General features: G+C 41.3%; 1 protein-coding gene across 4 annotated transcripts; it reads right to left on the reverse strand.

Moving 5' to 3' along the window:
* Positions 1-6,266: 6,266 nt before the first annotated feature.
* USP19 (ubiquitin specific peptidase 19) lies at positions 6,267-54,298 on the reverse strand. 4 transcript variants are annotated; one of them, XM_032209998.1, is made up of 26 exons: positions 53,926-54,022; positions 49,570-49,846; positions 42,092-42,220; positions 39,871-40,004; positions 39,198-39,569; positions 37,301-37,553; positions 32,820-32,976; positions 32,633-32,704; positions 31,660-31,775; positions 31,100-31,314; positions 30,308-30,506; positions 30,034-30,167; positions 29,071-29,229; positions 28,866-28,976; positions 28,406-28,516; positions 26,016-26,117; positions 24,431-24,571; positions 23,590-23,708; positions 23,320-23,457; positions 22,738-23,141; positions 22,070-22,180; positions 20,927-21,143; positions 16,781-16,933; positions 14,379-14,542; positions 12,418-12,602; positions 6,267-7,332 (listed from the first exon to the last, which is right to left on the reverse strand). In XM_032209998.1, the coding sequence occupies exons 2-26, from the start codon at positions 49,709-49,711 to the stop codon at positions 7,213-7,215; spliced, it is 4,158 nt and encodes a 1,385-aa protein (XP_032065889.1). In that variant the 5' UTR covers positions 49,712-49,846; positions 53,926-54,022; the 3' UTR covers positions 6,267-7,212. The 4 variants fall into 4 exon arrangements, with proteins under 4 accessions (XP_032065889.1, XP_032065887.1, XP_032065888.1 ...); XM_032209996.1 differs by lacking the exons at positions 6,267-7,332; positions 53,926-54,022 and adding exons at positions 8,961-10,489; positions 54,211-54,298; XM_032209997.1 differs by lacking the exon at positions 6,267-7,332 and adding an exon at positions 8,961-10,489 and having other exon boundaries at positions 31,100-31,308; positions 53,926-54,023.
* Between the last annotated feature and the right edge of the window lie 272 nt (positions 54,299-54,570).

A 54,570-nucleotide genomic window follows, 5' to 3' on the forward strand; every position in this document is an offset into this window, starting at 1 on the left:
GCTAAACCTGATGAAAAAGGATTCAGGGAATGAATTCACACACGTCCCAAAGGTGCTTTTTCAAGAGGCAGCTAGATTTTCTGGTAAATCTTTAAGATGTTTCGCTCCGCATCTAAGAAGCTTCTTCAGCTCTGAAGAAGCTTCTTGGATGAGAAGCAAAACATCTTCAAAGATTTATCAGTCAGTCCAGCTGCCTCTGGAAAAAAAAAACACCTTTGAGACGACTGTGACCTGGATGACTGAGGAATTCCACAAACATTCACGCATTAGGTTATGCCAAAATTAGTAACTGGATTTCAAAGTTCTAGTAAGATATACAGTATGCCGCAAGTTGGAGGCACTATATTAAAAAAAAAATCAACTCCATAACTGCTCTAAGAGAAGAGAAGTTTTTTTTAATAATGTTGTGTGAAAATTAGAAAATTTCTGCTCTGGTATTTTTAGAGTGCATCTGTTGGGAATAAATAAATAAAGGTGTTAAGTGTGTATTTAAATAGACTTTTCTGTAGCTTTAGCTTACTCCTTCGGATGAAAGATTGTGTACAAGCAGTCCTCGACTTACAACTACAGTCGGGACCAGAATTTCTGTTGCTGAGCAAGATGGTTGTTAAGTGAGCCACACCAAATTTTACGACCTTTTTATGCCACCATTAAGTGAATTAAAGGGCTGCAATTGTTAATGAATACACGGTGGTTAAGCAAATGTCTCCTTCCATTAACTTTGCTCATGAGAAGCTGGATGGGAAGGTTTCAAGTGACAATCAGAAAACTTTGGGATGCTGCAACCATCATAAATACATACTGGTTAATGATAGGATGTGGCAATGGTCATAAGTGTGAGGGCCAGTCAAAAGTCACTTTTTTAAAGTAATTGGAACATTGAAGTGTTACTAAACAAATGGTTGTAAGTCAAGGACTACTTGTAAACCGTTCTGAAGTTCCACATTTGGGAAGATTAAAATCTAGGAGTCTTGATGCAACGGGAGTAACTCCCGTCTACACCCAAAAAAACTGTGATCCTCAGACCCTTTTCAGTAATTTGCCTTTTTTTATTTTCAAATTCAGTACTGATGAATTCAGTAGATTATTTGAGCTCCAGGGTTCTGTTAAAAACCATTCACGTTGTTGTATGCTATTGACATTCATTTAAAACTCATGTTGGTTCATATTTTTTTTGCTTTTGTGTTTTTAAAACTCAACACCATTCTGTACCACATTTCATGCTACAGGAAAGAAAGAACTCAGGTAAATGGGGACGTTAGGACAGATTCTACTGAAGGGAGAGAGCTCTTGCAAATTAAAGTAAATTAGGACACAAATTAAGACCCAGATCATTGCTATAAAAATCCATTAAATTATTGTAAACTGCTGAACAAATCTTTACATCTTAGTCATGAATTTAATGGGTGGCCTTTCCTCAATTACATATTATCATGTTGTCCACCCAACTCTGGGTTGGCAGAGGATTACACACTAGAACAAAATTGGCTGCTATGGTGATCTCTATCAAGTTCCCTGGTTTCCTTCCAAGGTAACGGGTGATAAACATATTTGATTAGGTGCATCTCAAGGTTGTCTTTGGGCAGTGCGAGAATAAAGGAAAATGCAGTTTTAACTCTGGATCCGCCGAGGATGATATAAGCACTCTTCCTACTAACACTGATGATGTTACCTACTTTGGGTAATGAAACGTCTGCAAGGAAACAACCGAGCTCAGCCCCAAAAGCCTACATTTCAACCCAGAACTACAAATATTCTCCTCTAATGAGATAAGGTTTAGGTTTATTAGATTTATAAGCCTCTCTCTCTCACGGAACAGGCAGGGTAGCATTTATAGAGGGGCAGGGGGAGAGCGGGGTGATGGAAGGAAGTAACATGTTATCACAGTGCAAGCTCCTTGTCTTGTGTATGCAGTACATGTTGTGATTTACGGACCCTGTCAGTTAAAAAAAAATGACTGGCAGGGTCCAGAAGAGAGCCTTATCTGCCATTACCCTTTGGGGCATCCTTGCCCCTCCCCCAAAAGTGAAGCTGTCCCCCCACTCTCTTTTTCCAAAATATCTATAAAGGCCTGGCTCTGCAATCATTTGGGGCCCTCAGAGAAGCACGCAGCCATGAGGCTGGTTAGCGTCTCAAAGGCCTTCTCTGGCCTTTTTAACGGCTGATTTTTATTTATTTCTAGTTTTAATTGCCTCTTAACCTAATATTCACATATATGGGTGGGTTTTTTTAAAAAAGGATTTTATGGCACTTCTATACCGCCCAGTCTTTCTCTGAGGGAGACGGGCGATTTCTAAATGGGGAGCACCTGTAAATAAATATAAATATAGAAAAGGCTGCAACTTGCATTACAGCGATGCAACCCTGCCGTTGTCTTTTTGACAAAAAAGCCTTTGGTCCTCTCAGCCTCCTCCCCTCGAAGGCAACATCGTGGAAGATTAGAGGAAATTAAAAAAAATATAGGTTGGTCACATTTGTGGCCTCTTTGACTGGAAGGGGAACCGAGGCCTTAGCTAAAGTTGGTATTGCTTCATCTCGCCAGGCAGCCTCTTCCTGCATTACTTATCCTGACCAACCACTAGAGCCCTTTATAAAGAGTGTTTTATGAACAGCTCTCCATATCTCAGTTGCCCCCAAATCTGCTGCTCCTGCAAAAGATTGGGGGGGGTGTGTTCCCTCAGGACTCATTTAATAGTGGAGGAGAAAAAGCAATCCAGGAATGAAGGTCTATTGGGGCAGCATCATTCGACCCCGACAACAAACCCTGTTTCTTGTCAGCCAGGGCAACACTGGCCCATATGGCCAGCACCCTCCCCTAAAGCTCAGGGGGGAATTATGACCAGGAGCCACATTCCCACAGATGCCTTACCCTGTTGCCATGGTGTCCAGTGAGCAAATACATCCACTCCAGGGTCCGTTTCCATGTAACAGGCAGCAGCCGCATTCACAGGGCAAAGACGTGGCTCCTTCTCTAGGTTGAGCACTCATCTAGCCCATGGTTTGAAGGAGGGGGAGGAAGAAGAGGGCTATGGGTTGATCTGGCTGTCCCGAGGAAAAGAGGCCAAGGATATCTTGGTGGCTAACTTCCAAACACAATGTATCAATCACAGGGCAGCCAGATAAATGCGTGAGAACCACAGGCACGGCCAAAGGCCTTGGGTGCTGCCCAAAGATGTGAGGCTGGGCAGTTTTCATATTTTGGGGCTTCCAGGAATTGAACTGACTTACTGCCTTTAGTGCTCTGCTGAGGAATCCATATGTGGCAGGGGGATTTTGGGAAGGGTCCCGGGGCAGACATTGCATGCAAAGTTGGCAGATCTCCTCCTGCTTGTAACTTCAGAGGCATGGCCCACACAATTATTTGACCCAATTACAGAGTTATCCCATGTTCTGGGATTCACACAATGCACTCAGCCGTAAATTAGCCAAAGGAGCTGGACATCCCAAAGGTGATTTTTCAAGAGGCAAATGTACTGTTTTTTTCTTTGAAGACGTTTCCTTCTTGTCCAAGAAGCTTCCTCAGTTCTGAAGAAAGAAAAACCAGAAAGTCCAGTTGCCTCTTGAAAAAGCACCTTTGGGACAACCATGACCTGAATGACTGAGAATCTCCATAGACAAAGGAGCTCGAGTTGTACAACATAAGGACTCAGCTTCCCACAACTAAGATTGGCACCAAACTTTGTTATAAGGGTAGTCCTCAACTTACAACCGTTCATTTAGTGACCGTTCGAAGTTACAATGGCACTGAAAAAAGTGACATGATCCTTTTTCACATTTAGAACCGTTGCAGCATCCCCATGGTCACGTGATTTACATTCGGATGCTTTACAACTGGTTCACATTTATGACGGTTGCTATGTCCCAAGGTCATGTGATCATCTTGACAAGCAAAGTCCAAGGGGAAACCAGATTCACTTAATAACCATGTTACTAATTTAACAACTGCAGTGATTCACTTCATAAATATGGCAAGAAAAGTAATACAATGGGGCAAAACTCAAGTTCTCCCTCAGCAACATAAATTCTGGGCTCAATTGTGGTCATATGTCGAGGACTACCTGTACAAATAAAGCTTTTTGTATACCCCCATTTGTTTCCCTGGCCCCTTGTGGGAACTCAGGCAGATGGCATACTAGTTCGCTTGTGGAGGGTTGGATGAAGCCCTCTGTCTCTTACTTCCGTGTTGCACTAGGCCTTTGAATCTCAGTCGGCAGAGTGGGGTGCTTGGCAGGACAAGTTACATGAGCAACAAAGCAGGAGTCCAATGGCAGCAATCTCAAACCATCTGAGTAATATGCCCCCCCGTTTCCCAATAGCTATCCTTGTGTTCCAATTTGCACTTTCTCCTCATGCGTTTTCAAGGGAGGCTTATTTGTCATTTCTATGAGCCAACATAAATAACCGGAGTGGCAGTGAAGTCTTCTCATCGCTTCCAAACTATCAATTCCAACAAGCTGGTTTTCTTCACTGTTAATTCAGCTTCCATCTACCCCCCACCCCCATTCCCTAATTGCTAGTTCTTCCTTCTTTTGAACCCACATACATTATTAGGATGCCAGCCATATTGATTGGGGGGGGGGGCAATGGAATATTTACACCATCACATTTAAAAGGTGCCAGTTTGGGAAAGGCTGCTCTAACCCTGCCTTTGCTTCTTGATCAATGCAGGAAATGTACATTGGGGATGGTTCCAATCAGAGGACATTGTGGGGCAGGGAAGACAAACAAAAAGTAATGGGATTACAAATAGTAAATTACAAAACTTATGGGCAGCTCAAAAGATTCTGCAAGTGACTCAGGGCACTTGAACGATAAAAGCCTTTCTGTAGAAGTACTCAGAAAGTCAGTTAGACTTCTGAGATTGTAGTCTTCTTAATGTATAAATTACAGCTTGGCAAATTTTCAGAGTTCTAGTACTGCTATTTGTCTATCCATATACGTTGAAAGAGCCTCTTCTGAATCTTTACTTTTTCTTAAGCAAAGGCCTCTTCTTGTTCCTTAATTGGATTTTTTCAAACTTCTACATACTGTTTAAAAAGCAGTACTTTCCCATAAACATGTCTTGTACGTGAAGTTTTAATTGTTACTTAGTAAGAAAAAAAAAGTTTTTTCAAACATGTTAGCTAATTTGACAATTTTGGAGTTTGGGACACTTTCACAACGGCTATGGAGAATGGGAACCCTTTTACATACCAATGTGTTGTGCTTTGTAATAAGATGGCCAAAAAGCAAAAGGGAAAACCCCCAAGGTAAGAACCTTGCATTATTCATACTCCTTCCATAAATCATGGGGGAAAGGGATGTCTTCCAGTTATCATTATTCAAGCACTTTATAGTATACTTGCATACGATGGATTCTACTGCATGGATGAAAGTGAGTATGGGCAAAACAGAAAGTAGATGTATTTAGGGTTAAAAAAAGCACCTGTTTAAATATCATCCATTCTTTCCATTCCTTTCCCTGAGGAAAGGAAACGCTGAGGAGAGTCACTCTCTCCTCAGCCCATTTTAAAATCCTAATTCTTATAGCAAGAATGACTAGAAATCAGAAGCAGCTGAGAAAGGAGAAGTACAAAATGAACTGGAGTGGGAAGATGGCAGCTTGAGCTGTTCATTAAATCAGGGGTGTCCAACATGACTGGCTGTGGAATTCTAGGAGTTGAAGTCCACAGGTCTTAAAAATTGCCAAGATTGGACACCCCTGAATTAAATCTTATGCCATAATACAATGTGTTGAGATTTAAGGCTGGGTTAAGATCCATGTTATAATATACATTCACTACTGCAAATAGGCAACATATTACTGATGATATTTATGTCCTGGCCATTTAACCGAAGGTAGCAGGCAATAGGGATCTTCTTACATTAAATTCCTACAGCAACCACTGAGAGTCTTAATTGTATCATAAATGAGTTTCCATGGCTGAAGATGATGAATTTTAGACTCTGAGCCGCCCCTGTACCAGCCCATCCATTTAACTGCTGCTATTGCTTTGTTTTCGTGTTGTAAATACACATAGAGGAACAAACCATGTAGCAGAAACACATTCAGTTTATAATAAGAAACAACAAGGATATCCTGAAAACCCTGATTTATAGCACTTTTTTTGGCTAAGAATATCAAACTTACCAAAGCGATAGAACGAAAGTTTTAACTCTGGTTGTAATTAATTCTAGAGAATTGTAATTAATTCTGGTAACCAGGCTGGTAATCTATGCCAGAGTGGCATGGCAGCAGACTTAATGCACACAAAAACAGAAACAAGCAGCATTAAGTAAAATTTAATGACTCAGGACCCAAGACAAACACCAACTTTATACAAACGGAGAGCAAGACAAAGGTTTCCTAGGGAAAGGCCCCGGACAGCCTCATTTGGTTACAGCAATTCTGAGGGTGGGTGAAAGGGAGAAGGAGCCAAATATTTAAATAGTGATAGTGCTGGCAGTGGCTTTTCAACCCAAGGAAACCGCGAGGGATTAAAAAATCCAAAATTACTGAAGATAGCCAAATAGTAGGGCAGCCACCACTCTGTAGCCTTTGTGAAGGAAGAGGGGGAATAGCAGGTGCCAACCACCAGCCTCCTTCTCCCTGACAAGATGACACAATGCTGGTGAAGGGACCGAGAGAAAGAGGGAGCTCTGCTTCTCTCCCACAGGCCGATTCTGCGGCCAAGATGGTGTCCTGAGCTCAGGCTGCTGAGGAAGAGGAGATCTGGGAGAGCAGAGGAACAGGCAGCGAGGGCATGGAAGCTTGTGAAGCAGGCACGGTGGTATGGCAAAGTGGGAGAAGATCTCTTAGGGGCAGAGACCAATGGCCCCTTCCCCCTTGGCTTACAGCAGGGCAGGCTGAGCATGTGGAAGCGCATCTGCTGCTTCTCTGTGCAGGATGAACCTAACCAGAGCTCGGAAGGAAGTTGGGGGGGGGGGGGGGACAGGACAGGAGCTTCGGGGATTGCACTGGGGGCTCACAAAATTTCCCCCCTGCATGCCGGCACAGAGCAGCTTCGGGTAGGGGACACAAAAAGGACCTTTCCATCTGGCAGGAGAGGAGGAGGCATGGATGGAGCAGAAAGTGCTTGTGTGCTCAAAAAAAAGGTCACAGCAGCTCCTCCTCCTCCTTCCCACTGCAGGGGTGCACCAGGGAGTGGTGTGGGGGAAGCCACGAAACCAAGCCTTCGTATGTACACTGCCCTCCTCCAGCACACCATGCTTTTAGTCAATTTCCTCCATGTTGCTGTAGGATGGAGCGGGGTGCTCTGCAACCCCTTCTGGTGCCAGAGCAGGAGCAACATCAGTTGTCAGGCTGGGTCCAAAGGAAGGAGAGCTAATGCCCTGCAAATAGAACAAAGGATTAGACAGAAACGATAAAACCGCAGAGGATCCACAAAAGTTATTTATTCCCTTCCCCCCCACCTCACTTCCCAGAGGGATTCAAACAAAAACATTTTGTTCCATTAAAATCTGAAATGATCAAAAGCCACAAAATACATATTTATGTATCAAACAAAGTTATGCTTTTATTAAAACAGAATGTGGTAGAAATAATTATAGTCTTGAAAGATGTGTGATGTTCCAGAACAAGGACCAGACTATTACTTAGAAGCCTGTGAAATCTGTCTGTGAAATATAATTTAATTTCAGTTTATATTACATATGGTATTCACATACAAACAGACGCACCCACAGCCTTACCAATAAGTTGCTTCTGTATAACTCCTGCATAATCACTTATTAATCTAGGGTTGTCTCATCTACTCTGTACAATTTGGAAAACTCTAAGCCAAACTTAATTCTATAACACCCCCCCCCCCCAAAAAAAAAAAAACCTGGAATGAGGCAATCTGTATGAATTATACAAATTACGGGGTAGTTATTATGCTGAAGATGTCCCAAAGGTGCTTTTTTCAAGAGGCAGCTGGACTTTCTAAACCAGAAAGTCCAGTTGTATCTTGAAAAAAGCACTTTTGGGACAACCATGACCTGGATGACTGAGAATTTCCTAGACATTATGCTGAAGATATTCTACTACTAGCAGAGAAGGGCAAATAGCTAAAACTTTACCTACTGACTGTAAAATCCTATAAACGATTCAGCTTTAATTTTTTCACCCTCCTAGATTTAAAAGCATTTTTGTAGTTCTTAAATCAATATAGGCAAACCAAGCCTGGTTGTTTAGGTTAAAACAAGAGAACTACCTTGGGGTCAACAGCCACATTCCATTATGTGGGCAGGGCAACTACTTGTTAAACTAACTTTAATACAACAATGGGGAGTGCCCACATATTTTGCTCTCCTTTTCTTCTCTCTTCCATTTCTCACTCTCCTGGTCATCTAGAGCAAGATCGATGGTTCATTCTTCTTAGGGATTCTGCACCCAAATTCCTCCCCATTTGCTTTCTGAGAGATCACCTGCATGTAATTATTAAGGTGTGCAATGCTATTGATTTGATAGCAAAAAAAAAAAAAAAGGTTTGGAATCCTTGTGGGAGCAAATGCAACCCCTACAGATAGTAATTTTGCTGTTAAATCTGTAGCATTGCAAAACTTATTAACTCCTTAAGACAGCTGCAACTTTTTTTAGAAGCATTGGAAAAGACTCCACTTTTCTGCTTTCAAATCCAAAGCACTACCCAGTCGCTGGAAATTAATTTTTGCTGAAGACTGCCCATTCTTGTTTTAAATCAACACTAAATTTCATAGCAGCACACAACAAATTCTGAGCTGCCACAAAATCATAGAACACACAAAGTTCTCTCCTAGCATGGAGTCCCCTTCCGCTTTATCATTTCTATAGCTTTCGCTTTGCTGCAGCTTATTCTTTTTTCACCAGCACCAATGCAACTTTAGAGGTCAATACAATATGCACGTGACCAAAGGGATTGGAAGAAATCTGTTACTTTTAGAAACGTGGCTGCTGAATGGAAAAGCAGCTGAAAGTAAAAGAAAGAGAATCAACAGTGTTTAGAATACCTTGATTTTTATTAAATACAATAAATAAATAAATACAGTGAAAGTTTTTCCTCTGCACAATGCTAACTTTTCATTCACCAAGACAGTGGAGGATAGTTTAGAGGGGCTTCCCTTCTCCAAAATGAAAAGGCTCCCGCCAGACCCTGCTCGTTGGCATTACTATTGTTAGTAACTTTTCATTCCTTGAGACACAGCGAGAATAACCGGCCATCAGGAATGGTTAACCTGAAATCTTTTCTCCTTCCCTAAAGAATCTGAAAAGGTTCTCTGAAACTACTACTAGGAAGAATCTGTAAAGATGTTAGGAATTAGATTGCGTATGAATAATATTAATAAAAATAACAAAAGGGTGAAACAAAGAATTTGACTCATTCCAAGTCTAGGAGTTCTCAACTCTGACTCCTGGCTAAAGCTGAGGTCCTATGTCAAGCTATTTGAGCTGATAGTCTGAAGGCACAAGAGACGTTTTATATCCCAGATTGCAGGGCCAGATTAAAATACTACAGGGTCAATCAATAGTAACTCCTTACTTTAACTTTTACTTTATGCATGCACAGAAATAGGCACGCAAGCATCCACAAAAATATGTACAGAAGCAAAATGCAAGATAAGGAAGGAGAAGGAGGAGAAAAGAGTGTTCCTTTATACTCGTATCCAAATACAGTGGCATAGCTAGATCAATATCTAATATGCTTTTTAAAAAAAACAGGGGAGGCTGAACTCTCTGGTTACAGCATGGTAAAGAAATCTAACCCACCAATGTTTATAAAAGTCAATGATACATCTTCCCTCCCCCAATAATGGAAAAGATGGTCATTAAAAATCTTTGACTTCCTTCAAACAAGGGGCCAATGAGGAAATGATCAGTCTTGCAATAACTCTCTCAGGGGATGTTGGTGTCAGCCAAATTAGGGGAATTCTATCAGGATAGATGGCAGTCAGGTCAATCTTACAACCACATCATTATGGACAAAATATCTGTGGATCTGCAGACTCTGTTGAGCTACAGTCATTTGCTAGCCCTTGATTCATATGACGTAGTTTTCAAGAGCTATTTAGGAAAGATTTATTCCAGAGAAATATCAACTATCTAGATGCTTAGATGAGAACTTCCTGTGACTGTAAATCCATGTAATTAATCAGCTGGAGAGAAAAGGCACTGGGCCTGGTGTCTTCAACATAGGACTGACATTAGGGCTTCATCTTGTGCTACTTGGCATCCTAGCCACTTAGCTACAAAGATGCCATAGAGGACAACACTGCAGCTGGCTGCCATCTTCCAGGTGCCTTGCTACTGCCGCTACCGCCAGCGGGTCTGATAGATGAGAGGGTAGAAGACATTGAGGAAGAGTGCCACAATGGCCGCCATGGTGCCCAGGACAAAGTATCGGACATGGCCTTCATCAGGACACTCTGAGCTGAGTTTTCTTGTCCTTTGGCTGCAAGACCTCCAAGGGTTCCTCATCAGCCTTCTGGCAGCATCCTCTTCAGCCTCCAGTTCCTGCCAGAGCAGAGAAGCCTGCGATGTGGAAACCTGCGTCAGCACTTGAGGAGAACATAATGGCAAACCCCTCAATCACCCATGCTTTGTCCTGCTTCTTTTATGTAATTTATACAACTGCCCATCTCACTTATAATGTGGCTATCCCGGAGACCCTGCCCTTCACACTGCCAGTTTTCTGAAACAGCCTATATATCTGCCTGATTACAATTCTAATAGTAGGCCATGTTTAGATAACAAGGACCTCCTTGGGACAGAGTGAATAGCACAAGCCACATGAAGATGGAGGAAAAACCTATCAGTTAGGCATACATGCTGGCTGGCTTGGTGGAAATCTTCCCAGTCTGCCAACTTATTCCATTCAATAAACACAGGCACCAAATAATCACTGTTCATGCTTTCTTGTGCGAACAAAGGACATTCGGTTGGCCAACCAGTCACACTGAGTGGGAACAGCCAGTCACAGACAAGCTCTTGCTGATGAGAACATGAGGAACTGAAGATAAACCGGTAGCATCCAAGTGTGTGCAGGTGAGAATTTTAAAGGATGAGAAGCCTAATCTAAGCCTTTGGTAAGTGAAAAATCATAAAGACCAGTCTGAGATGATAAGTAAGTATAGTAATCTCCTTTTCTTTTTAATTAAGACAGATGCACAGGAGAAATTAGTCAAAGGGTAATCAGTCATAGACCATATTTTCATGTGCAGGATGATCCACTCCGGGCAGTCAGCCAATCACATCGATTTTCTACTGATATTTAAAGCCAAAGCATCCATATCATCTTTCCCCATTTGGTCCCCTGGGTTTTGTGGACAGGCGCTGCTTCTTCCCAAGTTCTCAAGTTTTAAAGCTTGTTCTGGGAAGGAAATGCTGGAACTGATGTAAGGGCCTGCTGCGAGTGACCATAGGCATAAAAGGAATCATGGCTTAAGCATAAAGACCCTCTGAATAGGTCTTTCTGGGCCTATTTCTCCTCCACAGGTATATGTTTTCCAAAAGCCTGAGCAGACGCCAAGCTCAAAATGGACTGTCAGCAAACTGTAGGAGGCTCAGAAAGGACAAGGCTAATGCAGCCCGTCTTTCATATCCTTGGATGAAGCCCAACTTAACTTTCCACCTAGGAAGCCATTATACCACATGGATCCCACTATACCACATGGCTACAGAATCCTAGGGTATACTTGGGGCCACAATTACACTTGTATTTGAAAGTCCTCATTGCTAACTATGCTAAGATCATTGACAACATTTGAGAGAAGCCCAGTCTTACCATATTAGGGGGTGGGAAATAAAGGAGAAAGAGAAGGGAGAGGAATCTAACTGCAGAACTGAGTGCGTAAGAAATTTATTTTATATCCTGCCACCACCATCATCATCATCATCAGTAACTCAAAGTGATATATACTTAATACAGTATTCATTCCTCCTCTATTTTCCCCACCACAACAACCCTGTGAGGCAAATTGGGCTCGAAGAGACTGACTTGCTCAAAGTCATCAAGCCAGTTTTCATGCCTCAGAACTCCGCTGGCTGTTTGAGTTCTGTTGCGCTGCATCGTCCCTAACAATTTACTATTATCTCTTGAAATACATTTTCCAGAGATAATATCTTTTCCACAATTGCTCTAAATTCAACTCTACAGTTTTGAGCTGGTGTATCCCTTCTGGCTCCCGAGAAGAAAGCGTCTTTTCACTCCCCCATTCCAACAGACACACACACTTGTAAGGATTTCTCATTTTTGCAATGTTTTTCCTGCCATCTTATATACTTGTTTTTCTCCAGCATTTCACTGGGATATACCAGAGGACAAACAGCACCCACAGCTCCCCACTCTCTCGGCCACAGCTGCAAGCAGAGCCCAGCAGATATCTCAATTGCCAACAATGAAAAAAAAAAAGAATTAGTTCAGTCCAGTCTTCCCAAGGTGGACTGAAGGAACTCCTCACCTGACTGGCTGCTGCTTCTGCAGATGGAGCCAAGTCCGCTCGGGGATCTGAGGGACGAGGAGGTCCTCGAGGGGGTCTATCTACAGGAGAATTCCGTCGGCGGTAGAAAAGCACATAAGCATATCGGGTCACAACCTGGCTTTCATCCACTGTAGTCACGGTGCTGTCATCAAAGAGCCGCCAACCTGAAAGAAGGGAGGAGAGGGATAAGCATGGAGTCTTTCAAAGCACGGGCCACCTCGTGCAGAGGCCTACTACTTCTGCTCCTGCCATCTCACGTCTTCAAAAGTTATACCTTTTTTTTTAACCTACAGACTCAAATGTAATTTGCACCTTAAGTGTTCTGATTCTGTAGTTTTGTCTTGCCTTCAGAACTGAGCTCATGAATGTTGCTTTCATGGCAGTGGTGGCATATTGGAGGAAGGAGTGTTGGTCAGCTACATAGTTAAAAGGAGATGCTATTCCCACTGATCCTCCTGTTAAAATGTATTCAGTGTATGGAGAAATATTTAATGATGCTAAATTCAACTATCTTTTCTGACTGCGATAAATTAAACCAAGCATCAGGAGGACAATGTTGCTAACAGGAAAAAAAAGGGGGGGGGGTAGTAGCAACTCAGGAAATAGCAAATATAACCTTTCAAAGATTCCTCATTTGGACCACTTTGCCAGCTTCTGTGCTGACCAGAAGATGCTAGAACTCTAGCCTCTTTCTCTAAGAGCAAGGAGGCTAAGTAACTAGATACCAGACTCTTGAGCAAATTATACCTGAAGCAACAATAATCCTCCTTAGACCTTTTCCAGCAAATAATACTCTTGGGGGTGGGGGAGAAGACATCAGTATCAATATCCTACTAAGCACATGCAGTAAGTAATCAGCTTTCTTCCCTCCATCTTCCTAATCCCCAAATGTGGAAGGAACTTTTATTGAACGTGACCTCCGAGGGCAGAGAAATTATAAACAGCCATTCTGAACTACTATCCAATTCCTTATTACTTTGCAGCTGGGCTGTTCTTGGATATTTCAAGTTGATCTATCACTGTACCAAGCTTGTTCCAATAAGGACAGGGGACTGTTTCTTTCTCCTTTAAAGTGAACAAAGCAGGCAAAACAACACCGACGAGCAATGTTTCGTTCTATAACGGAGGAAGGTATCATTGAATGTGCTGCTTCAAAGGCAGCACCAGGCCAAATACCCCAACTAAGTATTCTTCTCATTTCTGGCCTTGCCTAAGTCTGAATAATGAGAAATTGGCAGAATCCACTGAATCTGTGACAAATTATCTTCTATTTTTTATACTCTTTGTCCTCTGCCAAGAAAGATTTTTTTTTAAAAGTGAGAACACTCCCAGAGCAGCACAGAGGAAAATTCAATATCCCTCCTCTGGAAAACAGCTAAGGGCTGTCAATGCCAGAGAACTTCTTCAATTGGAACTGAGGTTATTCTAAATTAATCTCTAAGGTTGCCTGATCTATTAACCTTTCTGTTTGCCTGACAACATGAAACAGAACAGAATTAACAAATATGCCTGGGGCCATTTTGTTGGGCAGGCTAAGAGCAACTAATGGTGCCTCAGATATTTATTTTCCCAATCACACTACTTACATGTGGCACAACACTATCTCGCTGAATTCTGCAGATAGATCCATTAAATTAGGAGGAAGGACTGAACTAAAATTTAGATCTGCACTGTGCCATCTGAGGGGAGTGAGATCTGAAATGACTTGCATCCATTGTACACATTTCTTGTAGAACAACAGCAAAAAGATCTAAGGACTGGGAACAGAAAAGGAGGGGTCTCCCCCCCCCCTTCAACTGGATGTGCAATCTTAAAAGTCATATGAAGTTGATCCTAGGTTTCCATGAAACCTCTAGCAGGAAACAGAAAATCCCTCTTCTACATGAATTCCCTGGCTCACCTGTTGAAGATTAGTGGAGCTAAAGTCTTCCCCTACTCACCAACATCACTACGTTGGCTGTTCTTGTCACTAGGCAGCCGGGCACAGGCTGTGTAGTGCCCACCAATCATGCCCCCGTAGTGATTGATTACTGCATACAGATCATACATGGGCAACTGCTGCTCATCTTTCTGGCCAATGCAGAACTTGCTCAGGTCCAAGCTCCTGAGGATAGAATAGAGGAAGTTAGACAGTTGCATACTTTGTACCCAATTCCATTCCTATCTTTTCTTTCTTAGAGGCAACCCTGTTTACCAGCTAGCCTTCTTTACTGAGACAGCCTTCCCTGTATCTTTAGCTGGACTTAAACTCAGATCAATACAAACCATACTATTACAGAAGATTGAATACAGGAAGGCAGCCACTGGGGCATATATGAAAGAATTTTGAGAGCTTTGGAGTCAAGTTTTGCTTTGAACTTAACTCTCTCTTGTAATGGAGTGGCCATCCAATCTGAAATGGATCGGGGCCCAAAATCTAATTTGAATTCACATCTTTTCAGTGGTTAATGGCTTCTTTGCCTCAACTTTTTTTTTAAAAAAGAGAAACCCCCGCAGGTATCTTCTTTCTGGAACAATCATGCATGGTCTGATAATCATCCACATAATAATCCAAGAAAAAAAGATGAGTCTTTGTGCTATTCCAAATACACATCCACGGTTTTGTTTTTGTTTTCAGAGCAAAGAAGAATGAAAAAGGAACCCAACGTTCTTAGTGGACGCCTCTGCTTCTAGAATTTCAGTCAGAATTTGATTACTGTTTAAGGAAGAGATCGAAAGAATCCTATCCCATTAACCCAATTAAGATTCCTATAATCAAGAGGTCTCTGATTTAGGCTGTTAGGTTGGGATTTCATGCTTGGCGTGTTCCGTTTAAAAGATCAGATAACTAATGATCAAAAAAGTGTAGAACAAGTGCAATAAATATGTATTTATTACAATACAGTATTTCTATACCTCTGACTCCACAAAGACTCCTGATAGCTTATTATATACACTGAAAAAACTATAATGTAAAATGACTCATATATCTGTTAAACATACAGATTATTATTTTTTTAAAATCCATTTTCAACATTTCCATTCAATTTGCCAGTATCCCTTCCATGGCTCTCAGTATAACCCTTAAAGTGGGTTGGTCCCTTTTTCGCTATGTTCTGATTTGGAAGCTTCAGAACTAAATAGATCCCTTATGTCCTGCCGATGCAAGGCCCCCGTTTTGCCTTTTAAAACTCCCGTCTCTCAAAACCAGGTGGAGGTTTTATTCCATCTCAACAAGCCAGGCAAACTTTGGGCTTGCCCTCCTCTTGAAAGGATTGCGCACTCTTGCTGTAGAGACTAAAGTACTAGAACAGCCAATGACCTTATTCAGCATAACCAATTCCATTGTATTTATTTTGTACAATGACAATAAAGGCTATACTATACTATATGGTTTATATGTTCTGCCCGAAGAGGAATGTTCGCCGTTGCCCAAAGATAAATACACGCATATGGCTTTTTTGCTTTCAGACTGTTTTGTGTACTCCACAATCATGCTCAGACACAGCAAGCCTTGGAGTGACCAACATCATGACTTCTGAGGTGGCTCGCTTTATGAAATATGCTCCAAAACCTCCCCATTTAATTCCCAGAGGGAGAAAAATCAAGTGGATGGTGATGATGAGAAAAATGAACTCAGCTCATTTATTTCAAAGTGAGAAGATTAATTCAAAACAGTAGAGGAACTGCTGCTACAAATACGAAGAATGTTTATGTGAGGAGTTAAGCTGTTTTTACAGTGAGCCTTCTTTCATCAAATAAATGGTCACTGAAGACAGTAAATATATCCCATTCCTGGAGCAGCTTTGATATACACCCCACCATCCCATCCATAAACTGAAGCAAATCAACAGTGCAGTTTAATTCAGCTGCAAAGATTAGTGTTTCCTCAAATCCTGTGGCTCAGTTACCTCAGAAACAGACTATGGGAAGACATTGCCTTTTTGTTACCCTTTCTCTATTCTCTTCTTTCCTCCCTCTACATGGAGGAAGCAATGCCTTTCTCCATACAAAGGAAAGTAAGAAGCAATAGCTCTCTCTCCTCCTGTTCAGATGGCTTTCAAGAAGAGAGGCAAGGTCTCTGTGGGCCAGGGGCAGACAGATCCTCTCTGAGTCTCTTTCCACATTTATAGCAGAGAACCTCCAATACCAGAATGATCAAAGGCCCAGAATTAAGGGGAAAGAATTCCCCAAAAGACTGTCCCTCTCTTTATGTGTTAGGTTAATTGGTCCTGGATGTATGACAAAGCCCAAATAGTATAAACCATCCTTTGTTGCTCAGAATGGTCCTATCTAAAGAACTGCTTGGGTCTCCACGATGTTAAAGAGATGAATAAAGCGACACACCTTGCCATAACCTCACCTGACTGGGAAATCCACCATGTCGTTGATCTTGTCTCGCCAAATAAAGCTGCGGAAGGAAAAGCGCTTGAGCTGTATGATAAGGATGTTGGGCAGACGCCATAGCATCAGCTGCTTGGATGCCTCACGGTGCTGCTTACACTTTGGGCAATACCTGTGGAAAACAGAGCAGGTAGAAAGATAAAGAAGGTTCCTCAGCATCACCGGCTGTTATTGTCAAGCTAAAGAGTTCTGGTATTCTCACTAAGAGAAACCAATACGATGGCCCTCAGAACAGCCATCTTGAGAGAAAAATGTCTAGCACTAGAGAGTTTTCTTTAAAAAAAAAAAAGGATTTATTTCTTGGTTCTACCTGAAAGGTCTTGCCATTGGTTTCTGATAACTGGTTTGTTCTTAACCCTTATACAAGTAAGAATGTGCTATATTGATACCGGTAGTGAATTCTATATTTTAGAATTTTATATATTTTTAAATAGCAAATATTTTAAGTGATGAAGTCAAGCTAATGCTAGTACTGAAAAAAGTGTGCTGGGGGTGGGTATCCTGTGGTCCCATAGGATATCTCTTTTGTGGAGCCCAAGAGTAGGAGGGGCCAAAGGTGTGGGCCCCTTTTTTGTATTCTGGGATTTAGAGATGCATCCATTCCATCCCTTAAAATTCAGAGCCCACAGACCAAAATGGGCCCTGCAATGCAGTCCTTGACTTGTCACACAAAGCCTGATGTCTCTCTCAAGCTGGCAGAAGTTGTGCTCGCCCTATTGCTAAAGCTAATAATAAAATTTCTAAACTCAAAGATGATCACAACAGGCACAATTAAATATAAGAAGCTAATTTAGTAACCGAGCACAAAACCTGAACTTCTTAATTGAAAAAAAAGAACATTTCCATGTTCCATCATTTAGTGAACAACATGATGTGCCCAGGTAATTTATCCTTGACAGCTGGGTACGTCTAAGTGACAATCCCAATAATTACACTATTTAGCAGAGCTTTCCATCTTGTTAATGCTCTCCTGCAATGCCTGGGGGAGACAGATCATAAGCCTGTCAATCCTTTTGGCAATTTGGGCTAGCACCAAGCATAGTCACATCAGAAAACTAGGCTGGGTATGGAAAGCACAGGGTCTGGTGGCTCTCCTAGATTATTTGCCAGCTAGTGCTGTGGAAAGTTGCTAGTTTCACCTCATGGTCTGGGGGATGCCGTAAGTTCTCTTTTGCCCTCCGTGTTCCTTAATATCAATATAAATTGCTGGGGGATGTCATCTGAAGGTTTGGGCTAAGGTGTCCTCAATATGCAGATCACAGATTGCTCATTAGTACTTAGGGACCCTGAAACATGACTCCTGAGAATATTTAGGCCTGGATGAAGGGAAAAATAAATTTAATTGTGGTGGGATCACCGGCTGAAGGAGAGGAGACATTCCAGCTTGGAGTCAGTTCAGGAGAGGAAACACCTGAGGTCCAACCCTTAGGTCTGTATTTGCTTGTTTTCAAAGGAAGGCAGACAACCTGGCGAGATTCTCGTCATATAGGTGATCAGCAATAAAGTCTCTACTTGGTCCTATTTGTGGATTAGTTCCGGCTGTTTGCACCTGACGTTAATGCAGATAACATCGTAATAAAGAAGGAATATCTGAAACTGAATGGAAGCATTCTACTGGTTTTAGATGGGTCCCTCCACCAGGCAACTCCTCCTCCTGCCTCTCCATCCTTGGTCTGCAGCAAGCTGTTACTCTCTGTGCAAGTACAGATGGTGGCAATAGTTTTGAATGTCTTTCATGCCAGACTTTCTTTCAGTCAACTCAAGGTGCTGAACTTTTTAAGCATTATGCACGTTGAAACAAAGAGACACACTGCTTCCATAAATTAGGTTTGGCAAACCTTCTGACCACCCTGTGTGTCACTGAGGACAGAGCTTATTTTAAAGGATGGCCTCCTTCCCAATAGAGAGCAAAGTTTGGATTTTATTTATTTCAGTCAGAGTTTGAATACCTTTTTGTCCAATTTGCTCGAGTTGAGTAGAGTAAATAATATCTTTTGCGATTAAGCTGATTTTACTGTATTAAGTTATTCTTCCATTGTCAAGATTTTGCTAAATGTAAATATAGTATTAATGTACCAGGTTTTATTGTATTATATCACATAGTTTTTTTTATCATTTATAAACTGCCTACGGGGATTTTTAAAAATTTATAAAAGCGTAAATGTTTATAATTTCGAAGTGTTTTGACATGCTTACAAAGCATGTCAAAACACTTCAAAATATAAAAAAACCACAATGTGTCCGAATGTCTGATTCATTAAATGAATCTGGTGACCTATAAATAGTGTGAAATAAACAAAGCATATCTTGCTTCTCTGTTTATGCAACACTCAAGAAGAATTATAGCAATTACAAATGCAAATTGGAAAACAAAATTAAAAAGTACTCAAAGTCAAGGCAAAATTAGAATTAATGCATTTAACATCCAAACAATTCAGCTAAAAACCAAATGCTTGACAAAAGATATTAGTTTTTGCCATTTTCCTAAAGAATGTCACTTGGAGAGTGGGGGGCTGGGATATCACGTGGGAAGTGCACCCTACAGATTGGTGGATGTATAAAAAAGCTACAAATTTTTGTATTCAAAGACATAAACTGATTCAGAGAATTTTATATATTAATATACAATTGAGACCAGAGTTCTTTCTTTTGGGATTAATGGACAAACAGTTGGAAAAGTTTGTTTTTGTATATGATAACTGCACAGAAAGATTATTTGTATGCACAAAGATGGAAAGATTTAGCATTATCCATAATGGAGGAATGCTTAATGAAGATGATGGAACTTGCTGAGATGGCCAAATTGACTTCTTTGATTGGAGAAAAGACAACATTTATGTTTATTGCTGACTGGAAACCCCTTATGGACTTTTTGTGTAAAACAGAAAAAAAAATACAATTTATGGTTTTGATTATTAGACAGGAAAGATTATAGAGAAGAGAATCATGATGTAACTTTAGAGAAAGGACAAATTTTAAAATTGTACTTATAACAACTATAAAGAAGATTGGAAGCCACTTCTTCATATCTTTTTTCATTCTTTCTTTTTTATTTTCTTGCATTTTTGGCTTTTTCTTTAATTTCTTTTTTCCTTCTTACTTTGCCTTAGCTTGCATTAGTTTTTATGTTCCTTTTCAAAACTTTCAATAAAACTATATGCAAAAAGGAGAAGCATATTTCAGAGCTATATAAGAGAACTTTCTTTCCTATATACAAAAATAGTCCAGGCTTTGGCAGCGTAGTGATCATCAAAAGGACCTCTCCTACTGACCTCAGTAACTGGGCAAACTGACTGGTGAAGAGGTGGGCCCTCAAAGAGGCAGGCCCTAAACCAATGTTTTTAAATTTTTAAGATTTGTGGACTTCAACTCCTAGAAATCTCCAGCCAGCCTGTTAGCTGGGGAATTCTGGAAACTGAAGTCCAGACATCTTAATGCCCCTAAAGTTGAAAAACACTGTCCTAGGTTATTCAGCATGTTAAACATCAGCATTAATAAGTTCAATCATGCTTAACACCACATAGTTCTTCTATCAGTTAGCAGTCTAGACACCATTTTTTTGCACCAAATTCAATTTTCAAATGCAGCTCCATAGAAAATACACAACAGTAGTCAAGACCTGCTACAGCACGGGGCTGGATTAGAAGACCTCCAAGGTCCCTTCCAACTCTGCTATTCCATTATACCCAAGGTGACTGTAGCGATCAGTAAGTCTAATCAGCATAGGAACTGTCACACTGGTGTACTAGTGAAAGTGGGACACAAATGCTCTTTATCAGAGCCATTGTACGTGGATCCAGAGAGTTGAATCACGAAGTACTTTCAAAGGTCAAACCTGATCTTTTTGAGAGGAAAACCCTATCTAAAGTAAGCTTCCCTTCAATCCTAAATCGTACTTTCTCATCTAAGCAACATTCAAGGTTGCCTAGTGCTTCCTTGGAATTAAATGTTAATTGGGAGCTTTAATCAAGGTTAATTAAAACTGTGACAAACCACAGCACAGGGGACAGGATACAACCTTAAACACCAAATTTCTTTATTTACTTTATTACCAATCAATTTTTGGAAATAGCCTAAACAAAAATCCCACAAATCTCTTCCTTACCAGGCCTCCTCAGGGGCTAAGACTTCTGGCTTGGTGAAGAGGTTGAGACACTGTTCCAGGGTGAAGTGTCCTGCCCTGGCTGCTTCACTGGCAGAGCCTGGATCCTCGACACACTCCAGCTCCTTAGACTCCACCAATACAAACTCTTTCATCCTTTCATTGTTTTTCCACACCAGGGCCAGAGAACAGTCATCAGTCAGATCCAGGGGGGCATCTCCTACAAGGCAGAAAAGGTTAGAAGTGCTGTTGCTCATTCCTCCATGCTGGGCCTAAACAAACACCCAAGAACTAACAACTCAAGAAGTAGTTCCCCTTTTTCTTGCTTGCATAAAGCAAAGCAAAGCCATATTTTTAACACGACTCTGAATAAGAACTTACAAGCCTTAATATGCTGCTAGGCTACCTGCTGGCTCTCCAGGTTAGTGGATGGGGTAAGTATTATGCCACTGAGGGGAGAGCAAAACAGATATCTAAAATGTGTCAAAAAGGACACATCACAATCCATTGTGTTTCTGCAATTTTGCAACAACAACAACAAAACCAAAACAAATTCTGCAGCCTGAAGAGGAGTAGGAGGAGTAGGGAAAAAATTGGAAATTCTGTCTCTCAGTATTGTGCTTTCCTGCTGAAGACTTGTGCTGGTTTGAGAAATCTTGAGGAGTATATATTACATGTCTGATATTGGACAGATAAGGCAACATTCAATCAGTCAGAATATTTAGGATGCCAGTATTTGCTAAACATATGTAAGAGCTGATGAACAGCTGTACTGAAGGATGAGAGCAAGGAGATAACATGAGTATTCCCAAAAGTCAGTTTTCTTTGTATTACAACTCACAATACAATACCAATTTATATATGCTTACTTGCATTAATCAAATATGCCACATCTTTGCTGTAGAGCTTCATAACATCAGCATGGGAGTTATAAAGTGAGCGTGCATGCATCTACCCATCCAACCATCCATCCATCCTCATTTACTTTCCAATGATTCAATAGCACCATTCCTCGGCTCAGGTGACCAGGTGTAGCTGATAACCATCTATGCTTGAATCTGTGTGGTTCCGTCTGACATTTCCCAATCAAACATTCAAGCTGATTTTCTTCAGGAACATTAAGCTCTTTTTAATCTGCACTCTCACCTTTATCCTCTAGTTTCTGCTCCTTGCTGGTTGCATCAATCTTATTGATGTAAAACTGAGTAACTTGAGAACTCAGCCCTTCAGCTGGATGCTGATAACCGGGAATGGCAGCTGTAGGGAGGAGAAGGAGGGAGGGAGAGTCAGTGACACAGCATAGCTAGCCAGCTTTTCTTTTTCCTGATCAAAACTCAAATCCCCTTCTTACAGCCCGAGAAGCAGGTAAGTAGAAAACGGCACCATTCAGCATGTCTCAGCTATGAGGAACCACACAAAGTGTTCAATGGCCCTGCGTCAGAATCATTACTCCTTGTCATTCACTCTGAGCATTGCCACTCAGCTGTATTCAGCCCTCCCCCCCAACCCCCCTCTGGAACGTACATGGAACATATTGTTATCCTGACCCCAACTCTCCAAGTCATGCTTCATAGGAAGACAGGAGAAAAACACAACAATACAAATAGCTGATGATATGGATTTCACATTTGGTTCCTTGACAAGAGTTAAGAATAGGAATCGCACAGATGCTTATCCCTTACTTCCTCCACAGAAATACATAAAAGAAGAAATATAAGGCAAAGCTGGGTCAGAACTGCACTGAAAAATCACCAGGATTCCCTTGGAATGCAAATTTCAAGCAAAAGATAGCTGGGAAATCTGCGCTTAGTCACCTTCTGGCCTGGGGATTCTTTCATATGGCAGCTCCCGTTCCAGACAGCTCTCAAGCGGCAACTCCGCAGGTGATTCAGAGTAACCTGAATCTAAGCTTAGGCCTGAGCTTCTCCCCGTGGGGATCTTGCTTCTGACTGTGCTGGCATCCCCTAATTCAGGCTGTAGCTCAGGGGCGGAGAAAGATGTCTGGGGCTCCTGCAAGAGGTGTGGGGCCCTGGCTCCGTCCCCAGATTCCATGGCGCTAGTTTCAACAGTTGTGGCAGAGGCGGCGGCAGCCGACCCCATTGTAGCGCAGCTATTCCTGACCGGAGGCTCTTGTTTTTCTGAAGACAGAAGAGGCAGGCCTTGCTCGGACGGCATCCTACCCACCTGGAAAGGTGGTTGGAACACACTGACTGAGTACCTGAAAAGGAGTAGTAGAGCAGCTGATCAGAATGCAGTCTTAAAATACCTCCTCCCCTTTTCCCCTCCCTCAAAGCAGCTAGTCCTGCAAAGGCAATGAGACTAGCCTAACCCAAGCCTACAAATGAGCCAGACAACCACCCATGTCCAAAAATACTGCTGGCACCCAGATATTTTACCTTGCGTAGCCTTCCAAAAGCTGAGCTAATCGTGCATAGGTGAGGCGGGATTCGGGTATGCTGATAAGAAAGGGGAAGCCAATATTCTCGGGGCGGCACAAGGTTTTGTGGTTGGACCAGTGTGTTCTCTGACACCCTCTGAAAACAAAGACACAATAGGTCTCTCATGGGGAAACTAATGACTCTCTTCCCATCCCCCCACCCCCCCAGCAGTCAAGAAGAAAAAGGGGTCTCTCTCTGGCTTTGAGAGAGAGCCAGAGGATAACTCACACATTGCAGTAGCCGACCCGATAGCACCGAGTGCAGCGCTTCAACTTCTCTTCATCCGACTGCTGCTTTTTCTGACAGGCGGCACATTTGGTGATGGGAATGCTGGGCACCTGAGGGCGCTAAGGAAAGATGGCCCACATGATAAGTCAAAGCAGCAATGATCTCAGATGGAAACCCTGGCAGTCCTCCAGGGATCATCCAGCACACGGTTTGGATTTACGATGGCGCTGAATGAAGGGACTTGTGAACAAAATTCAGGCACTCGGCCACCAGTTTGCGGATGACGAGTTGCAGCATCTCACGGTCATGTGATCGCCTTTTGCGACCTTCCCTGCCAGCTTCACGCAAGCAAAGGCAATGGGGAAGGCAGCAGGGAAGGTTGCAATTCACCTGGGCAACTTTCTCCTGCCTTTTTTCACTCATTTGCATCACACCCTCCTTGCCCCCTTTGCTCACTTACGTCCTGCAACCTCCTTCCCCAGACTTCCTGTGTTCGCACTCACACGCACACATGTGTAAGTACCAGTGCTCTCCTTCCCAGATTACCCTGTGCTTGCACACAAGCATAGCCCCTCCCCCCCTCCATCATGTCTTGAGTTACCTTGACAACTGGGACTCTCTGGAGGCTGAGTGACGTGTTTTAGGACTGCATTGCTTAGCAATGGCAATCCGGGGTCTTAATTCCAGGCGTAACTGAAGGACTACCTGTGCAAACTTTGCCGAAAGGGATCTGCCATGATCTCAACCCTCCAACGTGCATGGAGAAGCTTGTTCTTCTGCTGGTTATAAAACTGCAACCTCCCCTGCCCTTCTTGACTTACATTCTACTGGGGCCACTCACTTGTTGAACCTGCAGCTCCACCACCCGCTCCTTAGCCAGCTCTGGAGAGAGCACCTCAAAGCACAACAGAAGATCGGTGGGAGAGACAGCATCCAATGACTGGGAAGGCAGGAATATGCGGTGGAAGTGGTTCTTGATCACCTAATCAAAGAGAAGAGAATTGGAGTCATGCCTTTGGCAGTATCCTTTACACACACACACACACACGTTTTCACCAAACAGTTTGCCTAAAAACTTGACCATCACAATAAGTTGTATGGGTAATATCATAGATTGGAACAGAAGACCCCTTAAAAGTCACTTAGATGGTGAGAGGGGGCGGTGTATAAATTTGATTCAATAAATAAAAAATAAAAGTGGAAGTACAACAACAGCCACTATCATAAAAACTGTGGTTGCTCTAAACAGCAAATATATATCTGACCTGCCTGGGAACTGCTTAACTGGCCATTTTCAAGTAGAAGGCTGAGCTAAAGTGTTGCTAATCTGACTCCATATCATATATAGTTGGTGTGGCAATGTGGTAGGGTTCGGCTCAGATTTCCATCTGCCCCCTTTCCGAGGGTATTACTTTCCATCCCCATCCGTGGTCTTCTGTTTTTCTCTTGGGTGCTCACCGTGCCGTACCTGCTGAGCATGCCAAGTCCTACATTAGTAGGAGGTTGGTTAGCAATGCAAAGCCTGTGGGTGAACATATATACTCATTGGGGTTATATAGATGCCCGTGGGAGTCTTGCTCTTGGTTCCAATAAACTGATGTTCTTAGGAAGCACTGCTGTGGAGAAGGCTTGTGTTGACCGAGATTTCCATATTGCTGCAAGCACTTTTATTCCCAGAGGCCTGAGAACCTCACCGGATGTGCCTTCCACAATGTATTATCTACTCTGTTTTTGAGATATTGCCCCTTCATATAAGATTTTATAATGCAAGAGGATGAGTTTAGCATGAATATGCAACACTGTGTTTGTGACAATGGTTAGGAAGTAGAGAAAAACCAGTAGATACGGTAGACAGAGTCTGCTTGCTGTTTAGTAAAGGGAGAAGGGAGGTAATTCCTATTTAGTCCTTTTCTCTAGAACAGATTCTAGGATATCCATCTATGACATTTTAAAAGTTAGTTTTCCCTATACGGACATCTACCCCATCAGATGAGGGGCACACTCCCAGTCTTAGCTGTTAAATATTGCCATCTGAGGGGAGCTAGGAAGCCATGTGTTTCTATGGCAGCCTCTGCACTATGGAACCCTCTGTCCCCTGAGGTTCAGTAGGCCTCCATCCTTTTAGCCTTCCAGAAGGCTTTAAAGAACTGGCTTCCCCACCCCCACCCCCACCCCATGCATTAGGAGAAAATTAAATAACTGCACATTAAAACTTTGCTTTTCTTATTTTTGAACACATTAGAACTTTGTTTTTCTTGTTTTTGTTCTTGAACAAACTTTTCTTGTTTTTAATGTTTTAATTGGCTTAGTTGTATAGTTTTAATATGATTTTAAACTTGTTCTAATCTTTGACTGGGAGCTGCCCAGAGTTGGTTGCAAAATGGTTAGCTACATACATGCATTAAATAAATAAATCTGTAAATCACCTCAGCCAAGCGCAGGTTCTCAGAATTCACTCGCACACTATGCGATACGGAGTCTAGCACTTCCATGGCAGTAGAATTCTCCTTGCTGATGCTCACCAAGAACTATTAGGAGAGAGAATATATTAGGCAGATCAGTATATGCAGCCATGCCAGGGATTTTCCCAATTCCATCGCCTGCACCTTATTTTTCAAAGCGGTAACGTCGTAACACCATGACCCTTAATCTGTTTCTTCACTGCCATTTGATTCACCTCTGACAGCTACCATTCCAAGGAACAAAGGGTCTTTTTCATATGAAATGCCATTAAAGGACTCCAGGCCCTACTGATGGCAAAGTTGAGTGGCTTTTATAGCACGACACAGCTCATTCTTGCTTTCTGTATTATTAAACTTTCTTTTGGGGAATACAGCACAGAAGGAAGGAGACATGATATGGGAAGAACTGGGGAAGACACAGATGCACGTTAGCCTTTGTCTCTCCTTGCCTGCTATACCTACTTTCCTTCTTTCATCGCTATCAGTGACAGTAACGGGAAATGGGAATTCACTTCATTAGCTACACTGGCCATAATCATGGTGCCAATGGCAGACTTTGACCAAAGTTTCTCCTCACCAACACATCCTTCCCCTAAATTGCTATTTCTTTGTTTTGGGATGATTTCTTTGCAGTTACCACACCTCATGTTGGCTCCCCAGATACTTGCTGAGGACACAACTTTATCCACCACTAGTGAGTGTTTGTGTGTGTGTGTGTGTGTGTGTGTGTGTAGCTGTGTTCATACAACACATTGTCTGTTATTTCCTTTAACCTTTAATCCTCTTTCTCAATTGTTTTTATTTTAATTTATTAATTTTACAAAACCTAATCAAAGAAAAGACATGAGCGAATAAAAAGGGGAGGAAAGAAAAAATAGAAAGGATATTGACAAGCATCATATCTTTGGGGCAAAATGTAAAAATAACTATAATTTATAGTTATCTATTAAAATATATCAATTCAGTTTAAACTAGTATTAAAGACCAATATAAAAAGTAAGTTAATATACAATAATTAATAACTATCCAATATTACTCACAGTTATAAACTGAGAATCAAACATAACAATAATTTCTGCATAATCTGGAAAATATGGCATTTTTATAAAGTATTAAAATTATGTATTCAAATTTTATTGGAAAAAAACAAACTTTGGCTGTCACTTATAAGATTCTAATACAAAAATAGTTTCCACAATTTATTCATCAGATTTTTTAACATATGAAATTCGTTATGGCATAATTCTCTCATACCATAATTAGCTATTCCTTTCTGGAAGAGTTTGTTCATAATTCCCGATGAGAAACATAAAGAATCCTGTTACTGTGTTCAAATCTTGTTTTATTTGTAGGAACATAAGGTTTAATACTATTTTATAAGAAAATAGTAGGCTGGAATGAGAAAGCCATCTTGAAAATGTGTTTCTTTCCATTATAAGTTGTTTTCCAATATTTTTGAGTTTCACAATATGAAAAAAGTATCTTATTTGATTATTTAACTACTTAATTTCACAATCAATACCTGGGTAGCACACCCTTGACAGAACATCTTGCACCAATTTCCTCCAAGTGTAACATTAATCATAAATGTGACATTTTTTTCTGTCAATGATATTCTCATTTTGCATTTCAATTCTAGAGTCAGAGACATGCCAAAGTCACCTGTTTTCATATTGACTTCTGACTTAATTTTTAATAAGTTAGGTGTTTAATTAGGTATGACAGAAACAGACCTGAGGGAAAGATTCCTGTATCAAAGAAGCTCCTTTTTTCTTACCGTTAATTCTCTTGCCACTGCACCCTTGCTTTCTAAGTCACTGGGACATATTTAGTTTAAATGTATAGAACTACCATTACTAAGTGCGTGCAATGGCTCAGCACCTAAGATGCTGAGTTTGTCAATTGGAAAACTCTCAGCCCGGGTTCGAGGCAGAGTGCCATGTGATGGGGTGAGCTCCCATTACTTGCCCCAGCTCTTGCCCACCTAGCAGTTTGAAAGCATGTACAAGCCAGTGGATAAATAGGTCCCACTTTGGTGAGAAGGTAACAGTGTTTGATACATCTCAGCATATAGTCATGCTGGTTACATGACCATAGAAGTGTCTTTGGACAATGCTGGCTCCCTCAGCTAAGAAACGGAGATGAGCACTGCCTCCTAAAATGGGACATGACTGGACAGGGGAAACTTTTATCTTTACTAAATCTAATTGGACTTTTCTATTGAAAAAACTCCCTGGACATTTCAGAAGTAAAGGATATCCTGAATATCAACACTAATCCAAATTGAAGGATAACAGAAAGAAAGCTATTCATGCTATATATATATACTGTATATATTTATTTTTCTCTCTCACCTTAACAGGTTTATTGTGAGGTTCCTTTGCAAAGTAGTAGACCGTCAGGACTTTCTGCTTCTGGGGTAGTGGGACTGGCAAATACAGGAAGGGATCAAAAGTGATGGATACCTGCAGCAATAACAAAATAAGCAATAAAAGCCTTTATTGGGTATAAAATAAGGCACATCGGAAGCACTAGCAAATCTCACAGAAACAGTTATTCCGGGCTTAAAGGACACTATTCAGAAGAAGGAAACAGTCTAGCAAAAGTGTTAACAAGAACAAAGCAGCAGAGGCCTCACCCACCAGACAATGACATGGGAAAGGAAAACAAAGGCCAAGATTATACAGAATTGTTATAAAATCAGCCTGAGTATTAACTGCAGGAGCAGAACCTACCCCTGCTCCTCCCACAGTGACTATTGGAAAATATATCTAAATAACACTCCAGGTGTGGAAAGTAACCACAAAATCATACCTTAGAGCACACAGGGCACACCAGCTTGGATTTGAACTGGCCTTGGAACAGGTCGACAATGAAAGAGTCATTCCTCATTTTGTGCCGCTGCCAGGCCTCTTCTGCAACAACCTAGCAGTGAATATCATAAAAGCCAGGATGAGAAACTATGGTACCTTCTGTGCTCCCTCTAAGCATAGACAGTAATAATGCAACAAGCATTCACCTCATCTGGCCGTCCATCTGAGTCCACCGTTTCTGTGTAGGGTTTGTTCTGGATCCGGTTCAGATCCTCGTGGAGTCCATCCAGCAGAAAAGCCATGAACTCCTGGGCATCATGCTGGGCATAGCCTGTAAACTGACTGGCCTTGCTGGCTACAATTGCCTGCAGGAAGAATTGGATTCAGAAACAACCAATTGTTTGTATGGGATTTGCCAGCAGGATCATATCCTTCTCTTCCCTAAGGTGGCTAAATCAGAAGACCATGGGAGGAACTTAAGGAATGATAACAAAGATGGAACGATTAGGGTTTCCCGCAGTTTAAATGATAATTGGAAGCCTCATTTGATTCCCCTCCATCACTTTTTTGCAGTTCCTGGAATCCACACCCTCCCAACTTGCATCAGGACACTAAAATTCATCTGCAGAACACAAACTCATGAAAGCCCAATACATGTATTTGAATGACATGTATGGAAAAGGTGGACACCAAACTTTGACTAGGCTTAGTGCTTCTATTGGTAACAATCCACTATTATAATGCCAACAGCATATGAAAAACAGTAGAAGTACTTTTGAAGTAAGCCAAGTGTTCCTCTGAACTCATTACTTGAAGTGCCAAGATTTTGCAACTTCTCAGGAGTTCATCTTTGTCATTTCCCCCACCCGAGCACTCTGTATATGGACAGAAAACACTGTCAGGAAAACTTCATAAATGGACCCACTTGGAAGAGCAGATTTGGTCGAGTCTTTCCTTCTGAACCCTCCCTTTAAGTGATAGGGGAGAAAAGAAATTAAAGCAAGTGGGATTTAAACTGTTTTTGTTCCCGGATTTTCTTTAATCCTGGAATAAAGTCTAACTCAGGTATCTAGGCCTGCCTTAAGCTTCTTGTTACATCCCATGAAGGCAAAATAAATGTACTTAGAGAATACCACACAACCGGTGTGTGCTTGCACGGCAGACCTTACCTTCAGCTTGGAAGGCTGGAAGGCATGGTGTGTGCCTTTCCAGAGTGCCCGCAACAGCACCGCGAAGCCAATGGCCAGGCGCCCCCCTGTTCCCAGCGGGTTACTGTAATTAATTTCAGACTCGAAGGAGCGATCTAAGAGGCACATACAAGAGAAAGGGGTGAGCATCAGGGCACTTTCTCAAGGTCACCATCCTGAAAGATAAAATATGAAGACTAACCAGAATATATACAGATACCCCCCCTCTCCCTCCCTAACTTGAGATGTGTCTTACCATGAAAGTAGTCCCGCAACTCTCGAGTATTGGAGAGAGACTGGATAACACTGTTCATAAAGCAGGTGTTACCCAGGTTCACCAGTCCTGTAAAGCCTGGTAGACACACCTTCTTATCCTCCTCTTCCTCCTCCTCTTCCACACTCTCGTTGCTGACAGGGCTGTGGGTCATTGGGGGGACCATACAGGTTGGCTTAGGCTGGGGGGAAAAAAGGCTTTTAGTAGTCAAGGAAGTAGGGTTCTACTTTTTGTCAAGTTTATTTCTAGATTTTGTATTTTGGTTTCTATCAACGCCATGCTTCCTTTTGCCCCAGGAGAGAAGGTGCTCCTTCACCCAAGTATAACGGGTCAAGCCCTTTTCAGCCCATGAAAAACTAATTCACACCAGATAAGATGTAAATGTTGTTGGTCACTGACATACAACAGAAGTGATGTCTGCATACAAAGAAAATGGCTACATCTGTCCAAGTGCTGAAATTGGGTATAACAAGAAGATGCCTCTCATCACTTTGCTTTTTAAGAGCCCAAATGCAAGGCTAAATGGAACCAGTATTTGCATATATTCTAGATCCCTTCACCCAGAATGAAGATCAAAAGATGGTATTGTCTCACCTCACCAAAGTAAAGCACTTCTACCAACACCACAATGTTTTGCAATAGAGTCTCACTCACAATTCCGACTAGTTGTTTTTCCTATTTATGCAAGATGCTGACCATATAAACAGCCCCCCCGTATTTCCTCCCACAATAATTGGGAAATATGATATGCCAGTACTCCGCACAAATTCTCACCGAGGGCACAAGTGGCTCCTGTTTCACAGGCAGGTGGTCTGATACGGTCCGAGCTGCTACACTATCCAGGCCACTGTCTTCTGCTCGAGGCTTTTCCTTCTCAACTGCTCGGGCCTCTTCTTTAGTGGACAGAGGGTGCTGGTTATTCCCAGGTTGGCTTTTATCCAGAGGGGTAGGGCCGGTTGGCATGGCAACCTTTGCACCACCCACTGCACCTTAAAAAGAGGGAAAAGGGGGCTTATGGTTAGCAGCAGAAAGAATCAAGGGTAATTACGCTGTGCATCCCAGGATTTAGCAATATGGAGTGCCACTTTTCCACAGTGAAATGAATGCCAAACAGGATGGGGTGAAGAATATGCTCTATGATTGAACCAAGAAAAATCCCTGCAGACTCTGAAGTATCCAGGTTCTTTCTCAGGTCCAATCTATAAGCTGGCCAAACAATGGAAATAAAGCAATATTCCTGGTCTTAATATCCTCAGCCTTAAAGATATCTCACTCCCCATCAATACATACAAGAAACCCCTACAGGGTGAATGTTTAAAAATCCAGGTGCAGACCTCGTGTGGCGGGAGCCTCCAGGCCCCCCCAACGCTGGCTGTGTCGTTTCTTCAAACAAATATTAATCCGGGCTGTAGTGAAATTATATGTACACTGATCTGGTTCTATAAGGTTCCTGCAAGGCAATTCAACAGAAATGAGAACATCAGACACAATTAGACAGAACAAAGAACTTACAGCTATCCTGGCCGGGCAGTAAATCTAATAAATAAATAAACTTCTGCATTATGGAAGAAAGAATCTTTGTATTGCTGTATTTATTTCTTTATACAGATGAAAAGCACCTTGTTTAACAGGAATAGATGCTAGAAATCTCTGGGCTATGTAGAGTAATACATTTTCAACCAAGTTTAGATTTTTTAAAATACTGTTATTAAATTTTAAGACAAAAAGATAAAAACCAAGAACTAATATTGAAGAAAAAGAGCAGAAGAAAGAGAGAACAGAGTTGTAGTAAAATGAACAATAAATAAAAATACAAAAAAATGATGACTTATTTGTTTTACAGCAAATGTAAATAAAACTTAGACGGAACTCTTAATTTATGGTTACAACGCATCCATTTAAAAATGTATTAATAATAGTAATTGTTAAAACCATATATCATCATTTGATGTTCTTCCATTGTGCAAAAAGTCTACAAGGAGCTTCCAATTAGCATTAAAGTTAATCAGTGCTTTTCTCTAAGCAAGGCTCTTAATTTCGCTATCTCAGACTATTGATCTGAGTTTAATTAATCTGACTTTAAATTAATAATATTGCTTCCTGAAGAGTCAAAACAATAAAAATCAAGCTTGGATGAATCAATAGGTCTTAGCTGGGTTAGTATAATCAAAGGCTGGTGCTTGTGTCACAGAATGGAGAAGGTGACCATTTATGAAGCAGCATCAGACAGAATATGTCATGATGGTCACTAGAATATATTTGCAAAAGAAAATAACTAATCAAGCAAAAATAATTCAAATTTGATACCTGAGTTTCACTTGCCACCTGAATACTGAATGAGTGCTGCAGCCTTGGTGAAGTCGAAGAAAGTTGGCATCACTGCAAAAAGTGGCATAAATTATGTATTTTTATTATTTTCTCACTCAGTAACAATTCCAGTTAACTTCTGGCTACAGTAAGGAGAGGGGCTGGTCTTTGCCAGTAATCACCATACCTTGTTTGGAACATGAGTGTAAAATCTTGCTCCCGAAAATGTACACTGGACATCTCCTTGTGAATCTCCTTTACATAAACGTGCACCACCATAGAGTCATTTCCTTTCTCATAGGAGTCATTCTTCACAAATGTCAGATTCACAATGGGCTCTGGTTCTAGCAAGAAAAAATTAAAGCAAAAATGACAATGGGACATCTTAAAGAGAAATTTCCAGAGAAATAACCTTGTGATTCAATCTCTGAGAATAGACTGTAGAAGACAGAAGTGGTTAAATCATTGGCCAAGTTTGGAAAACACTGGGCTAAAGTATCTGCATCAAAAGCTATATTCTACATAAATTATGACAAAATGGTATATAACATGATTCTGGTAGGCATGTCCCAAGAACTATGCAAAGCACTTAACTAAACTCTCCCCTCCTTCCAGAACAGACAATTGTTAAGCCTGCAGGTTAGCAACATAGCACCTGCATATGCTGACGTATCCACTAGACTCCCCGCAAAGCAACTCCAACTCTCCAAAACAATACAAAATTAATTATTTAAAAATCCATTTTTAAAAATGGCTGAAATCTTGCAAAGATCCTTGGCCTAGCCCCCTTTCTACCACAGCTTCTGTAACTCCATTCAGCACCATGAACCTTCTACCGACTTGTACTCTTGGTCCATAATGTACTATTTCCTCCTCTAATGGGCAGCATCCAGTGGTGGGTTCTGGATTCCCGGATTCCGGGCCCCGGTGTCAACCATATGCATGCGCGCACAGACGCATGATGCACGCATGTGTCCTACCTGTCAGCGAGGCTTCCACATCACTCCCACTGTTCAGCAGAGTGTCGCGCAGGCACTGTATGCGCCGTGCACGGAAGCGCAGAAGCCTTAAAAGACAGGTAAGGGAGGCTTCCTGGGGGCGGAGCCTGTCGCCGAAGGAGCTCAACGGAGCCCCTCTCAGAGTTCTGGTCTGTATACCTAATTAAGATCAATAGATATCACCCCTTTTTGGCAGAAAGGGGGAGGCAGAAGCTCAGGTGCTAGGATTTATTCGTAGTTCACAGCCCTTTTTTTGGGGGGGCTGCGAACGGAGAAGAGATCCAGCGTAACTGAGCTCTTATCTCCAGCCAGTTCCTCGCAGCTGCCTTTTTGCAGCCCTAGACAGGCGATCCCCCCCCTCAGGACAATGATAAATTGCTTAAAGCAACCTAAGGCTAACACGAGCGGGTCTTACTCCTGTGATGTTCCTTTTTTTATAACTATCTAAACACCAGCCTTGTTTTTCCTTTGAAACTTCTTTGTTCAACCGAGTACAAGATGGCGTTTTTACTGTGTTGGTGATTGATGACGCAATTAACCGGCTTTATCTCCCCGGAGACTGCTACTCATTAACAAGCAAAATCTACAAATAATTTATTGAGAACTGACTAGGTGAAGACACTGTTTATCTGTTTATTCTCAGCTTTTATCTATAATGCCTCCCAGGTCTAGGCAGGCAAAAAAATCCCCCCCGCATGTGCTTAAAGAACTTGTTAGTAAATCGCTGCCTTTGCCTCCTACACCCCCTACTGGAGATTCCTTGACACAGGAGCTTCTTTTTCAAATACTCAATGATTTTAAACAAGAAATCAAAGAATTTGTGCTGGATTTATGCGACAAAATACAGACTAAAATTGCCCAAATAAAGGTGGATATGTTTGAAGCTATGTCTACTTTGACAGATTATATCGAAGAAATGGAGACTAAACTGGAAACCTTGGAGGAGGCTAATTCTAATTTGACTTCCAACATCCAAGTATTACAACAAGAGATTAGAGATACTCAAACACAACTTATAATGATAAATTATAACAGAAAGGCGTTTGCAATAAGAGTCAGAGGACTGCCCGAAAAGAAAGAACTTGAAACAGACGTTTGTAGAAGCTTTCAGCCAAGCGGTGGGAGGTCCGGGATTCAATTTTGATTGGAATATTCGAAAAATCTATCGCCAGAATTCGTGTGTAGCAGAACAACGACAGCTTCCAAGAGACATAATTATATACTTTTTCACAAGAGAATCCAGAAATGCGATCACCCAAAAGTTTTACAACAACAGGCTCCGAATCGATGGCCATGATTTGTTTGTCTTTAAAGAAATCCCGCTTCAGATGCTGCAAGCAAGGAGAGGCTATACTTTTTTAACCCAAGAACTTAGAAATCGTCAAATACAGTATAAATGGGAAGCTCCAGTTGGAATCACAGTTACACTCGAAAATCAAAGATTTCGTATTAATTCTGTTTCGGAAGCTCGGGACTTTTATTATAAAACTCTGAAGGTGGGGCTTCTTGACTCACTCGGAAATGCGGAAGGACAAGGTGAAGGAAAGACAAGCAGCAACTTACTTGGTTACAAGATGGAGGGAGTTGTTCTCCCCCTACTGGAGAGGCAGAAGAGCGGAAACTGAGGATTTAGCCATATTTTTAAAGCAGCGGGACACGTGGTTATAAGGCAGAGGGTTGCCTTCTCTTTCCGGAAGGGCAGAAGAGTAAAGAATATAGATCCAGCAATGTCTTTAAAATACTTTCTAAGCTCTTGGACTGATTAAAATTTTAGGATTTCTGTTTGGGATGAAATGGTAAAGCTGTGTATCGATGAGGAATGGAAAGAAGCATTGCTTATTTTGGACAGATATTGTACGGGACTTTTATAAGACTTATTTGAATTTCAATCCAAACTGCGCATGAATTGTTTTCTGTGAGGAAAACGGGGACTAAGATTTATTTGAATTGCGGTTTGGGATGAATGGAGTCGGGAGGAGTGGGGCAGAAGGGAAGGTGGAGCGGGATATTGATGAAGGGATCTTGGGATTGAATGAAGTGGTATGGATTTTGGGCACACATTTTACGGATTTACATGCTTGAAGTATAACATAAACAGCTCAGGATTTTAAAGTGAAGAGCGAAATCCTAATCTTATGGAATTTGGGCTTGGGAGGAATGGAGATGAGAAACGAAGGGTAGGAAGATGAGTAGCGAAAGTATGATTAGACTGCTCTGTATTTGAAGATAAATTGATTTTTGTATAAACTAATATTTGAATATAAGGTTAAGAAAGGCTATCTGGAGAGTCTACAGGAAGATGGGGGTAAATATCAAAGAAGTAAGGGACGAGGACAAAATATAAATGGAATGATTTATACTGTTTAAATTTTAAGAATGATGGGAGGCTGAGCATAATGCAAAAGATTTTTAATTTTTATTTATTTATTTTTTTCTTTTTTTTCTTTTCGGAGTGTTCTTTTTATTTTATTTTCATTATTATTGTTAATAAGATATTTTAGAAGGTGAATGGTACTGAACTGTGCCGGGTGTGGGACCTGGGAAGTCGGAGGGGATTAGGGAGGGGGGGTTCATTGGGGGTGGGTGGGTGGAGATATAGTTTCAATATATAGAATAAGAAGAATACACTTGTATACTGTTGTTCCTTATCTTTTCTTTTTATTTTTCTCTTTTTTTTTATTTTTATTTTTTTTTCCTCTTCTTTTTTCTTTTCAGCGTAGATTAAGGAATAGAGAAATGCACCAAAGTGAGAAGTAGAGGAAAGGAAGAGGGAGAAGTAAGGAGGGAGGAAGAGGGGAATGTAAGGAGGATGAGAGGGGAAGGAGGAAGGCGAGAAAGGAAGATAGGAGGGGAAAGGGAAGTAAGAGGGGTGATCGTTGGGGGGAGAAAGGAAAGTTGGAGGGGGAGAAGAAGGGGTGTATGAAAGCGATGTGTTTAGGTTGGGGTTTTTCTTTTTTTATTATTATATTATTATTATTGCAAATATTCAGTATATAAGTGAATGTACAAAATTGAAAATGAATAAAACATTTAAGAATAGAAAAACAGGTAAGGAGCTCGGGCGGGCGGGTGGGCCCTCCAGAGCACCGTACCGGAACGGTATCCCGTGCTCCGGGCTGGCTCCAGTACGCCCATACCGGGGCGTACCGCCTGCAACCCACCACTGGCAGCGTCTCTCTCTAATAACAGAAATCATATATCTTTCTTAATTGGTTGCTCAAGTATTTTAAAATCAAAGTTTAGGAACACAGGAAGAGGTTTAATATAACAGGGTTCAGACATTGCCCAGTTTATTTCCCCAGTTTGTTGAATAAACCACAAATACTCAGATTAATGTAAGAGAAACTTAAAATACATCACATTTATATCTTAGCCCAATGGTTGAACCTAGAGAACATAGAGAACTTATTCTACTGACTAGCAGCTGCTGAGTGTTTCAGAAAGGCAACTTTCTCAGGTGAAATCTGTCATTACTGGAATTTGAAATTTTTACACAAAACAGGTGCTCTATAATTCCCATTTAACAGCTAACAATTATTCCCATTTTTCAGAATAAATATCTACCTAGTTGTCTGGGCACAGAGCTGCCATCCATTTAATCCCCTAACTCAGTTTAAACAAAGTTGGGCAATCATGGTGTACCTACATAAACATTCAGGATCTCACTCACCAATACTAACAGCTTCTAAAGCGTCACTGTCCTTGGACCAGACTCTCGTCTCAGGATCTCTGGGTTGCAGAGAGGAGGGGAGGCCCTCCCTAAGGGTAGAGGCAGGGTTTAGTCCCTGAGAAGCTTCAAGGGAGCTGGCTGGTTGAGGGAGTCTCTTCTCGGGAGAGGGCCCATGCTGATTGGGCAAGGCATCTGGAGGGGCCGCAGGCTCTTGCATTTCCATGCATACTGATTCCCTCTCCTGACCCTCAATCTGGTAATGTAGGGAGAAAACCACAATCAAATGTAGAAGTAGGACAGAACATTTAAACTGAAATATATCAGCAGATTTCAACATACATACATATGATTCATTAGAAAATATTGCTAATAGCAGACAATTGACATCACCCTTAACTGGAGTAAGCATGATGATGCCCTCAGCCACTGTTCACCAATAAATGCCTCAACTTGTACCCCCAAATTTTCTGCTAATTGCCTTTATCTTTGACCTTCTTATGAACTACCTTATTTTTAACCATGGTTTGGGGCATTAGTTCTCTTTTACTCATAAGAGTTTGCTCCGCTAGGAAAATAATTTCTGATGAGCAGAAAATGATAGAATCAAAGGAATGGTTGTGTGTTCCCTGCCTTATATTCAGATTCTTGGGCAAGTTATTTATCATCGTTTTGCTTTTTGGGGTGGTTTGGGGACCGGCTGGCCCCATGAAAGCAGTTATTATGTTACTATGTCTTTCCATCTCCCTAAGGTTTCAAAATCCCAAACATGCCTACTAGCTACAAAATGCCAAACAAAGATTGTGTAGTAGTGGCAAGGATGCTTTCTTTTGGGAAGGGGGAAGCTGTTATTTAACCTTTGAGTGGTAATGCTAAGGACTAAAGAGGAAAAAGCCGCACCAAAAATTAAATTTGATTGAATATTAATTTCATTAATTAAACACATGAAATGATTACTCTCTGTATATTTGTTTGTTTGCTTGTTTGAGGGAGATGGGCAGTTAATAAAAAAATAAATAAAAACAGACAAATAAATACCCTCACTGGTTAGCTGAAAAGGTTGGCAGGATTACAGATTGGAAATGTAAGGAAATAGAAATACTGGAAAGCCCCCCCCCCCCCCAACAAAACCCTACCCCCACTCTACCCCCATTGTGGAAGAAAGTAATTGTAAACCTCTTCAATACTCTTGCCAAGTACTGTGACATCAGCAAGAGTCAGGCACAAATCCAAAGACACTTCACCGGGTATCACCCCTGAAAATTACAAATCAGCATCAATTTCTAAATTGCTGGAAGTTGCATCCAACATTGTGAGATGACATATAAAAGCTTCGGCTGTTCATTCAGGGAGTTGAAATCAAATACCCATGAATATAACTCCCCCACCTCCCATTTGTCTGATTTGTTTTCCTTTGGTGGAACTATCAAAACCAGATCCATGGCTCCTCCTCTTAAGCAGAGCTGCTGCAGCACAGCAAAGGTTGTATAAAGCCTATCCGGATAAGCAAGATGATAAAACTCCACAGAGCAATTAAACATGTTGAAGCAAGGAGGCAAGTTTGAAATTCTCTTCAAGATCAAATAGAAAATCTGGGCTACAGTAATTTCCAGTCTATGTTCTCCCAATATAAAAAGAAGTCTTGTTGGCAGAAAGGCTATGAAAGTTCCCAATAGTATTTCTGCTCTCCAAGTTAAGCAATAACAACAACCTAAACCCACTGTCAGATGCTGGTGTGCAGGTTTAGTAAGTATACCAATTTTTCCTTGCTAGAGGAAGCTGTTTCCTCTGACAGCAAGGACTCTCAGGGTCTCTTTTTGATGTGCAGGCAACGTCAAGGATAAACTTTTGATCTGGACCCTGAGTCAAAAATCAGCACAACCCACCCCTTGTTTCTTACCTTTAGGTCCAACTGGGCAGCCCCCTCAGGAACCAGGTCAGTCCTTTGATGGTCAGTTATTCCAGATAGCCCAGCGTTCCCCATGCTTCTACTGTTCCTTTCCTCCTCAGACAAACTGTCTTTGACACACACTGCCTTGGTAGCAGGTCCAGTTGGCAGTCTTGGGTTGATAGGGTTCCTCCCTCCCACAGTGTCATTTTTCCCCAAAATTCGCTTTGGGTTAGGAGGGTTTCGTTTGCTTCTGATTAGTTCCATAGTACTATCAAGCTGGGGTTCTTCAGAAATTTCCCCAGCAGAAAGGGCCTTCTCTTTGCCATTCTCTTTACACGCAATCCTCTTTGGATGTTCTCTTGAACTGTCTTTGTGGCGTTTCTGGCGGGGGGGGGGGGGAGAGATGGGCAATAAATCAAACCCAAGAGGAAATATATTGAATAATCAATAAGTTTCTATCAGACTAAGTTCGTCACGCTTACAAGAAACATATAAACACCAGCTAATCAGAGAATAACTATAGAGACCATTGAACCTGAAAGCAAGTGATGGATCTCTAGAGCAGTCCTACAGGGAGAAGGTGGCCCAGGGATGGCTTGACCCAATCTTGCTCTGAACTCCAATCTGAGTTCAAGGTCTCAGGAAAGCATGAAGAAAATATCAGAAATGGGATGAAGCTTACCGAAAGTGAAGCCCAGTTGTGCAATGGGATCTTCTTTGGCAGCATCAACTGTAAGATATTGCCTTTCTTGAACTGGACTTTGGTGCAGGAACTTTCTATCTCCGCGTAGAATTCACAGCTCCACTGACGGCCATCTGAAGGAGGAGACAGGGCATAAGATTCTTCTTCGATGGTTAAAGAATAAGGAATATGTACCACAGTCCTGCACCACTGCAGGGGAGGTCAGCACTTGGCCTGATGAGATGCTACATAAAATCACACTTATTTTGAAATAAATAGGATGGCGCCTTGCTCTCCTTGTGAAATACAAGCTTTCTCCATTGTGTCATTCTGCATTAGAAAGGAACATCTGCAGAGACACTTCACTGATATATTATGGCAAATGCTATTTATTCATATTGTAAGGGAGTGAGAGGTTAACTGGAACTTCTAAAGGACAGTAACAGTAACTGAGCGAAATAAATTTTGTTCCTTGAACACTGACAAGTTGTTACTTTCTGTGTGCTGAACATGTGTTAATGTGTTAATAGCAAAAATAATGAACACTATGAAGGCTTATTTTTGTGTCTCAACAGCATACTGTTTTAATGAATGAAAAGCTAAGCTTCACAAGAGCCTGCTAAACTGCTAGGTTACATAAAGAAGCTGTGTTTTGTTCCTCAAATCATGTATGATCATAATTATGTTTCTAGAATGCTTGATGATTATTACATCTCAGTTTCTTCCAGAGACTTTAGATGTTATCTTTATTTGCTATGATGGATTTTTTTTTAAAAAAATGATTTTTTTAACGGATTCAGCTTGAAAGCAGCTAAAAAGACTAAAATACTTTGTTATGTCTCTTAAGATTTTAATTTTAAAGATACTTAAAAATAAGATGGGCTACAATAAAGCCTTGATTTTTCTTCACTCCTGTTTTTTCTCTGCACCAAAAAAAATGTTTTTTTTTTTAATTTGAGGTTTTCTCCTTTGTCAAGCTGAGGGTTGCATTATCTTTTGAATCATGAGGAAAAAGACAAAGAAGTAAACGGGGCCAGGATAAAAACTATATTTAAATTAAATTACAGCTAGATAATATAAACACTATATCATACTTCAGACACATTATATAAAGACCTAGCTTTCTGGAGAAATGTATAATGATGAGAAAGGTGAAAAGTGAAAGAAGAAGAGGATGACCACTGACAAATCCATGGATTCAATAACAGTAGTGATGCGTGCATCATTAGAAGATCTAAAGAATCAGATTGGAACAGATCCTTCTGGAGAAAATCTACCCATGTGGTTGCTAAAAATCAATAGCAACCTGATGGCATATAATCAATCAACTCATGAATAATTTCCATTTCCCTCTTCTATCACATTAAAAGTTACAAGTAGGCTGCAACTGCAGATTTCAGAGAGCAGATGGAGCCCAAGGGCTTCAGGTTATAGGCCGCTGTTCTAGCCAGCTATCAATATCCCTGGCACATATACAGTGGTACCTCGGTACTCATCCTTAATTGGTTCCAGAAGGCACTATCAGCACCAAAAATGATGAGTACCAAAAATATTTTTCCCATGGGGTATAACGTAGTGAATCACAAGGCATCTCACACCAACAGGTTCAAGCTTGTGTGTTGAGTACCAAACAATGAGTAAAGGCACAAAATGTTTACGTCAAAATGTGTTGACTATCAAATTCAATGAGTTTCCAATGAGTTTCCAATGAGTTTACCACTGTAGTGGTACCTTGGTACTCACCTGTTTGGAAACTCATTGAATTTGACAGTCAACACATTTTGACGTAAACAATGATTCTAGGCATTCTCCATCCACTTTACACAGAGCTTTGTATAATAAAGAATATTATTCGGAAAAGTTGTAACTTCTCCTTTTCACAACTGCTTATTTTGCATGACATTTCCTGCTGGCTTTTTCATAACTCATTAATATATAAACTTTAGACATACACTGCAGGAAGAACTAGAAAATGGCCTTTTTATCTCTGGAAGAGTTGGGAATCCCAAGTGCTTTGCATGACCCCACATCAAGGGCATTAAGCTGATCTCCCATTTTTCCTTCTTTGGGAAATGATTTTTCATGTATTTATTGCTGCTGGAAATAAACTGAAAAATTTAAACTGAATTAAAAAAGTTATATTTTTTAAAGGAGAAACTATTTCTTCTTTTCATGCTAATTAAGAACTCTATGAATAAGGAAGGAAAGTCTGCATTAATACCAGGTAACTTGATGAGACAATTGGTGTCTGTGAAAGACGAATCCACTTCTTCCACTTTTGGGTTCCTGCTGCCCAAATTCAGTTTCACAATAACCTCATCAGCATTCTGCTTCCATTCCAGCTGCAGGTCTAGGAAACAGACAACATCAATCTCTCATCTGTGAGTGATAAGTTAACAGCTAACTTCCCAAAATAGGAAAAATGGAACACAAAACAGAATCTAGATAGTTAGTGACATGGTACACAAGGTGCATTTTGATCAATAATTAATATTATCACACAGAATGCTACAATGGGAATTACATAAACCATCACAGGAAAAAAGTAAAAGCCAATGTTCAATAACAGTACATTAAACAATTTGTTGGAATTATTGCAACTCAACGGTCAAGCGACCGTTGTGAACCTTTGCAGCCCTTCTCACAGAAGAGCTAAAAACTTACTAGATGTCTTTAGAAAATCACTTTTCTAATTTTATCTCATATTTGATTGGCTACTGGTCATGGTCATGCCCTTAGGTGGCTTTTCTAGGAATCATGGCAATGACAGCAAATACTACCTCCTTTGTGCCAGAGCGCACAATAGGTTTCTAGTCATGTTGACTCTTCCTTTCCAGCCTCCAATGCCCTCCTAACTGGAAGGGACTGCTAGAGGTCAACACCAGATAGGACTGTGGGTGTTATAGAAATCATATATGTGAAACACTTCGAACACTGACCCAAAATACTAAATATTTACTTAGCCATTGGCTCAAATCATGTGAAGATGGAATCTGTCAAGAAAGTGTGGCACCCTGATTCAATCACACCCAAACTTTGATGTGGAAAAAGACAAAAGATCCCCTTAATAATATCCAATGGGAAATAATCCATGGTGGAGAAAGGAGAGGGTTCAGATTCTCTTGTGGATTCATGTGCCCTTGCCCTTAGCTGGTCTTAGAACATGCTTTCGAGCAGGGACAAAGCTTTATGTTTATGATTACAAATCCCCATTTCTTTTTCATGCATCTTTTACAGCTTGCCAGGCTGTTAATCTTCCAGAGATTGTTAGGGAGTTAATCCTTATGTCAGAGAAATAAGATGTTAAGAAAACACATGAAAACAAAGTAGGTGGCTTGAACTTCACTGAGTTATGCATACTTCTGACTTACCATCCACAGATTCCCTGTGCCAATGGGGCTCTACCAGATTCAGGCTAGCAAAAGTCTCTGGAGATCAAACAAATACAGAGGGGTGCTGTTTTGGTACCAACCATGCGAACAAAGGATTTTTCTAGCAGGGCACTTGTACATTACAATGTACATTTAAACCAGAACACTTTCACAGAACTGTCCATTGCTGCCTCAATAAGGGACTTGCACAGATCAAAAGGGAGGTAAGAAAAGCAACACAGAGAAAAAATTAACAAATCAGACAACACTTGAGGACTCTGCGGTCTTCCCACTTGTTATGGACTGAATCTTCTATCACTCCCAGGATACAGGTAGTCCTTGACTTACAACCGATCAAGCTACCTAGACTTGGCTTTGAAGTTCCAAGATTCACTCTTCCCACCATCATGCATTTGCGGCTGATGCAGTGTCCTGCAGTCATGTGACCATGTCTTACAGCAATTTTGCTAAAAACCAAGTTTTTTCCAGTTTTTGGCAAAACCACAGTATAGAAAACAATGATTTCACCATCACATTCATTTAACGACTGCCCTAAAAAAGGATGCAAAACCTATGACAGTCATGACATATGACTGTAATGCATAGACTCCATTACAGTCATATGTCAAAGATTACTTGTATGGTTAATGAGGAGCAATGCTAGGAGTTTTAATCCAGCCTTGTGTGGAAGGCCACATCTCTGCCTTAAGGAATTTTCACGTTTGCTAGTTATCTGACCTATGGCAACAAATGTTAGATGTCATGTCACATTATAAAATCAACACCTTAACAAAAGAATTTAACCTTATCTCCTTCTTAATCACTGCCCAGTTATAACGCATGCACAAAAAGTGCCTGCAACATGATAAAAAGGTACGCTTTGAAACATGTCTCTCTGGGTGGCTGATACAAGCATTATGGAGATCATAGAGCAGGGTTCTTTGGCAGGACTGTAGTCTCTACCAGTCACCTGCCTCCTCTGCAATTATTCCACCATCCTGCTAAAAGCTGCAGTTTCATAAAGAACACAGGCAGTACGGAGCTAGTACAATCACTCACTGTTTCTTTTATCACATAGCTGTGAAGGAAGGCCATAAAGAGCAAAGAGGATGACTGTACATTTAGTCTACCTAGCATATTCTTCCATACTTGCAATGTTTTAAAATAACAACATTCTATCCATAAGAGAAATCTTTCTCCCTCACAATGGTTGTACCAATTTAACAGGAATTCAACTTTCATTTTAAAACATTTATCAATCCTACAAGTATAAAATTAAGCTTAAAAAGTTAAACTTTCCACCACTAATTCAGTCATCCTGAATTGTACTCCTCTGCACCTTTTTGCAAACTCCAGATCCAATACCTTAGCAACACTATCCTGCCCAAGGTCCTTATCCATTCTAAACATACCCTTTTTGCCTACTTGAGAGTATCAGTAAAAATTTTCTCAAGGCCACAGTGATGGTTTGTATACACCTTACTAAGACTTGTCAATCACAGTTACTGAATAAATTACAATTAGCTGGTTTTATACTGTGGGAAGTTATCATCCAGCCCTCTCCCAGAAAAATGAAATATCCTAGGAAATATTGAAAAGGCAGAATATTGCTCTGGATATGAAAAAAAAAATGTTTTAAAAGACAGAATAGTTGCCTGTAGCTTCCTGCCCATCCCCACTTTGTCAATGGGCCATTGAGAAGGCCAGACTAGTCCACTTTACATAATAAAGACTTCTCCACTGCAGCCCCAGGGGGGATGGGAGTAAAGGCATGATAATGTTGGAACTTTGCTCAACTGACCACAAGGCATCTGAGAACTCATCCATACCTGGATTCAAAACACAGCCTAGAGAGTAGTCCCTGCATGGCCCCATGGGAGTCTGACTACCAATTAGAATACATTTCTTACACAGGAACAGGAAAACAGAGAGGTGGGACTACACAGGTTATAAAAAGCCTAGCAAGCCCCTCCTTCAGCCCTTCTCTTCTACTCCATCAACATTGAAGCATGTGATCACCTTTTCTGTTCAGGGCTCAAGCCATGCGGCCCTGTCCAACAATAAAGCATCTTTCCAAGCAGCCTCCATGTCTCCAGTGTCTTTTTCCCCACTTGGAGCTGAACCCAGAAGGACATTTCTTTCATCAATACATTATAGGGAAAAAATAAAAATACACTATGACTTAGTGTGCCATAGTGTGCCACTCAAGTCTTTCCCTTCAGTTGCAATCACTGAAATCTTATTTTCTTACTCACAACCTTTCACCTCATTGTTCTTATCCTATTTTGTTGTCTACTCTGTATTACCAGGATTAAAATTGATTTCCCCTTTTGCAGCAGAAGGGAAGCAGCAGAAAAAAATATCAGAGTTGTAAGTTGCAGACTCCAAAACTAATCTGTAATCTTATTTGATGGACTTTCTCTGCATTGGCTTTACTAGACAGCCCAGAGTTCTAATACTGTGACAGAAGAAACATTTGTGAATTCATTTTCCATACTATAAATGGCTCTATCTATAGCTCTCTGTCTCTCCTTACTGACCCCCTTTCCAAACTAAAAATCTCCATCTGCCGTAAATTTTCTTTTATGCAGAAAAAAGTATTGTCAAAATGTACTGAGCTAAAGCAAACTACCCCCTGTGGCTAAATGCCCACCCATTCATTCATAACAAGAACCTGGAGCTGCTGGAACAGAGGATCCTCTGTATTTGCTGCATGTTTTCTGAATGTCCGGAGTCTACCAGGAAGTGAGATCCATTAGATGCCACTTACTTTGATGCAATAAAATAAATAAATAAATAAATAAATAAATAAATAGTTTAATGCCTGCCCCTGTTTCTTGCCTAAAATTGCTCTAAATTGTGCATGTATGTAACATCCAATATCTTCCTTGGCAGACTTCCTGATCACCTGATTTTGTTTTGAAAAATAAGGTTTAATTACAATGAATTAGCTGTGACACTGATATGCTGTGACTCTAGCTCAAGCAAAATGTCTATTTTCAATAATGCTTTCTGCCCTTAAAAACATTTTTATGAAATGGTGTGATGCACAACTTTATTTGTAAGTGGATCCCTCCTTGACCACTGCCCAAAACAAAATGCAAAAATAAACCAAGATGGAGAACATTCATGTGTAGTGGGGAACAGTCTCACTGGCCTGCTTGCAATCTTTCTTCCAAATTAACTTTCATAGGAAATAGGGGATTTGTGGGTTGTTGTTTTTTTGACAAATACAGCATCCTTTAGCACCTTCCCTCTATTTTTAGATTTCCATATTCAATTTCACACAACATAGCTATTCTTTCACACATTTTTTCACCTTTACCCTAATGTAGATGCCCTCCAGATATGCAGGCTTCAATTTTCAGAATTCTCAGTACTAATTATAACCAGATTGAAAAGTCTGTCTTAAATGGTACTTTTAACAGTGATTTGGGATTTTTTGTTCCAATGCTGCACGTTGGCAATGATATGACCAATGTAGTGATTCTTGATCAATCAATTCATGGTAATGCTATGGTATTTTTTTTTCCTGAAATCCAACTTCAGTTTTTGGAGAAAAAGAAACAACATGCTTGGATTTTCCATATCTGGCCTGCTTCAGACCCAGTGCTAAGTTAGGATATATATTTTTGACCAGTTTGTTAAGAAAATGAAAATGGTCTGGTTGGCACATGTGAAGTCATAAATAGGTGACTCATAAATCACCCTAAAGTTGAATTCCATTGCAACTTTATTTTATAAATGTGCAAAATAGTGATATCTGAGGAATGAAAATTAAAACTATTTTTCCAGCCCTAATCACTAGGTATTCTTGTATTTTCTGAGACACTGGCTCTATGTGATCAATACCAGCAAAGAAGCCCTCCTCCCTTCCTTTTTGGTCACCTGTCACATGCAATGTGGCTCTGGGCAACATATAAAACAAAAACAAAAAAACCTATTTTGCAAACAGTCAAAAGTACACAAAATTATTATAAAAGGCTAAGACAGAGCATCAGTTTAAAAGTAATAAAGCCATCTAATCAAATTACCATTCCCATGCAGTCCCCAAGATTGTTGACACAACCAAGTTTTAGATTTCTGGAAGGCTGATAGATGGGGCCAATATCACCTTAGGGGAGATATGATATTCCACAGGGCTATGCCTTGGCAGAAAAAGGCTCGTCTGCTGAGTCCTGTCAGATGTAACTCCTGCACAGGTAGGACTCACAACACATCCGTTCTGCTGAAGCTGACGGGCTGGCCAGATGTAACCGGAAAGAAGTGGTTCCTCAAATAACCTGGCCTCATGTCATGCAGGGTGTTTAAAAGTCAAAAACAGAACCCTGAATTGACCCAGAAGTAAACTTCAGAGATGTAAAGTGCAGCTCACAAAGCAGAGATGTAACATGTGCTGTTCTAGGGACACACCATTGCATTTTGCGGAAACTTCTGATTACACTTCAAGAGCAGCCTTATGTAATCTATTCTAGTAATCTGTCAGAGTATGAATTGCCGTGAGTAGAGATTCTTGATTCATAAATGGGTGCAACTTTGAGAGGGGAGACATGAGTGCAGGAGGACAACCCCCCCCTCCAAGATTCACACCAGGTTTGTATGGGGCAGTTCAACTCAGTCCCAGAACCTTAACCCCAAAACACAGAGCCACTCAGTCTTGCTGGGGTTCGGTTAAATCCAGTTGTTCCCTCATTGCAGGCACAGAAATAACACATCAACAGCAATCCAAAGGTGCTTTTTCAAAGGGAAACTGGACTTTGTTTTTTCCTTGAAGACGTTTCACTTCTCATCCAAGAAGCTGCTTCAGTTCTTGGATGAGAAATGAAATGCCTTCAAGGAAAAAAAAAACAATTGCCTTTTGAAAAGCACCTCTGGGACAACCATGACCTGAATGACTTGAGAATCTTACAAACATCAACAGCGATGCTTAATTTGCCAAGAGCAGATGTATAACTGGATTTCATCATACTGATGACACCTCAGCTCATGGAGATGCATGAGCTTACTCAGAGGTTTCATGTTGATGTTGAAAAGGACAAGAGAGAGCACCAAAACCTGTGGAACCCCATCCAGTGGAGCTGAGGGCAGGATCTTTCTTCCCTAATCACCACTAACATCAACCCCAGAGAAAGGAGAAGCACAATCAGCACAATAATGCACCATCAATCCCCAACCCTGGATCCCATCCAGGATATCATGGTTATTTATATCAAAGGCTTCTGAGAAGTTGAGAGTTAAAGCCCATTTCCATTCCATACCCAGTCCTAAATCCAGACTAAAAGGAGTCTACTTCTTTGAACTTATTACTTGACTACCTTCTCCACCACCTTCCCTAAAAAGGGAAAGGTTTGAAACTATTGCGTTTCCCTGAAAATAAGTCTTTGGTCTTATATTAATTTTTGCTCCAAAAGACGCATTGGGGCTTATTTTCTGGTTAGGTCTTGTTTTCTGGGAAATACAGTACTAAATGCATCTGTCCGGTTAACTATCTTAACTGGGTCTTATTTTTTGACTAGGGATTATATTATGAGCATCCTGAAAAATCATGCTAGGGCTTATTTTCCAGTTGGGTATTATTTTGGGGGAAACAGGGTAGGAAAAAGTTGTCCAGTGTACTGGGTTCCTGAAGAGAGGTTAAGAGTTGTCCAGTGTAATGGCTTCTTGAAGAGAGGTAAAGCAAGTCCCCCTTAAGTCTCCTATCCAAGAAATTCATCACCACTAGAACCCACTCGCATGATACTCCCTGGGCAGTTTTAATTAGTTAGCCTCTTCTGAAACTCCTCAGGATCCATCAGTGCTGAGGACAGACTGCCTCCCTGAGATGTGCAATGGTGCTGGAGAAACCCAGGGTAATCAAGGCATATCTGATCATGAGAAAGGGAGACACTAAAGAGTTCCCCCAATTCCAGATCATATTGCCATTGCTTGGACCGAAAACCAGATCATACCTGTGATGGGCTCTGAATGACCTGGCATAGGCCCATAGTTGTAATGGCAGTCATGAAGTCTTCAGCTGCCTATGACCACAACCTTCAAGAAAGCAAATTAAAGTCCACAGAAGTGTAGAGAACTAGCAACAATCTCAACTGACTCCAGGAGGCCAACTTAATGAACAGGGTCTCTCATCTGGCAACTTGTGGAGCAGCTCCTAAAGCCTTTAGACAATCTATGATGACAATCAGCACAACTCCTTGCCTCAGTTGATGCCATACCTGAAACGCAGCTGGGCACATTTTAGAAAATGTCAATCCCTCCCTTGCAGCCAGGTCTCCGTAATACATGCCATTAAATTTATAAATGCACTGATACCTATAGCTTAAATCTGTACCTTTCTTTGAGTCACTGCCAGCTGGTTTCTCGCCTTCCTTACTTTCCTGATTGGCCCGATCCTTTTGTTTCTTCTTATTAGTTGCATCATCTACGCCCCGAGCTGTTCTCCTCTGTCCAGGGACACTGGCACTGCTGGACATTTTCAGCTGTTTGGAGGAGACAAACAGCCCACCGGGGTCGGTGACAGACTCTGGGTCAGGGGTGTGACGTTTTCTTCCCGAGCCAGCTATCTTGGCGATTCTTTGTGGTCAATCTTTCTGGCAAGGAACAAATGCCTGGAGACATATGGAAGGATTATCAGATTAGTATAGCAAATTTAAAAAAGGAAAAACCCTGTAGTAGAAGCTATAGTGAGTTTATTTTTTTAAAAAAAACATAAGCAGTGGATCAAACCCCTGGCCCATCTAATCCAGCAGTAGCCAGGTGTAAAGTTCCCGTGGTTCGCCCATGAGGCCAATGGTGAGAAAAGAGAGGAGACAACCTTTCTCGGGATGGAGCGACCCAGACTGGGGGTCTGAGAGCCCCTTTTATTGAGATAGGACAAAGGCAGGAGGAGCAATAGCATGTGCTTAAAAACAGCCTGTAAAAGTACAATTTCTAATCTACTGCTCAGTCTATATATGGTTAAATCCTGGACGTCAATGGTAGGGCACATATCAGAATGTTATGTTATGCACTATCAAGATGTTATGGCGTTCTAAGAGTTTGTTTTCTCCTGTGTGATTCAGCGTGACTCTGCAAGCCCTAGTATGAACTGGGCCATGGAGGACACATACCTACACAAGGAACTATATTACAACATCTCCTACTTTTTATTTTCTTTTTGTCAAAAGACTCTTCCTCTTCATCTACCAGAGTTGTCAATAGTGCTTTTTGTTGCTGCATATCAAGGCTTGTTAAAGCCATATTGATACTCCTTTTCTGCATCATGCCCTCCACTGTGGATTGGATTATACTTCGGATGACAGGGATAAAACAGGGTAGTAGTAGGAGGCCTAAGAAGATGCTGCCTGCCATAAAGGCGGCTTGCTTCCAGTTCCGGAAGATGCCCCCCAAGAACCCTGCATCATCCATAATCCCTGTCCACATTTGTACGGGCACGTGCACTAATTTTCTCAAGTCAGCAGTGAGATCAGCTACCACTTTGCCAGTTTCATCAATCTGCAGGCAGCAATTTGTCAGGTTAAACTTCCCACATACCCCTCCCTCTTTTGCAAGTAGACACATGGAAACCCAGTAGTCCCCTAATAAATGGCCTTCAGACACAGGTCCTCTCCCATCAAAACTATTAGCCATTGATCCCCATGAATTTGTCCCTTTTTTTTTTAAGCCACCCAAGCTGGCAGCCAGCAGCACACCTCATGGTAAGAAAATTCTGAAATTTGTTAGGCATTGTCTTAGAAAAAACTCCTTTTGGCTACTTTAATTATTCCAGGATTCACTTTCATTGGGCGACTTCTGGTTCTAATGTTTTGGGAAGAGGAGAAATAGCTGCTCCTTGTTGATTTTATTCACACCATGCATAATCTCAGTCACGTCCCCTCTCATTCACCTTCTTCTAGTCTAAAAATCCTCAAATGCCACAACCTTTCTTCATAGGTAAGCTCTTCCAGTCACTTGATCATCTTAGTTGCCCTTCTTTGAGCCTACATTCCTTTTGAGGTGAAGCAGCCAAAAAACTGCACAGAAATGAACAATGTGGTCCATAAGTACAACAAGCTTTTAACAGAAACCAAAGCATAATGTTTATGCTTGGGTTTTAATACTACTGAGCGGTAAGGGCAATATTCCTTAAGGCAGGCAATATTTTAGGCCTTAGCTTAATTTAGAAATAACTACAAAAGAGTAATACTTGTGATGAGAATTATATTGAGAGAGTATGAGTACAGCCCCCATAAAAGCAGGCAACCAAGAAAATCATCTTAAGAGAGAATGCAACAGAACAAATGGGTGCCTCAGCCATCATGAGCCAATTTGCTGTCATCTGATATCTTTCCATTATAGTATTAAACTCAGAGCAGCTGAATGCAAGTTAGTTTCTACACTGGACATTGTTGCTATGAATGGGAGCAGAAACTGGCTATACACATACACACACACATCACAAAAAGTCTTTGATGTCTATTTATAGCAATCCCCTACTATCCCCCCAATTGTGATAGAATGTATTTAATATGTTAGCTACACCTTAAATATCCACATTACAAATATATCTGAAACAGTACCCAGAGAATCTCAGATTGCTCAGGTGGGCAATGCAAGCTTCTTGCTGAGCTCCAGGCAGACACTTGTCTAGCCCCATTGCTTGTCACCATAGTACAGGTATCCCTTTAGACAGCACAGGAGTCTATTTGTCAAATGTCACTTTCAATTTCAACCTTCAGCATTTGTTCAGAACAAAGAGAAAAGAACAGGTTGCCATGTGATGAACCCAAAATCATCTATTTTATTTTCCAGATTTATATTCTGCTAATGTAGCTATTAAGAGCCCTCAAAGGTTATTTTCTCCCAATTTTTGCATTCTTTATGCATAATGAACAAAGAAAAAATTGCTATTCAAATTCATGCAGTACTTCTCAAGAACCACAAGAAACAAATTATGAATTTCCTAGGTGAATAAGGACTGATTTCTGAGTTGTTTCCGAGCTCCCTTAACATAACTGACTAGTTGTCCCTATTAGTTTAAACTGACAATGATAATTTCTGAAGTAACCACATGGCACATGCAATCCCAAACTAAGCAAGAAGAAATAATGCACTGGCATATCTATTTAGTGGGATGTTGTGGTTAACATGTCCAAACCACTCCCAAGGAGTGTGCGACTAAAGACTAATAGAATGTTTAAGGCAATAGCTAACAACACAGGAGGCAGAAAATTTACCCTTGCCTGAACAAAAGGTGGCACTACCAGCAGAAGACGGGGACAAACCATGCTTTTTCCAAGAAATATAAGATATAGGAACCAATCAATATTCAAGGGAACCAACAAGAGACATCTGGCTTTTAATTTCAAATTTTGATCTAACATATAAATGCAAGCTTAACATACAGGCCTAACATGGTGTCTTCCCTGCATGTTAGAACTAAACTTCCAGAATTGCCAGCCAAGGTATTTTATAGCCTATGACACCTACCTAAACAAAATATGCTGACTTGTGAGCATATCATTTTTGCAAATTAAATCAGAAAAAAATATTGTTAACACTTATGTAACAGGGAGCGCCCATTTTATTTTTAGAATACATTTTCACTTTTCATTTTCCACCATTGAAAAACATTAGACAATATGAAAATATTATGCTTCCCTATACCAATCTATGAAATCTAAATTATGATATGCAGACAAGTATGTCATCAGAATTCAGGAAATGTTTATGTAACCAGTACAGCCAGATCACTTTCTCCAATGAGCCAAGTTGCTCACGAGAAAGAAGCAAAACATAAATACAAATAGGTTTGCTAATTAAATCATATAAAATAAATTGTAAAAATCTTTGAAAAGTTTTTTTTTCTAGGCCTCAGAAAGTAGATAATAAGATTTAAGGATTTTTTAAAGATAAGCTATAGGAAGAAATCATTTGTTGTACTTGAAGATAAGATGATAAGTTGTTAAAACTGTTTATACTTGTGTTCAATGAAGTCATTCCTTTATATATACATATACATACATACACACACACACACACTCTTTTTGTTTTCTTTCTTTCTCTACTGCCCTTTCTATTTTAGTGTTAGTTGCAATTTTAGTGCAATTACCATGAAGGAAGAAGAATGCATCTGGGAGTGAAGCTCAATAGCCTTAATAAAGGTTGAATTTGCCTCACATTAAAACCCTATCTTTAGAACACAGTAATGGACATCATGCCACCTCAAAGAATGACTAACATTTCAGAGGGACACCGTTTTCTCTTTCTCTTTTTTTTTTGTAGCCACGGGGTTCTAAAGCCTCAAATAAAACTTCAGACATGGAAGTAGAGGTCTGAGATCTGCAAGATTTAACTTGCCAAACACGTTTCGTCAAAAAGCTGGTGTGGGACAGTCACATCTCCTCAGCACCTGTCAGGGTTGTCTCAGAAGGAAGGAAGGAAAGACGCCTCTCGAGGGGCCGTTAAGATTTTCTAGCCGGGATACGTTATTTTTTAAAAAAGGGGGGGGGGGCTCTTCCTTTGCAACTGAGGCGCTATATTGCAACGGGGGTGGGGGCAAAAAAGCGGCGGGGGACGTTTCTACCACAACGACCACAACGCGAGGTCGCCTCCCGCCATTTGGCGCCGGGGTCCACGAGGGCGAGCGCCGGCATGCAACGAAAGGAGAGGAGGCGGCGGCGAGCAGACGGAGGGGAGAAAGGATTACCAGGCCAGCAGCAGCGCGAGGGAGGCTGAGCGTCTTTGAAGCGACAACCGGCAAAGCGAATGCGGGGAAAGGGCTTCTTCCCGCCGGGCCTTCCTCCACCCTCACAGGAGCCCCACAGCCTGCACCCCTCGTCCCCATAGAAACATCTCCCCGGTTTAAAGGCCCCTCTCGTCGGACTCCCAGGCCCCGCCCTCCCCCGCCTCTCATCCCCAAGAGCCCCCCCCTCCTTCGCCGGAGCTCTCCCCCCCTCCCCTCCCCGACAGTCCCGAGAGGGGAGTCACTCACCGGCCCCCTCCCCCTGCAGGCCCCCCGGCGACTCCCCCGCCCTTCCCCGCGGTTGGTTTGGTTGGCTTTGGTTTCGAAACGAAGTTCCGAACGGGCAAGACGCAGGAGGAGCCAGGCCCGCGCCCCGTGACGTGTTTCCGGAAACCGGTAACAACGCCGCAAAAACCACGTGACGCGGAGGGAGGTGGGGGCTACCGCGGCGCGCGGAGAAAGCTTCCTACCCCCTCCCACCCAGTCGAGCAAGGATCACGTGACGCCGGGAATTGTGCTGTCGGTCGGTGGAGAAAAGGAGGAGGAGGAGCAAAGGAAGGGAGGGGAGAACGCCTCCGCCTTCGTGACGTCATAGCGGGCTCCCATGGC

This window comes from Thamnophis elegans, chromosome 2 (genome assembly GCF_009769535.1).
Source record: "Thamnophis elegans isolate rThaEle1 chromosome 2, rThaEle1.pri, whole genome shotgun sequence".
Lineage (NCBI taxonomy): Eukaryota > Metazoa > Chordata > Lepidosauria > Squamata > Colubridae > Thamnophis > Thamnophis elegans.

Excerpts from the sequence above, each read along its gene's own strand:
- USP19 (XM_032209996.1), bottom strand. The coding sequence starts at position 49,711 with ATGTCCAGCAGTGCCAGTGTCCCTGGACAGAGGAGAACAGCTCGGGGC. Across the intron at positions 39,570-39,870 it reads ACAACTGGGCTTCACTTTCG|AAACGCCACAAAGACAGTTC; the intron begins GTAAGCTTCATC and ends CCCCCCCGCCAG. Across the intron at positions 10,490-12,417 it reads CAGAAGCAGCAGCCAGTCAG|GCTTCTCTGCTCTGGCAGGA; the intron begins GTGAGGAGTTCC and ends TCCACATCGCAG.